Here is a 72089-nt window from a genome sequence, read left to right on the forward strand (position 1 = left end):
TTGGGCTAAGGCAATTAGTACTGCTGCATATATCATAAATAAATGCATGATCAGACCTATTCTAGTGAAGACTCCCTATGAATTACTAAAAGGAAGAAAACTAAATATTTCTCATTTTAGAACTTTTGGTTATAAATGTTTCATTCATAATAATGTAAAGGATCAATTGGGAAAATTTGATACTAAGAGTGATGAGGAATCTTTTTAGGATATTCACATCATAGTAAGGCATATAGACTTCTAAACAACAAAATAAATTGTGTTGAAGAAAGTGTGCATGTAGTTTTTAATGAATTTTTTGTTAAGACTAACTTACAGGAAGGGAGTGATTCTGAGGAATAGGTTACTCAACATGGCCCATCCACTGGAGTTACCAAACATGGAGGTACCTTGATAGAGGAAACTGATTCTGGAGGCACATTGACAGGGGTAACTGAACCACCAAATACTCCAGTTTAAAATAATTACAGTAATCCTAGTAGCTCACTAGGATTGGTCCCAAATGGATACATGTATCAAGGATCACATCCTATTAAAAATGTACTCACAGATATCACATCTGGGATCACCACAAGGTATGGGTTGAGAAACATGTGTGCCTTTAAAGTATTCCTGTTAGAAATTGAACCAAAGAAAGTGGATGAAGCACTCCCTGATGCCGATTGGATAATAGCCATGCAAGAAGAGTTAAATTGGTTTGAAAGAAGTAAAGTGTGGCACTTAGTTCCTCTTCCAAAAGACAGGACACTTAGTTACTCTCATATTTAGTTACTCTATATCATTCAGTCAGTTATTATTCATGCATATGAACCTTTGCATTCAGCCTTACCTCATCTAGCATACCAGTACATTCTGTGTACTAACGTATACTCTTTCTTTGCACTATGATGTCTAGTATCATAGGTTCGTACGCTTAGGTTTTTGACTGCATTTAGACAGATCCTGTTAGCAGCAGCAGATTCAGTAGTGAGTCCTCATCTATCAAGGATATGCTTTTGTTTTAGCATTTCAGTTTATCAATATTTTAGTAGACGGAGTTAGTTGGAGGCTTGTTCCATCAATTCCACATTCAGACAGTTCAGTTAGAGGCTTTTTATACTAGACTAGTTTAGGCAGTATTCAGATTTCAGATGTTTTATCAGATGTTATTATTTATCAGTATTTAATATTTTGAACCTTATGGTATTTCAGCCTATTTTTCACATTATTACAGTATTATTATTTAGTGCTCACAGTAGATATCAGTCATGGGTTAGCTTGTGGTCCCTCGGGGTCGTAAGAACCATGTAGCGTTTGGGGTACAGACTCGGGGAGTTACAAACTTGGTATCAGAGCATAAGGTTCAATAGAGTCCTAGGGAGTTTGAAAGTCACGTCTAGTAGAGTCTTGTACATGTGTGTAGCGCGCCACACTTATGGATAAGAGGGTATAAAATGTTTTCTAGATAAAGTTTCCCTTATTTTAGTATTCATGTCATGCGAATAAGTATGAGATCAAGTTATACTCTCAGTCCAATTTGTTTCTTCTTTTTGTTTACAGAATATGCCTCCCAAAGAGATAACGAAAGAAGGACCAAAAATCAATCAGCACCTCAGCCCGTTCAGGCAGATCTCCTGGACGAGCATGTCTCCCATGTAAAATTCATAGCTATGTTCACTACTCTAGCCAATTTCGTAGTAGCTCAAAACAAATGGTCAACTGTTGTTCAGGCCAACCCAGTGGCCAATACTGCTGCATTTAGGATTTAAGACTTCACCCGAATGAATCCTCCCCTATTCTCAGGATCTAAGTCAGAAAAGGATCCACATGAGTTCCTCGATTAGGCTCAGAAAGTCATAGATATCATAAGAGTAACTTCCAGTGAGAGTGATAAGTTAGCTTTCTATCAGCTATAAAATGTAGCTCATACGTGGTTTAAGCAGTGGAAAGTAGACAGAGGTACAGATGCAGAGCCTGTAGAGTGGAAAGAGTTCGCTACTGCTTTTCTAGATAGATTCTTTCCCTTAGAGCTGAGAGAAGCCAAGGTGTTAGAGTTCATCAATCTCAGGCAAGGTAGCATGAGTGCTCTATACCATCCAGGCATGGCCAATGTAGTGGCTGATGCTCTCAGTAGATTTTTTATAGGTATTGTTGCTCACATTGAGAATGATAAGAAAAAGTTAGTTCAGGAAGTTTATCAGTTTTCTCAACTAGGTGTCCGCTTAGTCGATTTAGTAAGAGGGTAGTATGTAGGTGCAGAATATTTTAGAATTATCTCTGGTTTCCGAAGTAAAGGAAAAATAGGATAGAGATCCCAGTCTAGTTAAGCTGAAACAGTCGGTCAGAGATCAGAAAGTTGAGGTTTCCTCCCAACGGGGAGATAGTGTGTTACATTGCCAGGGTCAGCTATGTGTGCCAGGTGTAGATGACTTAAGGCAAAGATTCTTGCAGAAGCGCACAGTGTGCATTACTCTATTCATCAAGGGGCCACTAAGATGTACCGCAATTTGTGGGAGATTTATTGGTGGAGTGGGATAGAGAGAAATATTACAGAGTTTGTAGTTAAATGCTCTACGTGTCAGCAGGTTAAGATTGGGCACCAGAATCTAGTGGGTCCATGTAGGAGTTTAGTATTTCCACATAGAAATGGGAAGAAGTAAACATGGACTTTGTGACGGGTTTGCCTTGTATTAGTCATCAGCATGATTCTATTTGGGTTATTGTAGATAGGATGACCAAATCAGCTCATTTCTTTCCAGTTTATAACTCTTATTCAGCCAAGGACTATACCAAACTCTATATCGGAGAGTTGGTCAGGTTACACGGAGTTCCAATGTCTATCATCTCAGATAGAGGTACCCAGTTTACCTCTTATTTCTAGAAAGCATTCCAAAAGGGTCTTGGTACCCAAATTCACCTCAGTACAGCCTTCCACCCTCAGACAGATGGTCAAGTAGAAAGGACCATTCAGACTCTAGAAGATATATTAAGAGCCTGCGTTGTTGATTTTAAAGGTAGTTGGGATGACCATTTGGCTTTGATTGAATTTGCATATAAGAACAACTATCATACCAGTATTCAGATGGCTCTGTTTGAGAATTTTTATGGTAGAGATATAGATCTCCAATTGGCTGGTTCGAGGTAGGTAAAGACGCAGTAGTAGGGCCTGACTTAGTATTTGATGCCTTAGAGAAGGTTCAGTTGATCAGAGAAAGGCTTAAGGCAACCTAGAGTTAACAAAAATCATATGCAAATGTGAGGAGAAAGGATCTCAAGTTTAAGATCGGTGATTTTGTGTTCTTGAAAATCTCTCCCGTGAAAGAAATGAAGAGTTTCGGCAAGAAGGGAAACATCAGTCCCCGATATGTCAGTCCTTATAAAATTCTCTGTTATTTCGGAAAGGTAGCTTACGAGCTTGAGTTGCCTTCAGATCTAGCTTCAATGCATCTAGTATTCCACGTCTCCTTACTAAAGAAATGCATTGGTGACCCAGCAGTCATAGTTCTTTTAAAGGGCATAGATATTCAGAACGATCTCTCTTTCGAAGAGGTCCTAGTCCAGATCCTTGATCGTCAGATTTGCAGATTAAGGAACAGAGAATTCAGCATAGATTGAGTACAGTATAAACAGTTCAGTGTCTATTTAGTTGGGAGTAGAATTCAGTATCAAGTGAACCTAAGAATGGGGACACACCTTCCAGTTGAGGGTGTGATTCTTGGAAGCAGTCTATATTTCAAAACTATATAGCCGCGTAGGTTGAGACATCAACCTGCCAGTTGAGAGTTGATGAAATGTGTTAACCTGCCAGTTGAGGGTAGGGCTGGGAATTCGATTTGTTCGGTTTGATAGTTTAATATCAGTTTGATTTTTTTATTTTTGAATTGAAAAAAATGACAACTGTAACCAAACCCAACTAAATTTGGTTTGGTTCAATTTCTACAAATTTGATTTGGTTATTTTGGATTTTTATTCTGATTTTGAAGATTAAAGTAGTGAACCTCTCTTTGTTATGATTGGACATTTAAAATTAATGATTTTTTAAAAAAAATTAATTCAAACCTATTTTTCATTCCCATATATAAATAACTCAATGTGGATGAAACTAAATGATATAACCATAAGTTTAACATAATATACAACTTCATTATGCCTAAGTTTGCATAAACTGTCAGAACTCGAAATAGTGGTCGTTGCCGAAAAGACCACAGTCAGCACTGCGGGCTGCAGCCCACATGGTCGACTAGTCGCCGGCTCTGGTGTTGTTGTACACACGACGATCTCGTCGGTAGTCTATGGTTCGATCAATTGTTCGACTATTGGACTGGTGTATGTTGCTAGTTATATGTGGCGTGCTATTACTTATTAGCTATTAGGGTTGTTATTATACATTTATATAGTATTATATATATATATATATATATATATATATATATATAAAATAATATATGTATTATTAATTATTTATAGAATTTTCATTAATCGGTTTATCCAAATTATTTTTTTGAAAAATCAAAAATCAAACCGTTTAATCAAATTTCAGAAATTGAAAACCAAAACCGATAGTAAAAACTGAAAAACCAAACCAAAATTAAAATTTTGGTTTGATTTTTCGGTTTTTTTGGTTTAAACCAAAATATGCCCAGCCCTAGTGAGGGTACCACCGTTCTTATTAGAGTACCTACAAGATGAGGGTAAATCTTCAGTTGTCTTTACCTGTGGCATGGTACTAACACCCTTCCAACTAGGGTTACAGATTGGACCAAAGCTATCTTATTAGGGCATGTCGGTTAGATGATTACTTCCTACAGTTTTAGTTTTAGTCTCAATATAGAACTTAGTTTAGTTCTATAGAATCAGGACTGTCAGATACAGTCAATAATTTTTAGTAACTCAGTTATCAGTAATCTCAGATATCAGTTACTCAATTATCAGAACTAAGAACTCAGCTTCAGTAAAAGCTCAGTTACAGTATAAATGTATATGCACAATATTGCATACTCATTATTTACAACAGTTTCAGTTATCCATGTACTCTTATATTCAATTACTCTATATCTTTTAGTCAGTTATTGTTCATACATATGAACCTTTGCATTATCCTTACCTCATCTAGCATACCAGTACATTTTACGTACTGACATATACTCTTTCTTTGCGCTATGATGTCACATATCACAGGTTCGGATGCTTAGGTTTTTGACCACATTTTGACAGATCCAGTTAGCAGCAGCAGATTCAGTAGTGAGTCCTCATCTATCGAGGATATGCTTTTATTTCAGCATTTCAGTTTATCAGTATTTTAGTAGTCGGAATTAGTTGGGGGCTTATCACATCAACTCCACATTCAGACAGTTTAGTTAGAGGCTTTTCAGACTAGACTAGTTCATATAGTATTCAGATTTTAAATACTTTATCAAATGTTATTATTTCCAATATTTCAAATTTTGAACCTTATGGAATTTCAGCCTATTTTTTGCATTATTACAGTATTATTATTTAGTGCTCACAGCAGATATCATACATGGTTTAATTTGTGGTCCCTCGGGGTCATAAGCACCGTATAGAGTCTGGGGTACAGACTCAGGGTATTACATGTATGGTCTAAAACAAGCTCCCAGAGCTTGGTATGAAAGATTGTCAAAATTCCTCTTGGAGCATGGTCATACTTGAGGTAAAATTGACAATACTCTTTTCTTGAAAACTAATAGAAAAGATCTGTTGGTTGTGTAGGTGTATGTTGATGATATTAACTTTGGCTCCACAAATATGAACATAACTCGTGAAATTGCAAAACTCATGAGTTATGAATTTGAGATAAGTATGATGGGGGAGCTAAACTATTTCTTAGGAATGCAAATCAAGAAAATAGCCTCTGGAACCATGATCCATCAACAAAAGTATGTTAAGGAACTTCTTAAAAGATTTTTCATGGAAGAAGCAAAAGAGATCAGCACTCCAATAGCCACTACCACAAGACTGGATATGGATGAAATAGGTTCTGATGTGGATCAAAAACTATATAGAGGAATGATAAGATCATTACTATATCTCACAACAAGCAGACCTGATATTGTGTTTAGTATGGGACTATGTGCAAGGTTCCAAGCAAATTCTAAAGAATCTCATTTGAAATCTGTGAAGAGAATCTTTCGAAATCTCAAAGGAACAAGTAATCTTGACATATGGTATCCTAAAGGTAGTAATTTTAACTTGTGGGTTATTCTGATGCTGACTATGCAGGTTATTTGGTGGACATGAAGAGCACCATAGGTGTGGCACACTTCCTTAGATCATGTCTAATTACCTGGTCCACTAAGAAACAAACTCAGTAGCTCTATCTACTGATGAGGCTGAGTATGTTGCTGCAGGATCTTGTTGTGCTCAGTTGTTATGGATTAAAAAACAACTCATGGATTTTGGTATGGATATTGGATGTGTTCCTATTTTTTGTGACAATACAAGTGCCATTAATATTGCAAAGAACCCTGTCCAACATAAAAGAACTAAACATATTGATATTAGACATCACTTTCTTAGAGATAATATTGAAAAAGGTCTTATATCAATCATGTTCTGTTCTATCGAAGAACAAATTGTTGATATATTCACTAAGGCATTAAGCAAGGAACACTTTGAAAAAAATAGGTTAGCCTTGGGGATGATTAAGATTGCAAAAATCTCCCTCAATGAGTGACTAGAAAAGTTGATGTACTCTTGAGTTTTTGTTGATTAATCCAGTCTTGCACATTTAGTTATATGTCCTAATTTCAAATTTTGAGTGACCTAAACTTCATGTATTTAATTTTTACAGTGATGTTGTAACACTTAAAGCAATTTTGTTCAAAATGTTCAAGAGCTTGGGTATGATTATCAGCCTATCTTAAATTGACTAAAGAGAAACAGATTCTCCCTTTTGGTCCCTTATATTTTTCTAAACCTCCAAATCCCAAGAGTCCAAAATTTTTAAAAAGTTGCCATAACAATACCATCAACACTGTAACTCTTCATCATTATCCTGATACCAATTAAATCCCTCTCCTTTACGTTTCAACTTCTTTTTATCTTTTTATATCTGTTTCCTTGTCCCTTTCACCTTATTCATTCACCATCTCACAAACAAGAAAAACTTAGTGTTTCTTCCAAACCATGGCATCCTCTTATTCAACCCCATCTTCTAACTCCTCCACCTATCTTTCTACAGCCATCATTTTTCATCCCACTGCCAACACAACACCTCCTATCCCACCTACCATTCCTATCAAGTTATCTAATTTTACTGCTTGGACAAGTCTCAAAAACCCTTTTGCTTAATTTTTCTGTAGTCCTTAATTCTCTCATACTCCCACTCCACCAACTCTTGTTCCTCTCCAAATTATCAATCCTAATGTATTTCAATTGCCAACTTGATTCCCAGAAAGTTAAGATCTCAATCAAAAAGAAAACATTCTTCCTCCACCATTGTTTTTGAATACCAAGATCTTGCTGAACCCCATCCTATTTTTTCTACTCTTAGAACTCCTCATACTCGCTGAAAAAAGAACAGGAAGAGGCATCCCTTGTTGAAGCTCTTCAAGCTAGCAATAGAAAGTGTGTGGATACACCTACTCCTCTTCCCCGTTTCTTCTCTCCAGATATATTGCTTCATTCTGTGTGTAAAGACGAGACAGTGAAATGCACTATTCCAAAAAGTAATAGTGAAGTCCACCCCTGCTTCAAAGTCTTCATTATCTTCCAAACCTACTCCACAAAAGTCCTCCACACGTTTAAAGAAACAGGTTAACATACCTGTTTCCTCTGAATCTTCTGAGTCTGACTCACTTCCTGATACTCCTATTGAGTTAGATCCAAACTTTGAGCTTCATGAATCATCTGCCAATCTTGACTCTCCTGCTGACCAACTTCTGCACTTTTAAAAGCGCAAGATGACTAGAAGTTATGTTGTTAGTGGATTTGGTGGTGCTGATATGGATGTGTTATTAACCAAATTAGATGCCCAGGGGTGGTCACACTTGTTTCTTTAAGGTGACTTATAAAGGAAGTTTGCAAAGTCTGAGGTCTATGAGTTCTATACAAATGGGGTTGTTATTAAAGAGACGTTTTCTACCACTATCAGAGGTGTCACTATAAATCTTTATACTGCTGACATTGTTAGACTTCTAAACATTCCTTTGGGGGGTTGGGGTCACTATGTCAAGGTCACTTGGCCTCCACTTGACAATATGGCATCTGCCCTTGATATTTCTCAAAAGTTTTCTGGAAATCTTTAACTGATCAATCATCATAGGGTTCTCAAAAGAGAGATGTCTCCTCTTCATCGCCTCTACTTTGATGTTGTTCATAAGATGATCACTCCTAGAAAGGAAAGAAGTACTGTGGCAAATTTTCTTGATCTTACTCTCATGGAGTTGCTTGTTACTGAAGTGCAAATTGATCTTCCTAGGATTATTCTACAGCACATGCAAAGGGTTCTTCTCAAAGATGTGAGTGGTCATGCTCTCCCATATGAATTCTAGATTACTCCTATATTTGAAGAGTTTAGGGTGCCTATTCAAGTGTGGTCTTTGCAAACCGCCAAAGATGTTATAGAGACTGTGAACCATATGGAACTACCTGTTTCAATAAGGGGTGTTGATAATCCTATGCAGTGTTTGAGAAATGCTCTTGCTACTAAAACTGCTGAGTTGGAGGCTTCTCAAGCTGAACTGGAGGCTGCTCAAGCAACACATGATGCTGAAAAGCTGGCACTTCAAGCTCAGATTTCTTCTCTTCAATCTACCATTGAGAGTGAAAGATCTGCCAATGTTAAAATCGTACGAAAATTAACTACCCTCATCCCTTTAGTTCCCTTTTTAGTACCTAGGATTGCCCTTGTTTTTGCCTGTTTCTTATTTATCAGTTTTTGGTGCTCTTAATTATATCTTTCTTATGAATGGAATGAACTTAATTTCTTCTTGTGTTTTGCTCATGTTCTACTTACTGCATGATGTTAATTTGCTATAAATTTAGATTGTCTTAGTGATAGACCCAATGGCCATGAATTATTAAGCAGTATATTTATGACTTTAGGCCTTACTTTTTGATGATGTCAAAAGGGGGAAGAATATATTGTGCAATGTTTATAACTCATATGAATAACATATTTCATTCTAGTATCCTTGCATTTAAATCATTTATTGAGAATGTTAGGAATTTGAGGAGAATGTTGTCTTATTGTGATGCTGTGAAATATCTACTTGGTTTGTCATCATTAAAAAGGGGAAATTTGTTAGACATATGAAGTTTTGATGATTGACGTATGTGAATGAAACATGTTATTCATGATGGTCCTCACATATGAAAATCATAGAAGTGGTTGCAAGGCTGATGATAAAATAATGTGTGAAGTCAGGAGTAGATAAGTAAATAAATTCAGATATGCTTTCAACACATATCACGTACAGAAAAGAGTTGAGAGGAATATAAACACAACACTTGAAGATTGAGCAAATAAAGGAATCTTATCCAGACAAAGAGACATAATGCAACAAGGAGTGTAACTAAATGATAGAGTCATATTAAAGAAAGAAGATTAGATCATCTGTAGGACTTCATCAGAGTTGTCTTAAATAGTAGAAACTATCTCAAAGAGTTTCACTCAAGCACTAATAAGAAAACCACCAATCAATAAATTCGTTCACTAGCTTGAAGAAGAACCTGTTCCTTTACTTAGAGAGCCGTAGACTTTTTGTAATAGGTTGGTTCTTTGAGTTGTGATGAGATTTAATTCTCGTCTCAGTGAAATATAAACTGAGTTAGGAGTTGTGTTTTCAAGTTAGGGAACTCAAAGACTTGAGAAGCTTTGTGTTATTGTAGAAATAAGAGGTAGAGTTTAATTCCTAGTTTACAAGAGTTTTGTAATTTGTTGATTGTTGAGGCTCAAGAGTTTTAGTGAAGTTGGGGTTAAATCCTGTAGAGGTACAGGTCGTGGTTTTTTTACAGCTTTATTGAGCCGGGTGTTTTTCACGTAAAAATATTGTCTTCTTATTTATCTACATAAGTGAACCACGTTGGCTTACTTGTTTCACTGATGGGCAATAAATAGAGTAAAACAGTCAAATCAGTAGGATACGCACTCTAACATAAACGAATTACCCTTTTAAGCTTGAATATTGAAATTCCCTACAAGAATATCAACAATGCCATAAAGAGAATATCACCATCTATTTTACTATTTTACATCTTACTGAAAGAGTGAATTTGCTAAAAACCTTCCAAAAGCAGAAAGATGCCCCAAAAACAAAAAAGATTGGCAAATATTACTAGTAGCTAGTCAAAAATATAAAACATATCACGTGTGATATCTACAGCAGGGCAAGTTATAAATTAAAGTAATAATGAATATGTAAAATAAAAAAACTATCCTCTTGGTTTCAATTTCAAAACTCCCTGCATATTTTTTTGATCGAGTTCGTTGCACAGAGCTTACCTAGTGTGATTTATTTTTCATGTGTGATTGCGAGCTATTACACCGAAGTGAAGAAGAAGAAGAAGAAGAAGAAGAAGAAGAAGAAGAAGAAGAAGAGCAACAACAATAGGAACAACAACAACAATAACAACAGCAATAATAACAACAATAATAAGAATAATAAGAATAAGAAGAACAACAACAACGACGATAATGTTCTTGTAATCCTACAACATTATTATCACTAATTCAACATTAATAACATGTATCACCTCTAGAGCCGTCAAAATAGGCTTGACCCTTGAGGCCGACCCAACCCAGCCTGCTATAAGGGTTGGATTGGGTTGTGATTTTTTAGCCCATTTAAAACTGGGGCTTATAAGCGCAACCCAAGTCAGTCCATTGGCCCTTGAGGCTTTACCGAGGTTGGGCTGGGCTACTATTTAATTTAAATTAAAAATATATAAATATTGTAAAAGAAAAAGTAATAATTAAGAATAGCAGTTATGGGATAAGTTTAATATCCTACATAATATTTAACTTATTAAGTGTTATACCTTAATCATCAAGTATTGATGTTTCATTTGTTATTGTTATTCAATTTAAACTTAAAATTTTCAAAAAAAAATTATAAGCAAAAAGAATTAAAAATATAAATAGTGATTACTCAATAAATTTTACCTAGTATCTAACACAATATTTTACTCATTTAGCATTAAATGAAAAATATTAAAATTTCTAATCATAAATATAAAATTGCATCCATCATGAAAAGTTCAAACAATTGTTGCAGCTACTCAAAATCAATTGCACAACATTATCCAAATTCAAAGCAATAATATTTTTAAGTGAATTTTAAATATTATTAATATTTGATATATAACTTTTTGATATTGTTCAACTTATTAAATTTGCATGTGAATTTAGATGAATGTTGATGTTAATTAAGATAATGTAATCAATGAATTCAAATGTGTTTGACAATGTATTGGTGTTGAAAAGATTATAAATCATCGTAGAATTATGTACTTTATATAATAATGTGTTAGTAGTGCAAATGGATTGCCATCCATATCTATTAGTTCAAATTGAAAAGGAAAATCTAACCCAAAATTGATAAAAATAAAGGGCTAGCCTGCCCCAATCCATGACCCTATTAGGGCTGGGTTGGACCATACATTTTAAGGTCCTTCAAAGTGAAGGGCCAGGCCCGTCTTAGCCCATCAAAATTCTTTGGCCCGTGAGGCTTGGGCTGGGTTGAGTTGGGCCAGCTCATTTTGACAACTATAATCCAGGAAATTGCATGACATAGACCCAAATATGGGTGGCTTTAGATATGTGACCCCAACAAGAAATGTCTTTAAAAAATAATCTTCCTTACTTTTTAAGTATAGTACAAGTATCATTTTGCCTCTCTACACCTCAAATATATTTTTTAGACTTTCCATACTTATTTGTCTCTCAAATTTTGTTTTTTATTATTTTCACTTTTTATTTTTTCTTTAATTTTATTATTCTATTTTTTCTTATTTTTACTTTTTAATTTTTTCCTTAAATTTTATTATTCTATTTTTAATTATTTTCACTTTTTATTTTTTTCTTTAATTTTATTTTTGTGCTTTAATTCATTTGTCTCAACCTTTATTTTTTTTCTCAAGCATTATCTATTTCTTTTTTTCTCCCCTTTTTAATTCATTTGTCTTTAACCTTTATTTTTCTTTTATTTATGATTTTTATCAGTTCTTTTTTTTTCCTCATTTTTCTCAAAATTTATTTTTATTTTTTCCTCTTATTTTTTATTTTCTCAATTTTTTTAACTCTTCACTTTTTTCTTAATCTTTATTTTTTTCTTGTCTTTTTTTCTCACTCTTTTTTTATTTCTCTATTTTGTTTGATCTTTTTTTCCTTTATTTTCCCTCATTTTTCTTAAAATTTCTTTTTATTTTTCCTCTCATTTTTATTTTTCTCAATTTCTTTAATTCTTTTCTTTTTTTCTTGATCTTTATTTTTTTCTTTCCTTTTTTTCTCAATCTTTTTTTTATTTTTCTATTTTGTTTGATCATTTTTTTCTTTTTTCTCAACTTCTATTATATTTTGCTAATAAATAAAAAATTGAATAATCCGCAAAGGTATCTTTTTTGTTTTTACATCAAATAAAATTTAAGGGCATGAATTATTTTTACAAAGTTCTTTAAAAATTCTTGAGATAAGTCGTTTCTCTAAGGCGGGAGTTGTAGAATATCTCATAAATAAAGGCATAATGTGGTAGTGTCAACTCTTTCCCGTGGGGCATAATTTATTATTTGAAAGTCCTTGAGCTAAGTCTTTCCTCTAAAGCCAGAGTTGTAGAACATCTCATAAATGAAGACATAACGTGGTGTGTCAAATCTTGCCCATGGGGTATAATTTGTAGTTTGAAAGGCTTTGAGCTAAGTCTTGCCTCTAAGGAAAGAGTTGTAGAACATCTCATAAATGAAGACATAGTGTTGTAGTGTTAACTCTTGCCCGTGGGGCATAATTTATAGTTTGAAAGTCCTTGAACTAAGTCTTGCCTCTAAGGCAATTGTTGTAGAACATCTCATAAATAAAAACATAACGTGGTAGAGTCAACTCTTGCCCGTGGGGCATAATTTGTAGTTGGAAAGTCCTTGAGCTAATTAAGTCTTGCCTCTAAGACAATAGTTGTAGAACATCTCATAAATAAAAACATAACGTGGTAGTGTCAACTCTTGCCCATGGGGTATAACTTGTAGTTTGAAAATTCTTAAGATAAGTCTTGCCTTTAAGGCAATAGTTGTAGAACATCTCATAAATGAAAACATAATATGGTAAAGTCAACTCTTGCCCGTGGGGAATAATTTGTACTTTGAAAGTCCTTGATCCAAGTCTTGCCTTTAAGGCAATAGTTGTAGACCATCTCATAAATAAAAAATATAACATAGTAGAGTTAACTCTTGCCCGTGGGACATAATTTGTAGTTTGAAAGTCCTTGAGTCAAGTCTTGCCTCTAAGGCAAAAGTTGTAGAACATCTCATAAATGAAAACATAATGTGGTAGAGTCAACTCTTGCCCGTGGGGCATAATTTATTTTTTGAAAGTCCTTGAGCTAAGTCTTGCCTCTAAGACAATAGTTGTAGAACATCTCATTAATAAAAATATAACTTGGTAGAGTCAACTCTTGCCCGTGGGACATAATTTGTTGTTTGAAAGTCCTTGAGCCAAGTCTTGCCTCTAAGGCAATAGTTGTAGAACATCTCATAAATGAAAACATATCGTGGTAAAGTCAACTCTTGCCCGTGGGGCATAATTTATTGTTTGAAAGTCTCTGAGCTAAGTCTTGCCTCTAAGACAATAGTTGTAGAACATCTCATAAATCAAAATACAATGTGGTAGTGTCGACTCTTGCCCATGAAACATAACTTGTTGTTTGAAAGTCCTTGAGCTAAGTGTTGCCTTTAAGGCAATAGCTGTAGAACATCTCGTAAATGAAAACATAACGTGGTAGAGTCAACTCTTTTCCGTGGGGTATAATTTATTGTTTGAAAGTCGCTGAGCTAAGTCTTTTCTCTAAGGTAAGAGTTATAAAACATCTTATAAATCAAAATACAATGTGGTAGTGTCGACTCTTGCCCATGAAACATAACTTGTTGTTTGAAAGTCATAAGTCTTGCCTCTACAATGTAGTAGTGTCAACTCTTACCCATGAACCGTAGCTTATTGTTCGAAAGTCGTAAGTCTTGCCTTTATAATGTGATAGTGTCAACTTTTGCTCATGAGATGTAACTTGAATGGAAAAAATTGAAGAAAAGAACAAAAATAATAAAAACTGCGGAAAAGGAAGAAAATGAAGAAAATTATTAAAAAAATAAAAATCAAAGAAAATGTAGAAGTTGAGAGAGAATAGGAAAAAAAGATTAAATACAAAAAAAGGTCGAGAAAAATTTTTAAAAAAAAAATCAAAAAAAAAAAAAAATTTTTTATAAAAATAGACTTTGAAAAGGTGTAAAAAAAAAAGGAAAGGGTTAAAAAAAACTAAAAAAATTTAAAAAAAAAAAAAAAGGAAAGAAAAAAGAAAAAAAAGTTGAGAGGAAAAAGAGAAAAAAGTAAGGGTTGAGAAAATTAAAAAAAAAAAAAATTAAAAAGAGAAAAAAAAATTGAAAATATAAATATAGAGTTGTTAGCTATTATGAGGATCATTAATGTAATTTACTCCAATGATCAAGGTTAATTTTGTCCAGAAGAATATTAGTTAGTAGGTAAAGGCTATTTTAAGGAAGCTTTTTTATTTGGGACTAAAATTTGAAAGTCACCCCAATTTAGGTCTATTTTTTAGATTCACCCGCTATAATCACCCCCTTCCTCTATAATTTCAAAATTACAAATTAATATATAGTCTTTCAGTTACTGTCACAAAATTTGGTAATTCATCATGTCAAGATACTCTAAGCGATTTCTTTTTTAAATAATGTTTATCTTACTGATTTATTTTATATTCCCTTATAGAATTAATTAAACGTTTTAGTGTCTTTCAATCACTTCAATTAGATTTAACATTTCATACTGCTGTCATACTCTTAAAATTTATTTTTGCTGAAATAATGTCTTACTGTTTAATTTTAAATATTCTACAGAGGGGACATTTGTCTAAATATAGTCCCGCATGCACTGAATCGTTTAAGTCCTTTTAAGTTTGCTATATCATAATCCATGGATTAAATGGTGGAGTTACGTAACATATTATTTGGTAGCAATTTTGAAGTTATGTATAATCAATACATGGATTAGTTATACATTATACATGATATTATAGGATGTATAACTAATACACACAATTTGGTAGGATTAGTAATCCATGGATTACAATCCATGGATAAATATGTGTCAAGATAAAAACGCCCTCAAATTTCTTTAATTTTTTTTTTAAATCTTTTCAATTTATTCAATGTGAATTATTTCTTTTCAATTCATCAAGATAATAATATCCCTCCAAATAATTTTAGTCAGAAAAAAAATTACTCCATTAACTTAAAAAATACTTATTGGTTAAAATTCAAAAATAAATTGCATGATTGCATACAAGCTTTAATTTTGTAAATAGGATATTCATAAATAAAAATAATTTTTCTAATTATCTTTAACACTTTACGGAACACAAATTTATGTTAATAATAATTTTGTTGTCTCATTCCTCCCTCCAACGTAAGAACATCACAAAGTGGAAACAACAAATAAATGATGAACAAATAAAGAAAAGATAACAAAAAAAAAATTTTAAGTGAATGATTGAATCTTAAAATTCCAAAGTAAATAATTAGTTATATTTTTACTTTTTTTTATTTTTAAAAGAATAATAAAGTTTTGCAAAGAAAATACACAAAGTTATAATATGTCAAGGGTATTTTTGTAAGCAAATAATATTTTTTAAAAAATATAACAATACATATTGTTTTCAATACATATTGTTTTCAATACATCAAACCAAATACTGCATAAAAATAATCTAGTATAACTAATCTCTGTATTACTAATCTCTGTATTACTAATCTCAGCGTTACTAATACAACTTATTCAATATTATCTTATACACTCTACCAAATGACCCCTAAGTTTCCATTAAATATTTATTATGTTAGATTTGGTGGGACGGAAACTATGAAAAATAAATCTCAGGAATTCACATTTAGAGGTACATTTTTGGGATAATAGTCCAAAAAATATCTGTACTTTGCCTAAATTTGCAGTTGTGCATACTGAACTTTGCGGGGGTTCTATGACCCTCTAGATTTTTTTTTCGTATTTAAATGGCATATATCTGCCCACTTGAATCACTTATTCAGTCACCCAAAGAGCGATGATTCACACAACCTTTCAACAAATAATTATTCCTCTTAATTATGTTTTAACTCCTAATTATATAACCCTGAGATATTATTATGGTGGAATTTTGAATAGTAAAAGTCGAAATTAAGAGGAACAATTATGTGTTGAAAGGTCGCGTGTGAATCACCGCCCTTTGGGTGACTGAATAAGTGGTTCAATGGCCAGATATACGTCATTTAAATACGAAAAAAAGGTCTAGGGGGATGATAGGACCCCCGCAAAGTTCAGTATGCGCAACTACAAATTTAGGCAAAGTACAAGTATTTTTCGCACCTTTTTTCCAACATTTTTATACTACTTTCTGTTATTTGCTATTCATTTGTGGAGTCTAATTAAAGGTGTCAAACGGGCCGGGCCGGGCCAACCCGGAACCGGCCCTTCCATTTTAACTAGGTTGAGGGTCGGTTAAGGGTCGGTTTTGACGTTAATCGAGTCGGGCCGGGCCGGGCCAAACAGTAAAAAAATTAAAACCCACCCTAACCCGGCCCACTTAACCCAACCCGGTCAAACCCGGTTAAAAACCGGTCAAACCCGTTTAAAAAATAAATAAAAAAATCCAATATACACTATATACACTCCAATATACACTATATACACTCCAATATACAATATATATTTTTAAAAAAATATATAAATAATTACACATATATACGTACCATTCAATATATAATTATATATGACTATACGTACTACTTTAAATAAAACATATGCTATAATAGTATAATATATATATATATACACAACAATATATATATATACTAATTTATAAAACATATACACATGTATACGTTAAATATATACTACTTTAGAAGATATATACACATATATATGCACCATTCAATATATATGTACTACTTTAAATAAAATATATACTACAATATACATATATATATATATATACAACAATATGTATATATATATAGTTACATACTAATTTATAAAACATATACACTTGTATACTTTAAAGATATACGTCTATAGAAGATATATACACATATATACGCATCATTCAATATATATGTACTACTTTAAAAAAAGTATATACTACAATATATATACTAATTTATAAAACATATACACATGTATACGTTAAATATACACGTCTATAGAAGATCTATTCACATATATACACTCTATTCTATGTATACGCACCATTCAATGTATATATACTACTAATTATAAAATATACTACATTATATATACATTACAATGTATATAGATATACTTATATACTAATTTATAAAACATATACACATGTATACGTTAAATATACACTTCTATAGAAGATATATACACGTGTATACGCACCATTCAATGTATATATACTACTAATTCTAAAATATACTACATTATATATACATTACAATATATATAGATATACTTATATACTAATTTATAAAACATATACACATGTATACGTTAAATATACACTTCTATAGAGAGATATATGCACAAATATACAAAACATATGCTACTTAATATAATAAATTAATAATATTTGGTAGTAAATTAATAATATATTAGAAGTAAGTTTTTAATTTAAAGTAGAAAACTAGAAATTCAATTTAAAATTTTAAATCGTTAAATGAAAAAAAATAAAAAACAAGGACTAAGGAGTGAATGAATTTAGGGAATTTTATTGATTGCAAAATGATCCAAAATTTATAATTTACATGAATGAAAAATCTATAAATTATGCATCATTTTTTCCAACTCATTCATGTTAATATTAATGGGAACTTACATAGGATAGTCGAAGTCAACGGGGGCAAAACCATGCATTGGACTTGATTCTGCTGAGTTCTCCCGTGAAGTCATAATTTCTTCAAGTTTCAGCTTGTCACTCGTCTCCGGTTCCATTCCTTGGTTTCTTCTTTCCGCTCTAATCCAATCTCTGAGGCAAACTAGAACATTCATTGCATTGCTTCCCAATGAGTGTCGGTTGTCTCCAAACTGCTGTCGTCCCTGACTAAAGGCGCTCTCTGATGCAACGGTTGACATTGGAACATTCAAGATATCTCTAGCTATATAGCCATTGGGCCAACGGCTAGTTTGCCCCAAAATCCAAAATATCCTTTTTTTAAAAAAAAATTTCGGGCCGGGCCGGTTAACCGACGGGCCTGGACCGGGCTTGGTCCGGGCCGGGTTAGCCGGGCACATTTTAACAAAATAACCGGCCTGAGACCCGAAACCCTAAAGCCCAAGGGCTTACCGGGCCGGGTCAAACTGGGCCGGGTTAGGTACTAGGGTTGGGTCGGGGCGGATCGGCCCGGCCCACTTGACACCCTAAGTCTAATGCAACTTTTAAGTTTTAAGGTGTAATTTCTACTATTATTTTCATATCTTTTTAGTGTTTAATGCGTGCACCATATTTTAGAATTTGATGAGACTTTATTGGTGCTTATGATTAGATCCTTCAGCAGTGATTTTGTCAAATCTAACAAACACAAATTGTAAAATATTTGGCTATGATTTGAAGTGTTAATTTTTGGCACACATAAAGGACCAAAATTGTGCAAACATAAACGACCAAAATTGTTAGGTGCTTACTTAAAGTGACTATCTTAAACTTACCATCAAATATAAGGGACCATTTTTTGTCATTTTCTCCATTGCCTAAAACCATTATATAGTTGTGATTAATTTGCTAAAAAAACAAAGAAAAATATAATAAGCTCTTAAGCCATGGCTACTGAATTTATGAAATCAATAGCTAATGAAGTTGAAAATAAACTTCATATAGTCATGTTCCCTTGGCTAGCTTTTGGTCATATTATACCATACCTTAAACTTTCCAAACTAATAGCTCAAAAGGGTCACAAAATTTCCTTCATTTCTACCTCAAGGAATATTGATAGACTCCCAAAACTCCCCCTTGAATTTTCCACAACAATAACCTAGGTGAAAATCTCACTTCCTAATGTTGATGGATTACCAGAAAATGCAGAAGCAACTATGGATATTCACACTAAAGATATAGTCTATCTCAAGAAAGCTTTAGATGGAATGGAACTTGAATTGAGTCGTTTCTTGGAAAAACTAATCCTGATTGGGTTATTCATGATTTTGCACCTTATTGGTTAGCCCTAATTACAACTAGGTTAGGGATTTCTAGGGTTTTTTTTTTCGAATTATTAACGCTTGATTTTTGGCTTTTTTTGGGTCTACGGACATGATGCTCACTGACTCGACTAATCTACCACCAACGCCAGAGGATTTCATGGTGGCGCCAAAATGGATACCTTTTGAAACAAAGGCGGCTTTTTGTTACCATGAGGCTAAGTGGATGGTCGAGTCCATGCAAAAGAACGTGTCTGGTGTGTCAGACCTCTATCGCTAAGGGGCTACGATAAAGGATGTTGACGTAATTATCATACGTCAGTGTCACGAGTTTGAAGATCAGTGGTTGAAGTTACTAGAGCATCTTCACCACAGATCTATACATCATGTGGGGTTAATGCCACCTTTATTGGACAATAGCAATAATGACAACGATGAAAGTTGGACATGCATCAAAGAATGGCATGATGAACAAACCAAAGGCTCGGTTGTTTACGTAGCATTAGGGAGTGAAGTGACTTCAGTTCGAGTGAAATCAACGAGTTGGCCCATAGGTTGGCGTTGTCTGAGGTACCATTCTTCTGGGTTCTGAGGCAGCCATCTAGCTCAAGAAACATGGATAACATTGAGCTGCCTGATGGGTTCAAGAAGAGAATACATGGTCGAGGTATCGTATGGAAGAGTTGGGTACCTCAGTTGAAGATATTAAGTCACGAGTCGGTGGATTCGTGACTCATTGTGGATGGAACTCGGTAATAGAAGGGCTGATGTTTGGTCACCCATTGATTATGTTGCCATTCTTGGTTGATCAAGGTTTGAATGCAAGAATCCTAAAGGATAATAAGGAGATTGGTATAGAAATACCAAGAAATGAAAAGGATGGTTCATAAGGGACTCCAAGTATCCAGTTCAGTGAAAATGGTAATGATAGAAAAGGATGGAAAGAAAATTAAAGAGAAAGCAAAAGAACTTAGTTCAATATTTGGGAACAGAAAGCTACATGATAAGTACATAGAAGATCTAATTCAGTTCAAGGAAGATCATAGAAAAAACTCCAATGGGCATAGTTCCTAGAAATCTAAAAAAGGGCAACCCGGTGCACCAAAGCTCGGTATACAGCAAGGGCCTATTATATGCGGTCTTACTTTGCATTCCTAGAAATATATGTAATCAAAAACAAAATAAATAAAACTTGTTCCCTTCCTTTTCTTTTTCTTCTTTGCTGATTCTATTTGTCTATTTGCCACTTGATCCTCTCTAGACAACTCTCTAGGGACTCCGTTCCTTCTGACAGCAATTTTGGTTAACCCAACCCGGATGGGAAGAAGAGGGTAGCTAAACTGTATTCTTACTTTGTACATCGGCTGAGTGGATCACTCAAGCACAACATGAGCTTTACATAGGAACTGGACGGGACCAATATAATGTCTCTCCAAAAATTCTCGACTGAGTTGCTGCATTTAGTAATGGCAGAGACGAGTAATCAGAAGCAGGAAACATAGGAAGTAACAATACAGCTACTGAATGATGTCCATCTATCTCTTACGACATTTCATAAAGGTCACCCGTCTCCTTGACCAATTAATCCTCGGTCAGACAAAACTACAGGATGAAGGCACAGGAGATGAGGAATAACTTTCTGGAAAACTAGCAAAAAAGAAAGGTAAAAAAAAAATTATCCAAGATCATGAACATCATAGTATCCCTAATACTAATTTCTTAAGCAATTAAGTGGGAGAATCATTAAACAATCCATATATTTAGCATTACTCAACAAAAGTTGGATCTCCATGTTAGTTTTTGTCACTAAATTTCGCATTAAACAATTCATTGATTAAAATTTGCAACATATCGGCAGGAAAAACTCTCCGTGCATGAGCACATATTATATGAGGCTTGCTGAAGACAATTACAAGGCGTCATGGGTCAAGGAAACGGAATTATACAAATAATACATATGCACATTTCTGAAGGAACAAAGAGGAATGACCATGGAATAAAAGTATACACCTGATCACAGCAGCCATCCTGATGAAAAAAGTTTGATGCCTAAAATTTTCTTTTAGATACACCTGATCACAGCAGCCATCCTGATGAAAAAAGTTTGATACCTAAAATTTTCTTTTAGCTGTCATTCTATGCATAAATAATTTAGCTAAACAATGTAAAAAAAGCAGTACACAAGAGTGACTAGAAAACAGCTCTGTTAAGAACCATCCACTGCTACTTCAATACATACAACCTGTTTGGATTACCATGGGAACCATGTTTGTTTCCATGATTTCTAAAAATTGTGGTATGGTATGCTACTATTTCATGGTTTGATAACCATGGAATGAGACAATTTCTTGAACCACCAATTTGGTGGTGTGGCATGTTCTCCCTTCTTTTTTTCCAACTTTGCCCTTATATAATTTTATTAAAACTCATTATACCCTTTTACTCTTCTTAACCTTATATACTCTCTTCTTCAACTTAACTCTCTTCTTCACTACAGCATGCATCTTCGGCACCACCCTAGCATTTAACATAGTAGTATCCTCACAAGAAATAAGAGACGCTGCTACCCCATTGACACCTTTAAGGGTTTTTCCATTTTCAGGGTTAGAATTTTCGGGTAGAATAGATATAGGTAGAGGTATTTTGTGAGCCCGACCACTACGGGGACGGTGGGAAGTGGAAGAAGGAGGTGGGTCGATGAGCTCAACGTAGCTGACAGAACGACGTCATCAATACCCTCATTGAAAATTTATAACAAGTAGGGGTATTTTAGTAAAATTACCCGTTAACATACAATACCATACCATCAATCCAAACCAAAAAACTATTATTAAACCACACTGAACGATACAGTCCATCCAAACATGGTACAAACCATACTGTACCATACCATACCATACTGTACCATACATTATGAAACCATGGCAAACCACTATCCAAACAGGTTGTTAATAGTTGTTAGAATATGAGTAAGAATAGAAATAGCATATAAAATCCTACTTGGAAAAGGATTGTAATGTAGCCTATTAGGAAAAGGATTGGAATAATTGAGGCCCTATTTATAAACAATATATTCCAGTCTTTTTCCTAATAGGACACTACATTACAATCTTGGTATTTTTCTCCATTATTTCTCACATGTTATCAGAAGCCACGATCTTGGTAAAGAATCAAAGAGTTTTCGCTGCCGGCGGGCGGCTATAATCCATTTATGCCGCCCGTCTGGCCAATGATTATGTTAGCAAAAGTTGGGTCACTGACTCACTGTGTATCTTTCTAGTGACTATTTTCTCATATCTTTGCGTAGCACCATGCATCTGTCCGGTGACTACTTTTTCATATCTATTTTTCTTAGTATCGTACTTCTTTTCGGTGACTATTTTCTCATATCTGATTTGCGTAGCACCGTGCATCTTTCTGGACTACTGTCTCATATCTGAGTTGCATAGCACCATGCATCTTTCTGGTGACTCCTCAGATTTAATTTGCATAGTTCCGTACGTCTTTCCGGTGACTCCTCAAATCTTTTTCAATAGGTTCGTGCCATCATTCCGACTCTGCCCATATAATTTCTCTTTTCCAGTAGGATCGTGCCGTCATTCCAACCCTACTCATATAATTTCTATTTCTCAATAGGGTCGTGCCATCATTCTGACCCTACACATATTTCTCTCTTTCAGTGGGATCGTGTCATCATTCCGACCCTACCCATATACTTTTTTTTTCCTCAGATTGTAGTCACTTTTCAGTCATCAAATCTAATAATCCGACGCGTGAGCATGTTTCGACTAAGTTTCCGATAACTTTCATGTTCAAGATCTACTCATCTCTTGATTTCGAGATGACCCGTATATTTTATACCAATTTTCGACAATTTTCCAGCGACACATCAACTTTACAACAAAATTTACTACTTTTCGGATCATTTTTTCAGTTTGTTCCGTTTCGATTGAGGTCTCCCAGACATCCAAAGCAGTCCTTATCAATTTTCTTGCAGATATCTTCACCAAGTCCCTCACCGATTCTCATATTAGTTACATCCATAATAAGCTTGGTACATATGTGTTCTATGCACCAGCTTGAGGGGAAGTGTTAGAATATGAGTAGGAATAGGAATAGCATATAAAATCCTACTTGAAAAAAGATTGTAATGTAGTGTCCTATTAGGAAAAAGATTGAAATATATTATCTATAAATAGAGCCTCAATGTAATAATGTAGTTACAACAATTCAATAATATTTTTCTCTTATATTTCTAACAATAGCCATTGGAGCAATGCTATTTTTGAGGAGACGTTAACTTATTTTCTTCAGAATCATGCTTCATTGTTGCATCTCCACCCATCAGTTCTTGGAATCCTTCGACTTTTACCGGGGGAGCTCTGGCCATTCCCATATTCCTGTAAAAAAATCAAGTATGATAATACATCATATGATGTATTTAGATGCCTACAACTTCTATTGCATATTATATTACTTACGGTGACTGCACTTGAGGAATTTGAAGAGAAGACATTGGCCTAAACTGATTTGTGTTTTGAGCATAGGGAGATGACATAGCTATTTGCTGCTGACGGAACTGCTGCATCTGGGACTGTCTCGCAGTCATTGCATTAAAGGCATTGCTGTCCATTGGGAAATCAGTTGGATGTTCGAGCTTGACTTCAACTAAGGGCCTGTCCTTCTCGGTGTTCATGTTCATACTCATACCAGGACGAGGTGTTAACTGCTGGCGCCTTCGCATTCTCTCCAGCTGCTGCTGTTGCTGAGGAGTCAGATTTTGGGGATTGAACATCTGCTGCTGCATCTGAGGATGCATTCTTAATATCTGCACATAACCCAAGATGTAATTGCAGACGATCTAATAAAAAGACAGAATATTATTAGGTAAATTTTGTATGTGGAGTAAAGATCAAGATAAATTATCCCAAGATGTAATTGCAGACGATCTAATAAAAAGACAGAATATTATTAGGTAAATTTTGTATGTGGAGTAAAGATCAAGATAAATTATCCAGCCTTATCCTGCATTTTGGACACCTCAGCATTAGGCCTCCTGCTAGATTTACCAAAACTACAATCTTATCCTTGGGGAAGTAAGAGTGGGCTGACACAACTACGGTTGGCAAAACAAACCAAAACCCATGTAACTTGCCCAACCTGTCCAAGTTTTAATGGGTTTGGGCTAGAGTGATTTTGATGATAGGCTGATTTCAGATTATGCGCTAGGTGACCCCTCACAAATCAAAAGCCCAAATGGACCCATGATGATGACCAACCTTGACCCATAAAAATGCTCAACCTCAAGTCAAAATTTTATTACATCAAGTTATTTGTCTATAAATAATAGTCTAAAATTTTATTTATTTGGAGGGAGGTGTTTAGACATGACATGATGCGGTTATAGCTTACGGAAGATATGACCCTTGATAGGAAGGTATGGATGACACGGATTAGAGACGAGGGTTAGTGGGTAAGAGTGTGTCCTTACTAGTAGGAAGGAGTGTTTTGTTTGTAGTTGTGCCTGTAGTCGCAGTGTTATGCGTGTGTCTTGAGTTTCTTATTCGTGATGTTTTGGTGATGTTTGTGATTTCGGATGGATAGTTTATAATTTTATTGTGTGGTGTCTTGGTTCTTTTATTATCTAGTGGCGTGTTATCCCATCCTATTGTTTGTTTTTATGTTTGTTATACTGTTATTTGTCCTGAGCCGAGTGTCTGTCGGAAAAAACCTCACTACTTCATCTGAGGTAGTGCTATGGACTGCGTACACTTTACCTTCCCCAGATACCACTTTGTAGGAATACACTGGGTATGTTGTTGTTGTATTGTCGATTGTTACTATTATTGATAATTGTGATTATGATCATTGGCGAAATATTATTATATATTCTTGTTGTCTTTTATCTTATTCTCAATATTTGAAGAACATTTAGTTTGACTGATTGGTCCTAGGCTCCTAGCTAATATATATTCCTATAAACTAGTAATGCTTAAACAAAAACATAAAGAAAGTGGATGAGTTCCAACTCTGTATGTTAATGTACATAGAAGTTTTATGTTTGTATATTTTTATGTTTCTGAACTAAGTTTGGATAATAATGGAAGACTCTTTTTAAAAGTCGTAAGTCAATGACAGGCTTTTGTTTGCGACAAGGCTCAAGCCTTTGAGATGTGCCTAACCCACACAAGTTACGGTCTTACCACCACTAGATCAAAGCCCAGGGGCAAGATATCCCTGAAGTAACGCTGCAAACGAACATAGGACGGGAGTAATAATCTCAAATATAATCCTTTCATATAATTCAATTTAGTGGAAGGCGATATCCTACCAAGTCCAGTCACACGTACTGACTACTGAATGACCCCTAAAATTCAAAAGGCTTAGCACATCTTTTTCAGTCTTTCAACTTATGTTGTCTAGTATGATAATACCACTTATAAAAGGGGCAAAAAAAGAAAGAACATAGAAATAATGCATCTCAGTTTAAAGATTGATCTCCTGAGAGAGTTTTTTGCTTGCCAATGAGAAATTGTTTATGCAGTCCAAACAACTGGATACCTATTACCAAAATCTTACACCTCGTTATAGCAAGGATGAGAACACTAATATGACTTGATTGATACCACTGACAACAAATCGACATACCTGCTGTTGTGACTGTCGAATGGCAACTGCATGCTGAGGTTGCAACTGTGGTTGGAATCCCTGTACTTGCTGCTGAGTTTGTTGCACAACATTCCTGGTATTATCCTTCACAAGTTCAGATAACCCCGCAAGATTACTGCCAAAACAAGGAAATGAGTTGGATACTGAAAGGGGGAAGGGAGAAAAAGAATATTATTCTTTATGAGGCAGCAAAAGAGAGATTACCAAGATTATTGGTATTTATGCATATGTATATAGGGAGATAGAGAGATCAAAACTTCCAAAAGCCATCATTTTTACAGTATTTTGCAAGATAGAAGGATATAAATGGTATGACTATTGCGCTATTCACATGGACGAGAACCTACTAGAACGAAGTATCAAAAAAGAAAAATCCACGAAACAACTCAATGGATTACATCTGTCTTAGCCAAGTCCATTAACAAGTGATTTGAGTATCAGCTCCAATTTTATCCAAAGCATATTCAGGTCTACCATAAGGCACAACGGAACAGCAAACACGTCGGGACAAAACACAGAAGTGTCTCCTGGAAAGGGATGAGCTTTTCACAGAGGAAAAAAGAGTCAATTATGAGACTATACTTTCATAATGTACATGATTGGATTTGCAACAGAAATCAAATGCACACACTTCGGGTATTAAATATAACAAACCCTTATAATCGAGGAAGAGTTGTAGCAATAGTTATAACACCAGCAATTCCCAATTGAGGTGGGTAAAAGCTATACTGAAATTGTTCCTGTTCAAAGTATATTCAAACTGTTCCTATTTTGGCAAACTTTTGTGCAGAAACCACAATGATTAAGTTATCAGAACAGCAATTTTCATCTAACTATACTTCCATCAAGCAAATCAAAGATCATTGAAAAGATGTTGCTCTGATATCTTTATCATTGCGGATTTCACATACTTCAACAAGCAACAGTTTCATGAGAAATGCATAATCTAAAGAGCATATCATGTGATGTGCACAGTTCATCAACAGGAAAATTTTTTTTGATTGTTTAATCACCAGGAACGTTGTTTGTAAAAGAGAAGGCAACATTTATTTACTATGTTCTTGGCAAATATGTTACAGCAATGAGGCCTGAATTTCTTGCCTTAATACTTGAAGCCTGATTCTTTTAAGAGGTTAAACCTTGCATTTATAAGCATGACAAAACCACAATGTGTCATACTTCACGAAAAAAATAAAAAACAGGAAAACAGATACTGTAACAAAGTGAAGAGGAACAAAACAAATATTTGAAAATATCATACGAAAAAGTGCACACCAACCTATGTCCATCTGCATGGAGAAACATCTTGAGAAGTTCCATTGCAGAACACTGCTTTCTGTAGCTATCAGCAAGGAGTTTTAAAGTAGAACCTAATTTACGAATATGGCAACTCATGAATTTAGTCAAGACATCCAGCGGAATTTCAGATGAGCCTTCGAAACCCACATTTCCCAGCAATTGTGCCATAACCTTTTGTGATAACTTTAGTGCTTGCTCTTCACCAAGACATTTCTTAGTCCTCTCAGCACCACTCTTTCCAAGATTTTGATTATTGCCTTGATCCATGCTAAGATACTCTGGTCTGATACCAAGCCTCTCAATCATAATAGGGCTCTTGGTCATTATTTGGGGTAAAGTATCTAGAACCCCGTTAAACTCCACTTTCTGGTTCTCTTTCAGTTGACTTGTCCGCAGGACTGCACTATCAGGAACACAATTTATGGCAGACATTGTTTCAGGAAAAAATGGGTTGTCGTTATCTAAAATTGAGTTTGATTGCAGGTTTGATCCACCATCTAACATGCCAAAACCAATGTTCTGATCTACCTTAATAACTACACGCCGTCTCTTATGATTCTCAACAACTCTCAGATAAAAGGACATCTGTTCAGGTGTTCGCTTTTCTGCTTCCTTGTCACCAAGCTGTAACTTATATGATTTACTTGCTTTATATTTTTCAAAGAACTGGTTATACCATGTTTCTGGTAAATCATCAAGCTTCAACCTCTGCGACATTGCATCAGCTTCTGACTCGCTATATCTTGATCCAACACCAAAATTTGACTTAGATTGGACCTGAAAATATGTAAAGACTGAGTCATGCCGTTAAAATTTTTCACAGAATCAGAAAAAAGCAACAAAAAAAAATCATGGATTTTAGAGCAATAGCCATCTCGGCAGCTCCACCTCATTTTCTTCCACACAAACCATACAAAACGAAACACTTATCTATACTCCCCCTTCTAGTGAAATTTTAAAACTTAAGAGAGAGGTGATACATGTAACAATAATAGTTTCACCCTTTTCTTGTCTCCGTTCCTTCATGAGTCAAACAAAAACTATTAATTTTCTAATTGATAATATTCCAGTCTCCATTCATACTATCAGCATGGTTGGATGGTTGTTACTATAGTATTGTATTTTGTTGTTAGTTTAAATACAATGTTTGTTTTGATTGTTAATTAAATTTTATAGTATCATTAAATCAATCGTTAGGTGACGACAAAACACTATATTTGTGATCTGTGTAACTACCAATTTGATGTGTTCGTGTTACCTTATTTTTGCTCTCATTTTGTCATTAATTATTATTTAATAATTCTTTTTTATGTTTTATCCTACCTTTTTATAGTAGCTCCACCTCATACCCTACTTTTCTTGTAGGTTTATCCTTCAAATTGCTGATATGAGATAATGTCATGATGGAAAATGATACTCTATCAAAAGATTGAAGAAAAGGACAGACTAGTGCACTAAAGCTCCCATTGTGCACCGTGTCCGGTGAAGGACCGGACCACAAAGGTCTATTGTAAGCAGTCTTACCTTGCATTTCTGCAAGAGGTTGTTTCCACCACTAGAACCCGTGAGCTCCGGATCACATGGCAGCAACTTTAACAGTGATCCGAAGATTGTATTCATCAAAACAATACAGTATAATACAATACAACATAATTATAACACACCTAACAACCATCTAAACAAAGGGTAAGAGTAAGTCATCAACTTCAGAAAGTAATCTTGTTCCAGCTGCGGTATTTTTACCCCCAAGGATCATGCTTTACAGAGTTACTTAAGCATCCAATAAACTAAATATTAACACTACCTACTAAATTCAGTAATTTCACATGAAAGCAAATATCTTTCACCTTAGGTAATATAGTGGTTGTACCAGAAACACCATCACGCTGTTGAGCCCCATCTTGTGAACAATTCTCAAGTGTAAAGTACACATCATCACCATGCAATTGCAAATCTGCAAGAAAAAATAATTAACCCATAAAACTCAAACCAACAACAACAACAACATACCATGTGTAATAACACAAAATGGGATCTGAGAAAGATAGAGTAGACCTTACCCCTACTTCAAGGTAGAGAGGTTGTTTCCAATGGACCCTCGACTCAAGAAAAAGGGTCTAAAGAAGTCCCAAATAGAAGTAATGAAAGTACAAAAACAACAGACAATAACAAAATAGTAGACGATAACTATTGGCTCACCCAGCCCAAAGATACTCTTACATGGTGTGATATGGACCGCTTTAGGCCAAGCCCGCAAGGTTTTTCTCAAAAGGCCTCTTAGCATTAAGGGCTTGTTTGGTACGAGCGATAAGGATAACAAATTTCGTGATTAATTTTAGGATGAGTTTATCCCATGCTTGGTTGGGACAATATCGCGGGATAATTTATCACGGGATTGTAGTGTTATTTCTATCTCACATGGAGGGTAGAATAACAATCCTGGGATACTAAACGAGCCCTAAGAGATCCTACACATTATATGTAGCTTCCAATCTTTTCAGCTACCAATATGGAACTTTTGTTTACACACCCATCAGTAACAGAACAAAAGCTACATCAAAATAATACAATAATCCAAGTACAACAAATTAAACATCAGATAGTACCAGAAATTGAAGGACAAGAAACTACAGGAGCAATACTACGAGTACTATTACAAACTCAAAAGTTAATAAGCATTGCAATTGAAATTCTACAATTTGGATTGAGCTTCGAAATTGCAGACACATCAAAACAATGTAATAATCACAGTAGAAAAAATTAAACAACATATAGTAACATAAAACAAAGGACAATAAACTACAAGAGAAATACTACAACTACTAATACGAAGTCAAAAAGTTACTAACCATTGTACTTGAAATGCGCACAATTCAGATTGAGCTTTGAAATAGTAGATAGTAATTGTAACACCCAGAACTTTCACGCTAAAAATTTGGACTGCTCTACATATGTAGTTAGACCTGAATCTAGAAAATTTGTATATAGGTGTAAATCATGTCGTAAGTGTTGGAGGGTATTGGATATCAATTAAGGGCATAAAAATCGTTAGCACGAAGTTGAGTTGAAAGGTTTTTAACGATTACGTTTTCATATAGGTTCATACAAGGATCAACTTCAAACAAGTATCCTAATATGTAGAGTTGTGTGACCCACTACCTATCAAATTAAAGCTTTCTGGGTCTTCTTTCCAACGCCACCAAATTCTTGTCAATCCGAGTCTCAAGTAAAAGGTTGTGTTCATTTTACTAAGAATAGTTAGAACAGCTCTATACCCAAATGAAATTTTCAATTTCTCTTTTCTTTTCACATTCTTGGAGGGGTATTTTCATCCTTTCCTTATGCCATAACCCCCCAACACGTTTTAAAACCTTTTTCTTCATCAGTTTCAGACGTTTTTCTAGCCCCTAACACCTTTCTTCTTCCTCTCAAACTCAAGCTTAAGAAATACAGGAGAATTGGCTCAAGAATCAAGCTTAGTTTCCTCCCTTCCTGTCACTAATTTTTTTGATTGATTTGCTCCAAACTACGTCAATTTATGTGATCTTTATGCCGGACTTAATGGTAGCAGACTAGCTACTGTTGTCAATTGCTATAAATCCATGAGTCTCTTGAATCTTATAGACAAATTGATTTTTTTTTATGTATTCCCAGACTTAGACCCATATGATTTTCCAAAGTGGTGAGTTTGCATAAAGATTGAAATTTTGTTTGTTCCTTTTATTCTCCAACAAGAATGTTGTGAATTATTTTTATCATAATAACAACTTGATGACTTAAGATCCCTCATTACATGATATGAATATGATCCTCAACACGATTGTTTAAAGTCATCTCATAATTTCCTAAAAGGCAATGTAAGCCATGTTCACGAATTATAACATAACGAACTGCGAAATTACCTATCATGCCTCTCCAATATTGATGTTAACTCATGATTATGAACCTATAATGGTGAACTCTCAATATGAGCCTAAAGTGGCAATACATAATTATCAGCCTAAAAAGGCTAAACTATGAGCATGAGCGTAAAAAGGCTAAACTACAAACACGAGTCTAACAAGACTAACATTTTCATAAAGAACTAATCAGATAAACATATAACATTATGAGCCTAAGGGAGTTAGCTAGCTGACCGAGAAGACATAGGTCTATATGAAAAATGCCCGAAACTATGTTTGGCGACGTAGGATAGAGATCATTCCGCAAGTCATATGACTCTTTTTCATGGGTCCCGAAGAGGGATATTTATGGATCCTTGCTAACAAATCATGTCATGTCATGTCCTATGCCCGGCAAGGTATAGGATGGCTTAGTTGATTAGGCCGAGATCAGACTCCATGCGCTCACATGGTGGTTTATGTCGGTTCACCACTTTCTCCCACAAATAACTAATCGGATTAATTTATTTTATGTTACCAATTATTATTCATCTTATGCTCTTGTCCCTTTTCAGCTTATCACGTCTTGAGTTATACTTATCACCCTTGTATTTCCATGCTTTATTACTTCCTTATATAGTTTTACATGCTAATACAATTTTTGTATTGACGCCTGTGGCGCTACATCGTTTCTTGATGTAGGTTCAAGCACTCAGACTCGTGACCAGGATCACCATTAGGATTATCATCTTCTGCTATTGGTGAGCCTCTTTTCTAACTGGGGCAAATTTAGATACGGAAATTTCTCTATGTTCCTTTTAGTATTGGGGTATGCCGGGGCCTTGTCCCAACAGTTATAGTTATTCATTAGAGGCTTCACAGAACAGTTATAGTAACTTATTAGAGGCTTCACAGACTTGTTTAGTTGACAGAAAGATTCTGTAATTTTTAGTCTTATTTATCATGACTATTGTATCTTCAAACATTAGGTAATATTATAGAACATCGATGAAAGTCTTTTTCCTTTAAAAAAATTATTTTATATTGTTTCCGCTTCTTTCTACTTTATTTTATATTGTTTCCACACTATTCATTATGTTAGATGCATGCTCATGTGATATGTGAGAACGTTCGCTCTACTAGCAATCTAAGTTGCTCGGACTAAGGTGTGGGTATCCGAGACGGGTGCAGATCCGAGAGTCGGATTCGTCAAAACTTATATTTTAAGATACGGGAGGTGTGAATCCGAGTATGGATACGGTGCGGTGATTCAGCTAAGAAAATCAACTATTATAAAAATTGTTGGCCTAATATTTTCCTTGACATGTTGGTGACATACTAGTATTAACTTTATTATTTCTATTATTAATGAGTATTATTTTACCACTCTATTAAGACGAATTCTAATAGAAATATAATTAATAGAGTCCTTGAGATTTGTGTATCTTTCTTCCCCAAAAGTTCGACGATCGTATCCTTCTTCCCCAAAAGTCCGACGACCTCTTTACTCCCAAATTACAATCGCCGGTCTTTTCCGGACGACACGAGGTCGGAATTTTTTCCTCTGTTTTGGCCTAAAACTTTAAGCAATTAATATATATATATATATATCAAGAGGAAAAGCTATCAAGGAGACGAAGGTGAGGTATAAATTTATTTTATTTTTATTTTAAGATTGAATTCTCAATTTCCACCCAAATTTGTTCTTGATTTTGGTCAAAGTGTCCGGATTCGTTTGACCGAATCCGAGACGCAACCCGCACCAGCATTGGTGTCGCGTCGAGACGGGTTCGGCGGCAAAATCGAAGAGTCCGCGCAACATAGCTAGCAATAGTATCGGGTGTGTGCCTCGTCTAGGGCCTCAGCTCGGGGCGTGACAGTAACAGAACGGAAACTACCCCAAAAAAAAATTCAATAATCAAAGTACAATAATTAAACATCAGATAGTAACAGACATTAAAGGATAAGAAATCACAGGAGCAATACTATGACCGCAACAATATATTATAAGCATTGCAGTTGAAAAGTGTGCAATTCAGATTGTTCTTCAAAATTGCAGATACATCAAAAAATACAATAATCGAGGTAGAAGAAATTAAACAACAGATAATAACAAAAATCAAAGGACAAAAAAGTATAGGAGAAATACTACACAATTCAGATTTAGCTTCAAAACAGCAGATAGTAACAGAACAGAAACTACATCAAAACAACACAATTAATCAAGGTAAAGAAAACAACAGATAGTAACAAAAATCAAAGCACAAGAAACTACAGGAGCAATACTACGACTACTCATACAAACTCAAAAAATTAAAAGCAGTTGAAATACATACAATTGGGATTGAGTTTCGGACTTGCAGATTTATCGAATCGGAGGAAGAGAGAAAGAGAAGCTTTATCAAAGAGTAGAGCACGAACGCGTAGCTGAAGTTGAATTTGAACCCTAGTTTTTGAATCATCAGTTTTCATAAAGGAATCCCAAATAGAATTAGAAGAAAGGAAGTGAATGAAATTTGTATACAGTGAATCGCCCAGCCATGAACGCCATACACCGTGAGATTCTAGTTTACGAGCTAATTCGTAACCTCGACCGTCGTCGCCGAGCAACGCCATTTTTGGGTTTTGAGGAATTATGGAAGAGCGTGTGGGTTTTGTTGTCGGATTTTGGTTTTAGAATGGGGAAAAGGAGAGAAAAATGATCAATGAAGCTCACTACGGAGTTATAAAAAAAAAAAAAAACTCACTATGGACTATGGATATTGTTTTACATATTTCGTATAACCAGTCTGTTTTGCACGTGTATCTTGTGTCGATCAAATTAAAATAAATACATAAGAATAAATAATAAAAAAGTAACACCTGATATTTTAATGTATGTTATATCTATTTAAATCATATAAATAAATATTATATTTTAATTATAATTATTGTTCATTGAGTGTCATCTTTTCACAAATAAAAGAAACATATTTTAGGATGCCTTAAATTTTTTCCTTTATTCATTATTTTTTTAATTGATCAACATCTTAAAAAATCAAAACTAACAAATTCAAATCAAGACGAAAAACTAAACCTAACTATTATCAAATCCCACAACCCTATCCCTTTCGATTTTTTATTTAGTTTTCGATACCAATATTATAACTCGATTAATTCGAATTTGCGCTAGATAGGTCCCATAAGGGAGAAGCACACCATATCAAGGATTTTTTTCATATTCAGAACTCAAATCTGAAACATCTGATTAAAAGAGGAGCAACTCTATCCACTTGCACCATATCCTTTGATGGTCGCAATCTTATCGATATACCTCTTTATTCTCTTTATTTACAATTTTACTAAATTTTAAAAAGTAAAATAATAATTAATGAGGTCTCCCAACAAAAAATTTAGGTGTTATTTTTGAAAGCTTAAATCCCATTAAATTCTTATATCTTCTACAGTGGCGTAGGTCAAAATATCATTGAACTCTATTAGCCTTTTAACTTTTGTTTTTTAGTTTCTTTTCTTTATTTGTAATATTGTATTTTTATTTCTTTCGTGATGGATCTACAACTAACTCTATTCTTTGGAGAACAATATCCAAATTCAACCCTAACAAAAAATCTCTTAAAAAGAGAAAAAACCTAAAACACAAGACCACATTAATTTATACTAAAAATTACATAAATACACAATTTATCTTTCCAATATTACAAAAAATTTCAACTCCCTCAACATATTACAAAAATCCCACATATATATATGTCGCCTATGTTATGTATATTAATAGGGAAAGAGAGTAAAGTAATTAAAAAAATGGAAGAGAGTGTAATTACTTTTAAAAGGTTGGTATTTATGTTATTTATACTAATTTATAAGTTCGTCATTCAAATAAAGCTTTGCATAAGTATTATATTTCAAATTCAACAAATAAGTATTAGTTAAAGATTCAACTATAAAATTAAGGAATAATATATCAAAATATAGTCAAATAACATCATTAAAACTAAGTCACAATCAAACAAAGAGAAAAAAAGAAAAGAGATATATACCGTTGATCTTTTGACTACTCTATTCGACAGCAACATGCTTATTTCATTCAATTTTTTGATTCAAAATTTTCAACTGCAAGAGGAACACGAGAAATTATCAAAAGGAAAGAATTCATTGTCAATTGTTAATTATATAATCTTTAAAGTCGTGAACTAAAATAAATAAAAAAATTTGAATCAAAACTAAAATAAGAAGAAAAGGTGAAGTAGAAGAAATTTTGATCCAAAATATCACTTAAAAAGAATTCTAGAACTTTTTTTTTATATAAGGCAAAATTCTAATTGATTTAGAATTATTAAATTTATACTATAATTTTTTTTACCATATATATTATGACTCATTTAAACCTTTTCTATTTTCTTATCAATTAGTGGAAAATCTTCATATTAAATTTTTCATACGTTAATTTTTGTTTTCTTTTGCTAATTTTTTTAGTTAAATATACTTAGCTGTTCAACACATATTTGTCATATAAAATCTAACCAAAATAAGGATTACTATATAAATATTACGGCTAGAACCAATTGGATTCCATATGATGAGTTTATATTAATTAGGTCATCCTACGAATATGAAACCAAAACCAAAACAAATTTATACTACTATCTATTCCTCCAATTCAATATTAGGACTTTAATAAATATAAAAGGAAATTTTGCAGTTGATTTTTAATGTCCTTAATTTAAAAAGAAAAAGTAAAAAGACGATTTTGTCTATTGTAAAAATTTTTAATGAAGGGTAAAAAATTCAAAATCACTTTTTAAAGGGTCTTCACACTTTTAATATATTATAGATATAGATATAGATATAGATATAAACAGTTGGTTCAATTTACTTTCCAATTTATGAAATAGTAAAAGTTCTGTTATAATATGTGCGATGATGCGAATACTCGTGTGAGAACGGCAAGAGAAGATTCAGAGAACTTTCCTATTTTGACAGGATTGTATCAGGAATCATCTCTTAGTCTGTTTTTATTTGTCTTGGTGATGAATGTTTTGACACGGCATATTCAAGGGGAAGTGTCTTGATGTATGTTATTTGTTGACGATGTTGTATTAATTGGCGAGACTCGGGGAGGAGTTAATGCTACGTTAGGGGTTTGATGACAGACTCTAGAGTTCAAATGGTTTAGGTTGAGCAGGACTAAGATGGAATGCTTGAAATGTAAGTTCAGTGATTCGACGCATGAGGCTGACGTAGTGTGCTAAGGCCATTCGAAAGAGGGATAGTTTCAAGTATATTGGGTCTATGATTCAGAGGAATTGAGAGATTGATGAGGATGTCACGCATTGTATTAGTGCAAGGTGGTTGAAGTAGAGGCTTGCTTCGAAAGTCTTGCATGATAAGAAGGTGTCTACTAAGCTTAAAGGTAAGTTTTACAGAGTAACAGTCCAACCGACTAAGTTGAATGGAGCGAAGTATTGGCCAGTTAAGAACTCTCATATCCAGAAATTGAAGGTGACGGAGATGAGGATATTGAGATGGATGTGTGGACTTACCAAAAGAGATAGGGTTTGAAATGAGATTATTCTAGAGAAGGTAGGAATCACTTCAGTGAAAGACAAATTCGGGAAGTGAGGTTATGATGGTTTGGACATGTGATAAGGAGGTGCACGAATGCTCCTGTATGAAGGTATGAGAAACTGGCTATAGATGATTTTAGGTGGGATAGAGGTAGACAAAAAAAATATTGGAGAGAGGGTGAGAACATGGCCCTTAATAGGAAGGTATGAAGGACGCGAATTAGGGTAGAGGATTATTAGGTAGGAGTACGTCCGAAATAGTAGGGAGGAGTACTTTGTTTGTATTTATACCTGCACTTTCTTATAGGTTCTTGTTCGTAGTATTCTAATGATGTTTGTGATTTCGAATAGACAGTTTATAGTATTACTATGTCAGTGTCTTATTTCTTTTATTATCTTATTTTATTATTTATTTTTATATTTTTTATTTGTTATATTATTATTTGTCCTAAGCTCAAGATCTATCAGAAGCAGTCTCTCTATTTCATCTGAGGTAGTGGTATGGACTGCGTACACTTTAATTCCTCGACTCTACTTTGTTAGATTACACTGAGTATGTTGTTGTTACTTTAATTGTTAAATTACTTTAGTTGTAGTAGTAGTAGTAAATTTTCAAAAATTATTAATAAGATTAGTTTAATAAAATATACTTTTAATTGAAGTTTAATTAAAAAGTGTATAAGTTAATAGAAGCAAGTAAAATGAAATGAAAAAAGTGCTTGTACAGTTTATGAAATCAAGAGTAGTTTACTCCCTTTGTTCAGAATTATTTGTCACCTTTTTTCTAATTAAATTATATTTTTTACGTCATTTTTGCCACAACAAAAAAAAAAAAAAAACAAAGAAAATCTATTATACCCTTAATCTATTTATTGCTTAGCATTGAGTTAACTTGAATAGTGGAGTAAGACTTTTTGAAAACCTTCAATGGCCTCACATTTGCCATAGCACCAATATTAATTTTGGGTGTTGACATAAACCCATTCATTAACCCCTTAAAACTTATTTTCTCTTTTCATTTTTATTTGTCATATTTTGACTTAACATATTCATTAAGAAAATTATTCGTATAGTTATTTTACTATTTTACCCCTATTAAATGATATTTATTATTGTGTATTGAAATTAATATGGAGAAAAAATAATTAATGTTAAGGATAAAATAGAAAAATAAAAGTTGTCTTTTCTTGATATGTCAAAAATGACAAGTAAAAATAAAAATACAATTAAAAAATAAGTGACAAGTAAAAGCGAACGGAGCGAGTACTTCACTTAATATATTGATTTGGAATCATTTTATTAAATATGTTTGGATTTATATCAATTAATAGGGGTAATATGATAAAGTCAGTATACGAATAATTATTTTCTTCGTGACAGACCAAAAAGGAACAAGTAATTTTGAATGAAGGGAGTATTATTTTTTCTTTCAATATTATCTTTATTATTCAATGACTACATAAAATATTAAATAGTTATCAAATTTAAATTTTTAAAGCATAATTAATAAGATTAATTAAGTAAAATAAAATCTTTGTTGTATTTTGGTTTGATGATCTACAAACACGAGTGCAAGGGACCTGATTTATGCTGTGCTGATTTAAGAGTCAAAGAAAACTTTGTACAACTGTAAACTGTACTGTCTGTTTTGGTTGGTAGCACTACAATAGGGTTATAGCTAGACCGCTAAAATCTTGACAAATAGTGTAGCAATATGGTTTTGCTCTCTTTTATAGAAGAAAGATGTGACATGAGAAAAACCTAGCTTTTAGAATCAAAAGATTTATCTCTCAAGCAAAAGCCTTTTCACAAGATTACTGCTCACATTTAACAAGAGACCTGATCGAGTTGTATTTAGACTTTGTTGAATTCTTGAGTTGTTTTCTTTTGTTCTTACAATTGAAACCTACTCTTGTGTTATAAAGGATTGTAGGCATTAAGTCTTGTTTATGTCTTAGGTTAAGTCGTGTTAACTAGAGCTTATTATCCAATCAACTTCAGTGTAGTCAAGATCTCTTCATCATGTTTTATGTCATTTTAGGTAGAGTTTTCTAAGGAATCAACTCGAGTTAATTGATTTATAGGGTGTAGTAGAGTTGTTGCACAAGTCTTATAATAGAAGTGTTATGGGGTGGATACGATTAAGATATTAATCCTTGTGATTATTAGAGTCCATAATCACACTTTTGGCTTGAAGATAGTGGAGTTTGCTGGAAATCCTATAAGACATATCGTGATTTTTTCTCTTTTGAGCAAGGATATTTTTATATGAATATTGAGTGTTCTTTATTTTCAGTACTTTACGGTTATCTTGTTTATTTACTGTTCTAATGTGTAAGAAACCTGGTCCCTTTACTTGTGATGGACTCGTATAAGCCAATAATTGGTATCAGAGCGAGTACTCTCGGAATAGTTAACACCTAAAGAGGATCCTATGTAGATGGCTGCACCACTCAATCTAGAGGAAGGTCAATCAACCACCAAACCTCTATGCTTTAAAGCTCAATATTATGGTTGGTGGATGACTCGAATGCACAATTTCATAATGGTGGAACACAATGAGTTGTGTGATATTATCTGTGATGGACCACATAATTCCATGAAGAAACTCAAGGAAGTAAACATTACGAAATTGGTCCCCAAGACATGAAAGGAGTATGATGAATACAACAGAATATCTGCATGTGAATCAGTAGAAGAGATTTGGGACTTTCTAAAAATTGCTCATGAGAGAATAAGCCAAGTCAGGAAGTCCAAAATGGATATGCTCACTACATGGTATAAAGCCTTTACTATGAAAGAAAGCAAAACCAGTCAAGAAATGCACACTAGGTTCACTGCAATTAGAAATGAGTTGCACTGTCTTGGAGAAGTAATCCCACCCAATAAATAGGTGAGAAAAATACTTGATGTCTTACTTAAGTCATGGAAAAGCAAAATCAATGCTATCACGAAGTCTCGAGATCTCAAGGCTCTTACAATGGATAAATTGATTGGCAATTTAAGGACACATAAATTGAAAAGGCAACAAGACCCGGAGAAGAAGAAACCAAAGAAAGAGAAAACTCTGGCTCTTAAATCCGCAAAGGAGAAACAGGGTTACGTGCATGATTTAACTATTTTTTAAACTATTGCATTGCATAAAAGTTTAATGAAATATAAATAGTTTTAAAGGCCTTAATGGCCATGATTTGGTTTTAAATTGGAACTTGGGGGTCGTGGATTCCCCCAAGTTGGTGGATGATTGGAATAGCGTGATTCTGTCACCTTGTAAGCTTATTGGTATGATGATACCAATGGTGAATGCCTTACTAAATGGTTCCTAGATAAATGTATGGGTTATGTGTAATTTTTTTAATTTAGGCTTAAAGAGGGTTGTGTAGCTCGCCATGGAGGGTGGAGGTCCCAAGGAGACCAATACTGGAAACCAAGTTTGCCGGTATAGGAGTCTTTATGAATGTTTGCATAGTTCACACTATATATATATAGAGAGAGAGAGAATAGTTGGGGTCGTGGATTCCCTAGCCCTTCCATGAATTTCTCCGAATCATACGGCTAATACACACCGAGGCTATTCAGTGAGGAGAACTGACCCCTTATAGTCCATGGGTGTTTATAGTAGGGCTGTTCAAAATCGAACCGTAAATAATAAGACAACCGTAAAATTGACTTATTGACTTAATGGTATTGGATTATCAGAATAATGGCTGGAAAACAGATTAAAATTTTATAGTTAATGGTTTATCGGTGTGGGGGTGGATTACTTAACTTTCTTATAAGGTAAACCGTTAACCCATTAAGAACTATTATAATTAACTTTTATCATTAGCTATATACTTTAAAGTACCTATAATTAACCTTAAAGATCCATTTAATATCCTACCGCTCCTTAATATTGATCAAACCAAAACGTCGCTCCTTAAAGATTAAACCAAAACAAGTTGATTTGCTATCTATTTTGAACTTTCGATTATGACAAGAGAGCAATATGTTTTATTAGCTAGCTCATAGGCATCATAGTTATATGACTTGATACGATTTGCAAGTTGAATTTCTCACAGATCTACTAGCTTTTTAGTCTGGAGTTTGGATCATACTACACTAGTCTTCACTTCTAATATATAAATATGCATACTTGAAGTATATTTTGGTTAATATTTGTTAAATAAATGCTTATGCGCCCTAAAAAATTTAAGCTTTTATGTATTTTTTACTATGATTTAAATTACAGAATTATAAGCTTAAATAGAGTAGGAAAAATAGTTTTGTGGAAGATCAATATATTGGTTAGTGAAATTGTGAAAGTGAAAGAAGGGAGCATAAAATGGTGGAGCCAATACACCGCCCATTAACTGCCCGATAATTACCAATCCAAATTGAACCAATCGATATCTTATTGGTTGGCTAGTGGATTAGTATATTTAAAAGCTGATATATGATAAATCAAACTGTTAAGTATATTTATCCGTCCGATTTGCCCAATAAGCAGACCTAGTTTATAGGATGGTTAGAGCTACACAATCTTGGTTAATGATTTTAAATCTCATGCTTAAACCCTGTGCCCTCTCCCAGCATCTTATATATATATATATATATATATATATATATACATTCATGTATGTGAACATGTACATTGAGATGTGATTTTGTTTTCAAAAATGGCATTATTTTGTCCCTATCCTGAGTTACATGCTAGTGCTTACCCCGCTAACCACCCTAGGATGCTACATTGTCTCATAATGTAGGATCCGAAGACATCTCTTTTACCCCTGTGCAATATTAGGTGGATTATGGTTCGTCGGTTGGTCTGTGTTGAAGTGGTGAGCCTCCTTATTATGAAATGTCAGACATTTTATTGCTTTTCTTATGAGTATCAAAATCTTATCAATTTTTTTTCATATTTGCGATTTCCATTCGGCTATAGTCGGGTGCATATCCCGATCTAACTTGGTATTTTAGTTTAGAGGTTTTGTGGATAAAGTATGGGCGGTTATTGGTTATTTACTCTTAGTTCCATTGGGTTACATTAACTATCTTATCTTTATACTCTAGTTGTCTTCTGATGTTATTTATATTGTGTTCTGATTAGCTAGGCTACGGGGGTGGACTCCAGTCCTCGGTGGACTTAAGATACACGTCATGACTAGGCCCTAGTTTGGGTCCATTACAAGCTTGATATTAGATCCTAGGTTTAGGGTCGTTAGGTATCCACAAATTCGGGTTAAGTAGAGTCTCTTTTATAGGCGTGTAGTGCGCCACACTTATAAGAGAGAGGCTATAAGGTATTTAGGAATGTTTCCCTTTCTTATGCTCTATTTTTAGGCTATAAAGTCTGGTGTCTTGAATTTCCCTAACTCCGATTTATTCAAATCATGCCACCTCAAAGATCTAATGTTTGTATAAACTCTGTCGGACCCTCTGTCCTTCCTGAAGATAATGTGGATAGAACTCACCCTGTCTATGGAGTGCAGACCCGGTCTAGGGTCCCTACTCTTATTTGTACTGCCCCTAGTGGAGTTCCATCAGTTCCCACTAGTCCTTCTATGGCCTTTTGGGATAATGATACTCATGCCCCGATGCCTCAGGGTGATATTTCTAATGCAAACTTCTCTCAGTTAATTCATTTTCTTATGCAGTTGGTGACCTCTTAGTCTCGTCAGTTGAATCGCGTTCATTCTGTTGCTCCTTTTTCTGAGGTTACTAGAGTTAGACAATTTATGAGATTGAATCCCCCAACCTTTACAAGCTTTAAGGTTGGGGAGGATCCTAAAGGGTTTGTTGATGAGATAGAGAAGATATTCAGGGTGATGTATGCTATTGATTCTGAAGGTGTACAATTTGTTGTGTATCAGTTGAAGGATGTAGCTTATTAGTAGTATAAAGAGTGGGAGTAGTTAAGAGGTAATAATACTGAGCCGGCTGGGTGGGATAGGTTTTCGAGGGGTTTTCTTGATCATTTCTTTTCTCAGGAGTTGAGTAAAGCTAAGGCAGAGGAATTTGAGAATTTAAAGTTGGGCAAGATGAGTGTGAAAGAGTATGTTTTGAAGTTTCAGTAGTTGTCTCGTTATGCTCTAGAATTGATGTCTTCTATAAGGGAGAAGATGAGAAAATTTACTTCTGGCTTGTCCCATGCTCTAATACTGGAGTTTAAGGCTAATTACATGGATATTCCATCCTTGTGGTGTATATATAGCAGGTTGAGGATAAACAAAAGAAATATGTAGAGATTGGGGAGAGACAGAGTAAAAAGTTCAGGTATTTAGAGCAGGGTGGAGGTCGGCAAGCTAGTGGAAGGGATGGTAAACAGTGGACCAAGAAGAAGACTTGGGGAAATTCTAGTTCATATTTTTGTGGCTAGTGCTTCTTATCCTAAGCCGTCTAGTGATCATCGCTTCTAAGCTAGTAGTGGTCATAAAGTATAGGGTGCCCAGTCTCACGCTAGTGGAACTCAATCAACCTCACCTTATCCTTCTTGTAGATTTGCGGTCAGCTTTACCATGGTTATTGTGATGAAGGAAGGAATTAGTGCTATAATTGTGGTCAGTCGGTCATATGCAGTGACATTATTCGGCAGCTAAAGTTTCCACGGGGGCTAATAAGGTCCCAGTTGCCACTTTTTCAGCTCTTGTACTAAAAGGTGCCACTTTTGGTACCGACAGTGGCAGGAGTCGTCTTTATACTCTTGCCACCCATCAAGAATCTGAGGCATCTCCTAATGCTATTACTGGTACGTTATAACTCTTCTCTCATAATTTGTATTGCTTGCTTGACCCAAGGTCTACCCTTTATTATGTGACCCTTTATGTGGTTTTACATTTTAGTTTTGGTCCCCAAAGTATTTCTAACCCCTTCTTTATTTCTTCCTCAGTGGGTGATTCTATAGTTGCTAGAAAGGTATATAGGGGTTTTGCGGTGTGTATCTTTCATAGGGAGGCACTAGTGGTTTTGGTAGAGCTTGATATGGTGGATTTTGATGTTATCTTAGGGATGGATTGGATTCATTTGTGCTATGTATCTTTGGATTGTAGGACCCGAAAGGTTAGTTTCCAATTTTCTAAGAAACCTATAATTGAATAAGATGGAAGTTCTTTAGTTCCTAAAGGGGGGTTTATCTCTTATATTAGAGCCCAAAAGTTGATCTCTAAGGGGTGTCTATATCATCTAGTTTGGGTTAAGGGATTTTAGTTCTGAGGGTCCCTCTTTGCAATCTGTCCCTGTTGTCAATGAGTTTCCTGAAGTATTTTTTGAGGATTTTCCTGGAATTTCTCCTGATAGGGAAATAGACTTTGGGATTGATCTTTTATCGAATATCTGGACTATCTCTATTCCTCCTTATAGAATGGCTCCAGCTGAATTGAAAGAGTTAGAGGAGGAGTTAAAGAAACTCCTCGATAAGGGCTTTATTCACTATAGTGTTTCCCCGTAGGGTGCTCCGATGCTCTTTGTGAGTAAGAAAGATGGGTCTCTTCAGATGTGTATAGGGATGGGCATGGTGTGGTACGGTATGATATTTTAAACTTCGGTATGTTAACTTTGGTTTTCGGTATCCAAAAGAACAATACCATTACCATACCAAATTAGTTGGTATGGTTTGGTATTTTTAAATCCAGTTTCGGTATTTTACGGTATGGTAGTTCAGTAACCATACTTTATTTGATTTCTAATTACATATATTCATATAAAAAAAATTATAACTTTAAATTTTAAAAACGTCTCAATCATGTTAGGCTAACAACTATCTTTGTTAATCAATTACAAAAAAATAACATTTCAATCACGATTGAATAGTCCGAGATGCAAACTCTGAACAACAGTACCTAATCTTAAGCATAGTACTCCTAAATAATAAGCTTCCCAAAAAAATTATTTCTTAATAAAAGCTACTTTTGTGTTCAGTTGGCTAATGGATGATATATAAATATATTTAATAATCTTAAATATAATATATATATGGGTTTTATATGTTATTAAAAAACTTTGGTATGGTATACGGTATTTCGATATTTATTGCATAAATACCAAATACCGTACCAAATACCAAAATAATTTAAAATTCCTACCAAATACCATATCAAATACCATAACATCCATACCGCGGTATAAAAAATTTCAATTTCGGTCTGGTATTCGGTATACATCATACCATGCCCACCCCTAGATGTGTATAGATTATAGGCATTTGAATAAGCTTACGGTGAAGAATAAGTATCCTCTTCCTAGGATTGATGATTTTTTTGACCATTTTCAGGGTGCTAGATGCTTTTCTAAGATTGATCTTTGTTCAAGTTATCATCAGTTAAAGATTTGAGAGTTTGATATTCCTAAGACTGCTTTCCAAACTCGATATGGTCGTTATGAATTCCTAGTTATGTCATTTGGGTTGACTAATGCTTCATCTGCATTTATGGTTCTTATGAATTTGATGTTTAGATAATTTTTGGATTTGTTCGTGATAGTCTTCATTGATGATATTTTCATGTATTCTAAGAGTGGGGAAGATCATGCCAATCACTTCTGAATTGTGCTGCAGACTCTTAAGGATCATAGGTTGTACGCTAAAATTTTTAAGTGTGAGTTCTGGCTGGATATTGCGCCCTTCCTTAGTCATGTTGTTTCTAGTGAAGGGATCAAAGTGGATCCACAGAAAGTTAAGGTGGTTTATAAATAGCGTTAACCCACGACCCCAACTGATATTCAGAGCTTTTTAGGCTTGGTTGGGTATATAGAAGTTTTGTGGAGAGATTCTCATCCATTGTTGCTTTGTTGACTAAGTTGACTCAGAAAAAGGTTAAGTTTTTGTGGCCCGATTCTTATGAGGGTAGTGTTGAGAAGTTGAAGGATAAGTTGACTTTTGTGCTAGTTTTGACCCTGCCTAAGAGTACTAATAGGTTTGTTGTTTATTGTGATGCATCCCATGTGGGACTAAGTTGTGTCTTGATGAAACATGGTAAGTTTGTGGCCTATGCTTCTAGACAACTTAAGGTTTATGAGAGGAATTATTTGACTCACGACTTGGAGTTAGCGACTGTGGTTTTTTCTTTGAAGATTTGGAGTCATTATTTGCATTGGGTGCATAAGGATCTTTATTTTGATCATAAGAACTTGCAGTATGTGTTCACTTAGAAAAAGTTTAATCTCAGGCAGAAGCAGTGGCTGGAGCTACTCAAGGATTATGATACAAGTCTTCACTACCATCCAGGTAAAGCTAATATGGTTGTTGATTCTCTTAGCAGGTTATCTATGGGGAATTTGTCATGTGTGGATAAGGAGAAGAGAGGATTGGTGAAAGATATTCACTGGTTGACCAATTTGGGTGTTCATTATTTAGACTCTGAGGATGGAGGGGTAATTGTTCAGGTAGTGGTCAAATTATCTCTTGGTGCTGAGGTGAAAGAGAAGCCAATTTTGGATCTCATTCTTATACATATTAAGGATAATATGGGACAACAAAAGGTCATAAACTTTGAGATTTGTGGTGATGGTATCTTGAGGTACCAAGGCAGGTTGTGTGTTCCTGATGATGATGATCTATGGGAGAGGATTTTGACTGAGGCTCATGAGTCTAGGTATACAATTTATTCGAGTTCTACAAAGATGTACCATTACTTAAAGTAAATCTATTAGTAGAGCAATATGAAGAAGGATGCAGTGAATTTTGTGGACAAGTGTATAGCCAGTCAGCAAGTGAAGATTGAACACTTGAGGCCTGGTGGGATGTCTCAAGAGATAGAGTTTTCTATGTGAAAGTAAGAGATGATCAACATAGATTTCATTATGGGTCTTTTGTGGTCTCGCAATCAGTTTGATTCGATTTGGGTCATTATGAATAAGATGACTAAGTCGGCTCACTTCTTGGCTATGAGGACCAACTATTAGAGAAAGGATTATGCTAAGTTATTTATTCAAGAGATTGTCAAGTTGCATGGAGCACCGATTCCCATTATTTCAGATCGAGGTACACAATCTACTTCTTACTTTTAGAGTTTTTTTCAAAGAGGTTTAGGGACTAAGTTGAACCTTAGCACCGATTTCCACCCTTAAATGGATGGACAAACGGAACATCTATTTAGAACCTAGAGGCAGTTGGGTGGATCGTTTGCCTCTCATTGAGTTTGTGTATAACAATAGTTATTACTCTAGCATTGGGATGGCTCCATTTGAGGCTCTTTATGGTAGGAGATGTAGGTCTCCTATTGGGTGGTTCGAGGTTGGTGAGACTAGATTGTTTGGTCCTAATTTCGTTCACCAAGACATAGAAATGGTAAAGGTGATTAAGGATAGGCTTAAGACTTTCCAAAGCCGCCAAAAGTCCTATATGGATGTAAGGCGAAGGGAGCTGGAGTTTAAGGTTGACGATTGGGTGTTTTTGAAAGTTTTGCGTATGAAGGGTGTGATGTGGTTTAGGAAAAAGGGAAAGCTCAATCCTCGTTATGTTGGTCCCTATTGGATTTTGAGGAGAGGTAGGAATGTTTTCTATGAGTTGGATTTACCTTCGAGTTTAGGTTTCATTCATCCAGTTTTCCATGTATCGATGTTGAAAAAATGAACAGAGTGATCCTTCTTTGACTGTCCCTTTAGAAAATATTGGTATTTTGGATTCCTTGTCTTATGAGAAAGCCCCAATTAAGATTTTGGATGGGCAAGTCTGTAGATTGAGTACTAAGGATATAGCTTCGGTGAAAGTCATTTGGAGGAATCAAAAGGTGGAGGAAGCTACCTGGGAAGCTGAAGAGGATATGAAGACCAAGTATATGTTTTTGTTCTTCGAGTTGGATGATCATGTGTAAGGTATGTGTTTCTCTTATTCTAATCATTTTTTAGGTGTTGTTCATGGTTTTGTGGTTGCTTTCTGTCTGGTATCGTGCCAAAGGTTACCTTAACTCCTCATTCGGGGATGAATGATCCTGGGGGGTTATGTAATACCGCAGGGTTTGAACTCTAAATTTTTCTCAATAATGGTGTTTATTGCTCAGGGTACGACTCAGGCAACGAGTTATGAAGACTTATCATAAGTCGTTGAGAGCTAATTGTGGTCTAACCAGTAAGTTTACCCTAAGTTTTTGTCATGAGGTAATGTCACGAGTCGTGGTGAGAGACTCGTGACCTTACCAGTGAGGTGGCCTAAGGTTGCTATCTTGGGAACGACTAGACTCCAGAAGTCGTAGGGTGAGGTCACGAGTTGTAGGTTGGGACTCATGACTAAACCAGTAAGGAAGCCCTGAGTTTCTGCCCAGGCTACGAGTCTCGGTGATGACTCGTGACCAGTGATCATAAGTTGTTACGCATCCCATAGCGAGTGGGCTTTATAATTCCTGCATGATTTCATTAAAGTCATGATGGTCTTTTTCGCTTAACCCACCACTATTCCACGACATAAAACAATCCCTTCATCCAATTTCCACCCATTAAACTTAACATAAACACTCTCTTCTCTCTCAAATTCTCAAGTCAAGAACAAAGCTAGGGTTTCTAAGGGTTGGTCATGTAGGGCTCAAAGTTTGGTTTCTTCTACAAATTATAGGTATTTTCAGGTATGTATCTCTTCCCTAAACTTGTACTTTTATATTAGCATGCAATAGTTTGGTATTCATATGGTTTTAATATTTGGTTTTGGATTATTATTGTTTAAATGGTATTCCCATGGTTTACATGTTTACGCTTTATTAATGTATTTTGGAACTTATAGGGTACATGGGTGGATAATGGAATGGGGTCGTGGATTCCCCTAAATTTTTGTATAATGGAATGGGGGTTGTTGATTCCTCCAAATTTTATGGATTTTGATTTTGGAATTGGTAATAACCTTAACCCACCTTATGAATTGGTTTTGAAACATAGTTACGTGAATGATATAACCATTTTTGAAACTATTGCATTACATAAAAGGATAATGGAATATAAATGTTTTTAAAGTCCTTAGTGGCCATGATTTGATTTTAAATTGGAGCTTGGGGGTTATGGATTCCCCTAAGTTGGTGGATGATTGGAATGGCATAATTTTGTAAACTTGCAAGCTCTTTGGTATGATGATACCCATGGTGAATGCCTTGATAAATAGTTCCTGGATAAATGTATGGGTTATGTGTAAATATTTTAATTTGAGCTTAAAGGGGATTGTGTAGCTCGCCGAGGAAGGTGGAGGTCCTGGGGAGACCAATACTAGAAACCATATTTACCGGCACGAGGGTCTTTATGACCGTATGCATAGTTCACACACACACACTATATATATATACTTTGAAATGGCTGGGGTCATAGATTTCCTGGCCCTTCCATGGATTTCTCTAATTCGTGTGGCTAACATGTGTTGGGGCCCATTCGATGGGGGGAGCCGGACCCATATAATTTGTGGGTTTTTATGGACGGCATAGCTATACATTCCAGGTTAATGATTTTAAATATCATGTTTAAACATTGTACCCTATCCCATCATCTTTTACATATATGCATGTATTTGAACATATACATTAAGATGTGGTTTTGATTTGGAAAATGGCATTATTTTATCCCTATCCTGAGTTACATGCTAGCGCTCACCCTGCTAACCATCCTATGATGCTACATTGTTTCATAATGTAGGTTTCGAAGATATCTCTTTTACCCCTGTGTAGCGTAATATGGATTCTGGTTTGTTAGTTTGTCTGCGTTGAGTGGTGAACCTCCTTCTTCTGGAAGGCCGAACATTTCATAGATTTCCTTATGAGTATTGAAATCCTATCAGTTTCTTTTTCATATTTTGGATACCCTTTTGGCCATAGTTGGGGGCATGTGCCGACCTAGCTTGGTATTTTGGTTTAGAGGTTTCATGGACAAATTGTGGGTGATTATTCCTTATTTATATTTAGTCCTATTTGAGTTACATTAACTGTCTTATCCTTATACTTTGATTATCTTCCGTTGTTATTAATATTATGTTCTGATTGGGTAGGCTAAGGGGGCAGCCTCCGGTCCTCGGTGGACTTAAGATACCCATCATGACTAGGCCCTGGTTCGAGTCGTGACAACTACGTATCCTCAAATCCTTTGAGTCTCCTCTAGTTGATGAACACATGTTCGAAAGATATTTACTTGATGAGAGGAGAAACCCTTAAAATATTTTGATTGCATGGGATGATCTGGTCATTTAAAAATTGACTCAGATGGAAAATGAACAAAGAGCTAGTGAATCACAAGTGACAATATCTCCTAATAAATAACCTGTACTAATATATGATAGAACTCCTGCATCTAGAAATCCTCCAAAAGATTTTTTTCCCACCTTCATTGAGGATAAAGAGGAGGAGAATAACACTAGTAATGATCTAATATCATAGGAAAAGGTGTCAAAGAGGGTCAATGAAAAAAAGTAAATTGATATTTCAATTAAGGTACTTCCGAGTTATGGAACTGAGGGCTAAAAAGAAATTCATGGGGGATGCTATAAAGGATAAAAAGTTCGCCTCTACGCATATTAAGAAAGTCCACAATGGTTGATAAAGTTGTGGTTCCAGATGAAGCAATAATAGTCATTAAGGATGAAGAGAAGAAAAGTGACATTGACTCTGATGTTGTTGTTGCAACAGTGAAAAGAAGAAAGAGAACAATTGTTGTGAAAACCTTAGTGACAAGATTAACAAAGCCCAAAAGGGTTGCTTCAAAGAAAGTAACTACAGTCAAACATAAGAGAAGTGAGGGACTTTGTCCGAAACCTGACTCCACTACTTTTGCACAAGTAATTTAGTATGCTAAGGGACCAGGTACCTCCTCCTAAAGGAGAAAAGTATAGAAAGTTAAGAAGATCCTTGCTAGGGAGGAAAGGAGTGAAGTTCTCAAAACACAAAAGGTGTTGAAGGAAGGAGTATTTGATCCAAGTATCTTTAAAAGTCAAGGGATGTGTGGGTTGTTTGAAGTTTAAAATTTCAGGAGTGGCTTCATTTATTTAACTTGCCAGTACCTATTGTTCATGAAAAGAAAGTGAGGGATTTCTACTATATAATAAAATCCTTTGAGGACTGTTTGAGATTATCTTCTATGATGCGAGGTGTCGAGATTCATCTTAATAAATTTATGATTGGAGAGACTCTTGATGCTCCAGTGAAAGGTATTAGGTTTGTGACGAACAAAATCCTGTCTCTTGAGTTTGTGAAGGAATCTTTCAAAGTTGGTGGAAAATCACAAGCTGGGGTGGTGAAGAAGTTTCTGAAGGGGAGTTTTAGTTATTAGTTGAACTGGTCAACAAGGTCCATTTCTACACTCAGAAAAACGTATATTTTTTTCTACATCAGACATATTCCTTATGCAATCAGTTAGTTGTTTGAAATTGTTAATCTCCTGGCCATTATAATTGAACACATGTACATGGTTATAACTGTTCCAGATAGAAAACATGGAATTTCATATGGTTATCTTTTAAATAAGGTGTTTGATCACTTCAAGATTGATTATGTGGAAGAAATGGCAGGGTATATAAAGCAAACCTTAACCCTGTTCACTTTGATTGAAAATGGGTGCATCAAAGGAAGAGTGGAGACCAAGTCCAAATCACCAGCCTCCTTACTAATTGGTCAACAAAAAAGGCTAATTGCAGACTTGGAAAGAATGACTATGGTGTTGGCCACAAGGAATTCTAAAATTTCTCAATTTAAAAGCCACAGTCCATCATCTTTCAGTTGAAGTACCTAGTACAGTTGAGGCATTTTATGAAGAAAACAAAGAGTTGAAGACACAAGTCAAGGATATAATGAGAAAGTCAAGATCCTTATTGTTGAAGTCAATGATATCACCAAGAAACTCCTCAATGTGCGCGCAGGTGAGAGTGCACGCATAGACCTGGTCCTTCATTCCCTTGTTCCTAAGACTCATACTTCTTAAGCCCTCTTCAAACTGTCCTAGTTCTTATCATTTTTTCTATCTCTGTGGATATTTAGGAACAGTTCTTTTATATGTTTTTAATAAGCTTAATATGTATGATGGTGCTCATTTTTCCTCATGAATGGAATATTTATTTTTATCCATCATTTATCCTTATTTTTGGCCTTGTTCATTTATGTTAGTGTTTCCCCAGTGGGCATCTTTCTTAACTTGATTTACTAGTATAACTTTTATAAGACGCCAAAGGGGGAAGATACTATCAATGACAAGGCAGTCTCGATTCACATCAGGCGACTCGATGCCTTATAGCTAGGGGAAACTTTCACATACTAAAGGAATCTGGTTAACCAGGGAAATAGCTGGAAATAGTCTATGTAGTTTGTTATCATAAAAAACGGAGAAAATATTATATTTTGATTTTGATGATTTACAAACAAGAGTGCGAGGGACCTGGTCTGTGTTATGCTGATTTAAGAGTCAAAGAAAAATTTGTACACCTGTAAATTGTACTGTCTATTTTGGATGGAAGCATTATAACAGTATTGCAGCCGGCCTGCTAAAACCTAGACAATTAACCTGGCATTAAGGTTTTACTCTTTTTTATAAAAGGAAGATATGACGAGTAAAACCTACCTAATCGGGTGCATTTAGACTTTATTGAATTCTTGAGTCATTTTCTTTTGTTCTTACAATTATAAATCTACTCCTATATAATAAAAGTTTGTAGGTATTAGTCTTGTCTATGTCTTAGATTGAGTTGTGTTAACTAGAGCTAGTTATCAGATCAATTTCAGTGTAGTCAAGATTTTTTCATCATGTGTTCTGTTATTCTAGGTAGAGTTACCTAGGAAATCAATTAGAATTAGTTGATTTGAAAGGTATAGTATAGTTGTTGCACAAGTTTTATAATAGAGGTCTTACAAGGTGAATAGGATTAAGAGTTTAATCCTTGTGATTATTGGAGTCTGTCATTATATTATTGGCATGAAGATAGTCGGGTCTACTGAAAATCTCGTGAGACAGGTCGTGGTTTTTTCTCACTTGAGCTAGGAGGCCTCCACGTAAATATTGAGTGTTCTTTATCTTCAGCATTTTACATTTATCTTGTTTATTTACTGTTCTAGTGTTTTAGGGACCTTGTCCCCTGTGGTGGATTCCTATAAGCCAACACTCTTGATAAATGTTTTTAAGAAGAATGTCAAATTAACATGGATTAAATAAAATGAAAAATAGGAAGTATGCATTATTCGTCAGAATATAATAAATTTGGATCCACTATATTTGTTGCGTGCAAGATATATTGTACCCGCACTATGTATAAGTTGCATTAGCACATATAACAGACTTCAATACACCCAAAACGCCACACATACAACTGCATGCATTATATACTTGTGTATTTCACATACATACAACACACACTTGTGTATTTCACCATATTTAAATGTACTATACTTGTATTTTATAATATACACATGTATCATCACCATAAATCACCCCAACTATCACCAAAAAACACTTATATATCATTGTGTTTGAATGCATCACACTTGTATTTTACTAGATACACATGTATCATCACCAATAATTACCCCAACCTGGTTATATCATCACCAAAAAACACTTGTATAGACGATGACATACAAAAGAACATTCATGAGGGACAATATATTTCATAGTACCGTTAGAGATACACGATAGGGAAAAAAAACTTTGCAAGAAGATCAAAAATAGGTAAATAAATCAAACAAGCTTCAATTCTATATCAACAATTCCAAAACTTATTGGGCTGTCATAGGTAAATAAACATATTATAATCGAGACTGTCATTGGGTTGGTTAATTAGAATAGCGTATGGTATGGAAGACCATCTTAAGATAGTTTGGCCCGCTTATGTTCAGATTGAGATTACATAAAGTTCAAATTTTTCAAATAGTAAGAGTTGTTGAGATAACATCTTACTATGAGATTAGTATGTACGAGAATAACAATATATATGTAGGTTATATTCTATCACTAGTGAATATATACAATAAGTTGATATTGTAGACAGATAATGCAAAGTAAATATACGTTATGGTTGGAAAATAAAGCTTTAAAACTCCAAAGCCCAAATCTAAAGACGTCTATACTAGCCAAATTGTGTTAATAGATGGAGAAAGGGTTGAAAACACCCCTCTACTTTAGTTTAATAGCTAAATTTACCCTTCGTTATATTTAAAGTTAAATATACTCCTTTGTTATACTATTGGGTCAAACACACCTCTTCCATTAAAAGACTTAACGAAAAATGCGCTTCATTTTAACGGTTATCCACCACGATCTTCTAAGATCTGATATGGCCAAACATTTGAGTGACGTAAACACCACATGGCATGCCACCTTATTGCCAGATTTTTATTTCTTTTTTCTTTTACTCTTTGTTCATTTACAAAATCCCTAATTCAAAATAAATTCAACTTTTTCTCTTTATCTCTCTTCTCAAATCTCAAAAGCTCCATGTCTATTATCTCTTTTTCTTCACAGATCTCCAATAGTCATATCTCACATCTGCTTAAAACTCCATTCTTAATCCCAAAAAATGAGATCCTCAAGATAAGGTCTTTTTCGGCACGGGCGATGACCTCAAGGTCAGTATCAGTTGTTTAACAATGCACTAACAAGCTACTACGTCGCAACCGCTTCTGCCGTCGTCGTCGTACGAACTGAGCTCAAGCACCACTGCTGCATTTGCTTTTCAAGTGATTGGTGACATCGACACTTGTAGGGATGTTGAAGCAATTTTGTTGCTGCTACTAAGTTTTAGGAATTTGGTTTTGATGAATGAATTTGAGGAGGCAAAAATTGGTAGTGGTTATGTTTAAATGGCGCACTGTTAGTACTGCTAGAATTGTGCAGACAACGTTATAAGAAAAGCTAAGGTAAAGGAGAGAAATCTCATGAACAATGCTAACTATCATATAATAATTGAGTTGAATTCAGAAATCAAAACCAAGCAATTGGACCACAACTAAGCTTTACCTATCATCTAAACTTCAATTACCGAAGTTGATATAAATATTCTATAAATTCAAAAGATTGAATTATTTTTGGGTTAGGGATAAAGAGAAGTGAATTTGTAAATATATAAATAAAAAATAAAAATATGGCAAGGTGGCATGCCATGTGGCATCCACCTCACTCAAATGTTAGGCCACGTTAGATCTTAAAAGGTCATGATGGACAATCGTTAAAATGAAGGACATTTTTTATTAAGTTTCTTAATGGGAGGGGTATATTTGACCCTATAATGAAAGGGATATATTTGTCTCTAAAGTATAACAAAGGGTAAATTTAACTACTAAATCAAAGTAGAGGGGTATGTTTGATCTTTTTTCCTTAATAGATCAACACCAATTTATGCAAGAATCTGCATAACCTCTGGTCATTTACTAAAGTTATAATCAAATCAAGTGAAATGCAAATTGTATATGTAAGCAATTAGGGGTATTTTGGTTAGGAAATAAGTTATCTTGGATTAATTATTTTGAGATTATCCCACCCTTAAGGGGAGGTAAAAATCGCACTACAACCCAAGGTAACTAATTTTGATAGCGTTGTCTCATGGATTTTATCCCAACCAAACATTGGATAAGTTTAACCTAAAATTAATTTCGATATTAGTTATACCTTATTCCTCATACCAAACGAGCCCTAATATCACGACCTAAAAAACAAGGGTCACGATGGTACTTGTCGCGGCGAATCTTGACAAGTAAGCCTGTTACACAAACCAATACAAAAGATAAAATGACATCCAAACCCAAGGCAATGCTTCTAGAATGAAGCCGAACCATATCAATGTAACAATAGCAGAAAGTATAAAACCAAAGATATCGTGCCAAACTCCCAAAACCTGGTATGACAATATAAGAACTACTAGTACAACTCAAGAATCATAATACATAAAGATAATCAACAAGGAACAACTCGATCTCTGAACACTGGTAAGTACATAGTCTAAAAAAAAAATAGAGGTCGACTCCTGACGCAAGAAATCCAACTGCTACCTTGAATAGCTCCGAAATCTCTCAAATCAATCAATGTGCGGTGCACCCGAACCAGGATCTACACCGAAAAGGAAGTGTAGAAGTGAGAATGGTCCACTTATACTCAGTAGGTATAATAGGCCAACTGAGCAAAGTGTATAATAAAGCATACAAAATACACACTATGGGCACATAACCTACAACCAGAAAATGTTCCACAACGGTAGCCCACACTGTCTCTATTAACAGTTCTATAGTACTCATATATATTACAGCAAGGTACAAGAAAGGAACACAATATACGTTTATACCACATCCAAGTAAAGAAAATAAGAACAAACATACACATAACATCAAGTGCAAGTAAAAGTAGATAGAACAAATGAATAGATAACAAGTCAAAGACAACAATACAATCACAACATGAGCACAATAAGGTAAATGAAATGAAAATGATGAGGATGATGAAATGCATGAGATTGTCACACAACCTCCATATACACTCATGGAGCTAAAGCTTCCCAGCATAGGATCCATGGGGAGTTCATCAACCCGCATACAATTCATTTTTAATCTCAAATGGAAGATAATGATCAAGAAATACCTCTTTGAACTCTTTCCAAGTAGCTGGGGGTGCATCAATACCCCTATATCGTTTCCAGTCCTCGTACCAATATATAGCCTCCCCTTTAAATCTATACAACACTAACTCCACGGTCTCTCTACCCGTTACATGCATAACATCTAAGGCCCTTTGAATTTGATCAATAAAGTCCTGTGGGTCCTCGTTAAGATCTGATCTAGTAAAAGTGGGAGGATCCATCTTAAGAAAATCCTGTGTTCGAAGGCTAGCCGCCCTATCTGTACCACCAGGACCCGTGGTAGGAATGGCTTGTCCAGTAACTATACGAGTCAAAAGTTGCACTGCATTTCTAAGATCTTGATCAACAGCATTAATAGGTGGCTCTGGGGATATAGTTCTCCTCTCCCTTATTTCTTCCGGAGTGGAAGAAGTTTCTGATGCATGCTCAGCTGGAGCCTCACTTTGATTAGCTGGTATAGTGGGTGACTTACTAGTCCCCTCTTCGACAGCCACATCTACTTGCTTACCGGTATTCTTGCTTCTGGTAACCGGCATCATTACTATAATAAGAGAAACAAACGGATTTAGTGGTCAACTATGACTTCATATACAATATAGGATCTATCGCACGATCTAAGACATGAAGAAAATAAACAATTCCTAAATGTCCATAGCCTCCTGTTTATAGATGTGGTGCACGACACACCGATAAACAAGACTCTACGTAGACACGGCTTTGTAGACTCACTAGGACGAACTTCTCTGATACTACTTTTGTCACGCCTCAAATCCTATTGGGGCGGACTGGCACCCGTAATCGAGGAGGCCCGGGAGAACCAGCTCATAACCTTATACTTCCCATGCATACCTTTATAACAACCCAAAATTCAGATAGCATCATGTCGCATATAAAAGGAAATAATCACCTGTATAAGCTCGAGCACACATATATATGTATATACAATACTTGACCGTTGGAGCCATCACGTCTACTAATAAAACACCACCTTGACTGTACATTAGGTCTACAAAGCCTCTAAATAATACACAGAGTTTAACTAAGGTCGGGACACACCCCGCCATATAACTAACTTCTATACAATACCAAAAGTGATTGGATATGACACGGAAAGCCCCGAAGCAAACTAGAGCTCACCAAAAGCAGCTGGATATCCTGGCTCCTACTTGTGCGGTGTATGAGCTGAGGTACCTGTGCCTGCAGCATGAAATGCAACCCCCCCGTGGGGGACGTCAGTACGAAATATGTACTGAGTATGTAAAGCTGTAGATAATCACATATGATATAGGAGCTCAATAGAAATCAGAAACAAGTAAATAAATCATAATAGGAGTGGACCACACTTACTATAACTTGTGACAACCTGTACATTGTATTTATTCAATCACTTTACCTTCGTTCTTATTATCTTTGTAATCATTACTGTACTGTACTATGGCCATTAGGATGCCTCCAGTACATATCAACTGGGATCGACCCATGATAGGCTTATGACCCTGGGATACCACCCATAAACACATAAATAAGGATCGACCCATAATAGGCTTATGCCCCTGGGATACCACCCGATAAGAGAGAACTTCTATCACTTAGTCCAATTAATCTTTGAGATTGTTATTTCGGTTGCCACCGCATTTTTGATACTTTGAAATAATGATACATCAATAAGAGACATATAAATAGACCATCAATGCAATAACAATGCAGTAAGAACTCATTGGCACATCAATGAAGTGTTTTAGAGTCATCAATGCCATAACAATGAAGTAGGAACTTATTGGTATATCAATGAAATATTTTGGAGTCATTAATAGCACATGGATCTTGTTTGAGTAACCGGATACCTTCTGACATTCATTAGTGCAATAAACATGTAAGATTTGGAAAACAAGTAAGTATTGGAATGTCTTGACATCTTGTACGGTGGAAATAAGTTCATTGGTAACGTAGGACATCATACAAAACCATTGTGGATCACATGTTACTGAATAACTTTGGAAACTTTCTTAATAGAACAATTGTTCACTTTCATGCCAAAGACATGGTATAGAGTATGCTTTACATACCTGACTGTCAACCTTCAATACTAGTCCCAAATGGACTTCTCGTCTTTTCGGATTACTTATCTACAATGAACATATATAGCAATCTAGTATTAGCGACCAAACATCACAATTCAATTATTTGAATTCACCAAACTAGTGGTTAAGTAGTAAGCCTTAATTACACCATAAAGGGTGTCACTTTAACCCTCTTATACTCCAATTACATTCACATGCCATGCATATTCATACAACATCCTCCAATATCACGTTTGGATTCATTTATCCTTCCAACCAATCCATTAAATCAAATTGAGCCATAGACATAAATAATCATCAATTCAATAGTATATCACCATATCCACCTTACATAACTCAATTACCATATCTACCTTCCACAATTCAATACAACCAAACCATGCAAAATAGTCCATAACCCTATTTTCATCACCTTTCAATAACAACCAATACATATAATCCTCTATCACACATATACATATGGAAGAGAACAAAGGCAAACAATATTCATACCTTAGAATTCACCTCTTGATTATGCAATCCTATTTTCCCAAATAATAGGTGTCGTTCGAAGCTCTGTAGATGACAAACGCAGTTATCGGATTACTTTAAAATTTCTACGGTTGAATCAAAAGTAATTTAAAGGTCAAATTTGGCTAGGGTTTGTTCTTTCTCAATGATTGATGATGAAAATGAGTTTTTGAACTCATATACATGTATATATACACATATTCCCGTCCATAATATAATAGGGAATGACCAAAATGCCTTTAAAATTTAAATAATGTCAAATCTGGCCTTTGGTGGACTGTTTTGATAAGCTAAAGTAGATCGACCATAACTCTTTGCTCCGATATCGGATTTGGGTGAAATTGGTATCGTTGGAAAGATAAATCAAAGGGATTTCATTTCATATAAAGTAGGCCACCCAGTTTGTCCTGTACAAGGAGTTATGGTTGTTTGAAGTTGACCCTAAAAATCTATTTTGATAGGCTGAAGTAAAACGAGTATAAATCCTTACTTAGACGTTGGATTTGGATGAAACCAATTGCATTGGAAAGAAGACTCAAAGATCTTTCTTTTCATAGGTCACAGCTCTCCCAGTTCATTATATTAAGGGAGTTATGATCATTCGAAGTTGACCCAAAAATTCGGCTGGCCTCAGTAGTTCGTGTGCAGGAAATTTTCCGACACATTTACTATTCCCAAATATCCCGGCCACCGTTTTATAGTTTCGAACGTGCTCGATTATATCCGAAACCTATCCGTTTTTGGAAATCTTTATATCGTTGGAAAACTTATTCAATAACCTTCTCATGGAACCATCGACGGGCAAATTTCGGTATAAATAAAATAAAAAAATTAATTCCATATAAATAAGACCAATACACGTACTTGAATACGCCAATACATGTACTTGAATATGGGGTGTTACAATATAGGACCCTACACGGTCACACATAACACATAATGTTTCAAAATATACCAAATAGATCAACATATAGGCCCCCACATGGTCAACATACGATAAACATATCCATTTTTATGATTGGTTCTCACATGCTTAACATGATGTTGTATCAATATTAACTATCCAGCCCAGCCTGAAGAAAATTAAGCCATAACCTATATCGAATGCCAAAAAATTAGTCCGCAAGACTTTAATCCAAAGCCTTACTCCCCACAAAAAGATCCAGAATCAACTAAAACATGGAAATATAGAATCTACCCATTAAAAGAAAGACAACGATACTCATATTGCCTATTTTTAAGTCGGGGTCAAAATGAACCCCTGAAATGGGTTTTTGAAAAAGAAGGGAAAAATCATAATTTTATTTTAAAACATGCTCTCTATATTTTTAGGAGTCTATAGCTGAAAACCCAAGTGAAAATAAGTTTAAAACGAGGTCCAAATTGAAGAAAACTCATATTTAAGATTTACCAACAAAATTCCCAAAAATCCTTTTTGAAATCAAGAATCTGAAGTTGTTTTGAGGATGAATTGAGAGAAAATTGATAATTATAAGATTAGAAACTTACTAAGTGAAAATGGGTTAAAAACGGGGTTTGAGTTGAAGAAATAGAAGTTTTAGGCATTCCAGGCCAAAATTTCTAATTTTTCACTTTAATCCATGTTAAAACAAAAATTAGATGATAAAATTGGGGTAAAGTAGTTGAAATAGGTGTTTAGAAGCTTACCTAAGCTTAGAAATGGAAGAAATTGCTCAAAAGTATGAAATCCTAATCTCAAGACACGAAATCTATGACCCGTATAACTCTTCTGCCTACTTTAAGCTACTCGAAGTGTATCCTGAATAATCCGAACCTTATCCAATGATTTATGAAGCAAGTCCGTACCCTGAGGTCTAATCTCAAAAACTTCAAACCAACCAACTGGACGACGAAAATGCCTACCATACAAAACCTCAAAAGGAGCCATATCAATACTGGAATGGTAGTTGTTATTATATGCAAACTCTGCCGAAGCTAGATGTTTCTTCCACTTACCACCAAAATCCATAATACAAGCACAGAGCATATCCTACAAAACCTAAATAGTCTGCTCTGACTACCCATCAGTTTTGGAGTGAAACTTTGTACTAAGATCAAGTCGAGTACCCAACTTATCCTATAAGGTCTTCCAAAAGTGAGATATGAACACTGAACCTCGATCTAAGATGATAGACACTGGCACACCATTGTAAGACCCAGTAAGATCCTAGCTCAATTTAGCTCACTATCTCATGTTAAAGGGGTCAAAGACTTAGAAATTTCACTAAGTGTTAGGACTTAGTCATTTCTAAAGCCATTAAACTTTGATGATTTTATTTCCGACCTTCCCGACCCCAGAATGAAAAATTTTAAGTTGATTCATGATCGAGTTATCGATAATATACCTCGGGTGAGTTTTAGAATTTTTGGACGAGTGTAAGGGTGTGTTTGGATCACCAAAACAGTAGCAGCACCAGGATAAGCCCGCAGTGCACCCTCCAATGCACTACTAGTGGTACCCGCGACAGAGCCCGCAGCGCGTGCGCCATTTCGGCGGACCAGAGCCCGCAACGCATGCTCTAGCACCTGCCTCATATTTTTCATCTTTTTGTCTCATTTTTTCAAGACCATTTGGGTCTTTTCCTTTCACCCAAATGGTCCATAACACGTGATTAAGGGTCCCAAAAGGCATAATTAGTTATTCTATTTATAAACTCTCTCAACAGAATACATTCTCTCTCAAGAACAAACCAAAACCCTAGCCCCTTTCAAAAGAAACAAAGAATCCAAGATCAATTCTCAATAAAATCATCAAGAACCGTCACAAATTCATCAATTTTAGTATGTGTGATGTTCATCCATGGGCCCCTTTCACCCATAAATTTCAAGAATCTATTTTTATGCTTTGAAATCATGAACTTGTATGGTTACAATGAATGATCTCTATGAAGTTTTGTGAAATTAGATTATATATCATATTTACCATGTATTTTTGTTGGAATTAGCCCTTGACACTTTTGAATGGTGATTATTCGCATGTTAAAATTTAACCCATGATTTTAGTATTGCAATTATGCTATTATTACATATTTTGAACCATTCTCATGCTTAAATCTATGAAATTCAAGTGTTTGATGATATGCCTAAATGATTGGGTTTTGAACTATGACTACTTGTCATGTTTTTCGAAGCTCTAGTATGTTCCACTTGTTATAGTTATCAAGCCCTGGAGGGTTATGAACACCTGTTACTTAGCTGTTTACAGAATATCAGTTGTTCCATAATAGTTTCATATAAACTATGAGCATTGTCATTCAGTCAGTTATCATGATCAGTGTTAGCTCAGTTAAACTTAGTTCAGCTCGGTAATCAGTGTATTTCAGTTGGGAGTAGGATTTAGCACCAAACGAACCCAGGGACGGGGGTTCACCTGCCAGTAGAGGGTGTGATCCTAAGTAGCAATCCCTGCATTCTGAAACTACGTAGCCAGCATAGGTTGAGATATCCACCTGCCAGTTGAGGGTTGACACATATCTCATTAGAGCACCTACCAGTTGAGGGTGACTCATTAGTCCTTCAGGACATCAATTTAGTGGATCCACACAGCTATTGTTAGTACCCGTGGTAGGGTACTGACACCCTTCCAACTGGGGTCACAGGTTGGACCCCAATTAGCTCATATTGGGGCATGCTGGTTAGATGATAGCTCTCATAGTATCAGTCCAGTATTCAGTATAGAATTTAGTTTCAGTTTTATTTGACCATAGCATACAGTTATCAGTATTTTAGTTTACAAACTAATTTAAAATTAGGTTATATGCTTGGTCAAGCATTCTCAGCTTTTACAGCTTTCATGCATTAAACTTAGTCATCTCATGCTATTCAATCAGTCATTATCTCATGCACATAAGCCTATGCATTTAGCCTAACCTCATCTCGCATACTAGTATATTCAAAGTATTGATCGCATACGTTGTCTTTGTGCTATGATGTCTTATATCATAGGTTCGGATGCTCAGTTTCCTGACCGCACTTAGATAGATCCGCCTATCAGCAGCAGCATTTATGGTGAGTCCTCATCTATGGAGGACATGGTTATTTATTTCAGTTATTTCAGTAGTTCAGCTTTTCATTTTAGTTAGACAGTTGGAGTTAGTTGGGGCCTGTCCCATCAACTCTTTTCAACCAGTTAGAAGCTTTCAGACAATAGACAGTTAGTCAGTTTATCAGTGTTTTTATTTGACTTTCAGTATGTCTTCAGACTCATGATTCAGTAATGATCTCAGTGTTTAAACCTTTGGCATTATTCAGTTATTTCCGCACATATGTATTTTGTTACTATATTATTCAGTGCTCATAGCAGGTACCAATTCATGGGTTAGCTTGTGGTCCTTCGAGATCGTAAGCACCATTATCACGACTAAGGGGTAGCCTCGAGTCATGACAATCATGAAGACGCACAATCTCACGAATGTATATAAGGGCCAACCTCTCAGCACTGAAAGAGATTTGAACCGAAATAAAATGAGCAAATTTGGTCAATCGATCCATGATGACCCAAACACTCTCAGAACCATGAGAAGTACGAGGCAATCTAGTCACAAAGTCCACAGTAATCCATTCATATTTCCGCTCGAGAGTGGGTAACCTCTTAAGCAAATCAGCCGATCCTATATGCTCGGCGTTCACCTGCTGGCAACAAAAGCAACGATCTACAAATTCCGCTACATCCTTCTTCATACCACCCCACCAGTAATGCTCCCTTAAATCATGATACATCTTAGATACTCTCGGATAAATAGAATAACTGGAACATGAGCCTCCTCCAAAATCAACCTAATCCAATCACCCACTCTCGGCACACACACTCTGCCTCCAATCCTCAAAATACCATTCAAATCAAGTAAGGCTTCCTCAGCCTCACCACTCAACACCTTATCCCAAATCAATCCCAATCCCATATCATCAAATTGATGAGCTCGAATCTGCTCCATCAAAGAAGACCTAGCCTCCACGAATGCCAAAACACACCCGGGTGTCGAACAACATAGTAAGGATCCAACCAATCCATACCCAAAATGACATCAAAGTCAACCATGTCTAAGACAAGCAAATCTACCTAAGTCTCATGCCCAACAAAAGTCATAATACAAGATCGATACACCTGATTCACCACTAAAGAATCTCTTATAGGGATAGATACACGAATAGGCATGGCAAGAGGTTCACTAGAAGAATCAAAATTCAAAGCAAAATATGCACACATTAAATAAAGTCAATCCTGGATCAAATAACACAGATACAGATCTAAAACAAAAGAGGGCGATACCTGTGATCATAATATCTGAAGCCTCTGCCTCTAATCTAGTGGGTATTGCATAGCACTATCCAAGACCACCAATTGGCTGAGTAGCCCTGCGACCACCACCACAGTCCCCACTATCTCTGACCCTCGCACTCTAGTAGCCTACCCCTCACAGATGTAATAGGAGTAACTCTGATCACACGGTAGGGATGTTCTTTGGCCAAATAGCAAATCTCATCCCACACAAAGCAATCTCTACAGCCTGAATTAATAGGAGAAGGCACCACCAGGCCCGGACAACCATCCTGAACTACTGAACCAAAAGATCCACTACCTGAACCCTGCAAGGCTGCCCACACTAGTCTACCATGATACCTATGAAAACCTCTGGTATTCTTACCTCGAGAAGTGTGACCTCTGAACTCTTCCATATGGCATACCTTCTTGGCGCCTCCCTGAGATGCTTGAAGAATATCCTCAGTCATCTTAGCATAATCTACTATACTCTGAAAAGATGCTTCAAACACTACCATTTGAAATGTATCTAGATTAAAAGAAATATCCAACCCCTTCACGAACTTCTGAATCTTCTCAAACTCGGTGGTAATGATGGCATAGGAATATATGGACAAGGTATAAAAGCATGCTTCATACTCTACAACAGTCATGGAGCCCTGCTCTAGACGATCAAACTCATCTATCATCCGATCCCTCAGATAAATAAGGCACGAACCTCTCCAAAAAGGCCTCGACAAACTAGTCCCAAGTCATCTCAGGAGAATCAAGAGGTCTGCAACTAACAAGTAACCTCCACAAATCTCTAGCGGCATCCTTCAACTGATAAGTAGTATATATGAATCCATGAGACTCAAGCAAACCCAGGTTATGCAACTTCTCACAACAGTCAATTAAGAACTTATAGGTATCTTCGCCCACAACGCCATTGAATCTAGGAGGACCCGAATGAGTGAATCTCTCAAACCTCTTCTGATCCCCAAAAGACATAACTGCACTCGCCATAAGAGGAGGCATGGTGAATCAGATGGTTGATATCCCATATGAGAAGGTAACATAGGCAAAAACTAAACTCCTGATCTCAGAATACCATACTCATATGCAGGCGCTGAGGAAGAAATAACACCCAGAGTTCTGGAGCAAAGAAAAAGTAGGTACTATCAGAGCATCCATACTCAGGGATGAAGAAAAACCATACACAGACTCTGGCATAGACAAAGGTGAATTACTCAGAGCTGGGGGAACACCAGACGTACTCAAATGAGCTCCCTCCAAATGGGTCAATAAGCGAATCAACAACCCCACCACGACTGAGGTAGAAGAACTCAGTAGGATAGAAGTAGTACCTACACCTCCAATATGCTCAACACGAGGCTTAGGGGAGAGTCTTTTAGCACTACTTCTAAATAGAACATATCCACGTGTCTGTACACTAACTCAAACCCGTCCATGTTTCGCAACTCGCCCTCTAGACTTGACTCTCTCTTCGAATGAAATCTTGGCATCTCTACCCTCATGAGATCTAGTCATCACCATCTGCGCAGAAAAAGATAAAATATGAATTAAAACACAAGGTATGAAAGAAATTTACATGATAAGGAAAAAATAAGGGGAATTTCCTAAAGACATTCTATAGCCTCTCGAAGATAGATATGGACGTCTACGTACCGATCCGTGATAATCTATTAGACATCCCGTTCTTACACCGTTGAGACCAATGAACCTGGCTGCTCTGATACTAATTTTTCACGATCTAAAAATCAAGAGTCATGATGGTACTTGTCTCGATGAATAATCTTGACAAGTAAGACTCTCATAAAAATCGATACAAAAGACAAAATAACATTTAAACCCAAGGCAAGGCTTCTAGAACAAAGTCGAACCATATCAATGCAACAATAGCGAAAAGTATAAAATCAACGATATTATGCCGAACTCTCAAAACCTGGGGTCACGATGTAAAAACTACTAGTACAACTCAAGAATCATAATACATAAGAATAACCAACAAGGAACAACATTATCTATGAATACTAATAAAGACATAGTCTAAAAAAGAAAGATAGAGGCTGACTCCTGACGCAAGAAATCCAACCGCTACCTTTAGCTCTGAAATCACTTAAATCAATCAATACAGGGTACACCCGAACCATGATCTGCACCAAAAAGGTATAGTAGGAGTGAATATGGTCCACTTATACTCAATAGGTATAATAAGCTGTCTGAGCAAATTAGATAATAAAGCATACAAAATACACACTATGGGCACATTACCTACAACCAGAAAATGTCATACAATGGTAGCCTGCACCGTCTTCACTAACAGTTCTATAATACTCATATATATTACAACAAGGCATAAGAAAGGAATACAAGTATACATTTATACCATATCCAAGTAGAGAAAAGAAAAATGAACATATACATAAACATCAAGTGCAAGTAAAGGCAGATGAACAAATGGATAGATAACAAGTCAAAGATAGAAATACAATCACAACATAAGAATAATAAGGTAAATACAATAAAAGTGATGGTGATGATGATGATGATGATGAAATGCATGAGATTGTCACACGGCCTCCGTATACAACTATGAAGCTAAAACTTCCCAATGTAGGACCCACGAGGGTTCGTCAACCCGTATACAATCTATATTCAATCCATATCCATATCTCCTCCTTGGCATATCCTTTGGTGGAAGGTTTTAAAGATGTCATATTTCTGTCAGAAAAAGTCAGTGTTTCCAATATTTCCAGTATTTGCATAGTGATACCAATGTTTCATGAATGTGTATGATATAAGGATGTAATCCTCACAAATCAACCAAAATGAGTGTTTCCATATCCAACCAATATACCAACCAAGTGAGCCAATAATTCACTCAATATTTTCAACCATCCATAGAATTCAACATGAACCATTGTCAATAGAGTAAAATAAAATCAAATACACCATTAATACCATATTAGGCTTTTTCATTAACATAATATGATAATTTCATGTATACAAGGCCAATAATATCATATAGGACCTTACACGGTCACACATAACACATAATATTCCAAAATTCACCAAATACATCAACATATAGGCCCTACACGGGCAACACAAAATAAACTTAGTCATTTTCATGATTATTTCCCTCACTCTTAACATGTTTTTGTATCAACATTAACTACCCAACCCAATTTGAAGAAAGTTAAGCCATAACCTACCTCGAATGTCAAAAAATTGATCTGCAAGACTTCAATCCAAAGTCTTACTCCTTATGAATGGACTCATAATCAAATGAAATATAGAAATATAGAATCTACGTGTCAAAATAAAGCCAATGATATTCATATTGCCTATTTTCAAGTCGAGCTCAAAACGGACCCCCAAAATGGGTTTCCAAAAAAAAAAGGCAAAATCTTTATTCTATTTCAAAAATATGTTTTCTATATTTTAAGGAGTTTAAAGGTGAAAAACCTAGCAAAAATGAGTTAAAAACGGGGTCCAAATTGAAAAAAAACTATGTTTAAACTTTACCGATAAAATTTCCAAAAAATCCTTTATGAAATCAAGAATCTGAAGTTGTTTTGAAGATGAAATTGAGAGAAAACTGATAATTATAAGATTAGAAACTTACCCAAGTGAAAACGAATTAAAAATGGGGTTTGTATCGAAGAAATACAAGTTTCAGGCCTTCCGGACCAAAATTCTCAATGTCCCACTTTAATCCACGTTAAAACAAGAATTAGACGATAAAATTGGGATAAAGTAGGTGAAATAGGGGTTTATAAGCTTATCCAAGCTTAGAAATGAAAGAAAATTGCTCAAAAGTGTGAAATCTTAATATTTAACTCTAAAAAATGGGGAAAAATGACAAAACATGGATATATATATGGTCCAAATCTCTACGGATCCTTCGTGATTCATTCAGAATCCCGTAAACGCAAACAACTAATGCTAACCTATAAAATTCGATGCTCCGGACTCAATTAAAATAGCAGATTTTCAAAAAATATCATTTTCACAGTGTTGACCTTCGAAATTCAATTTCATAATTTTTCAAACCGAGGGTCGAAATGAGATTTAAAAGCCATAAAACCACACTATCCATGCTACCACCCTAAAATTGACATTTCGGATCTGCTGGCACAATTCGTTTTGCCATCCGAGGCACAGATCAAAAGATGTTGACTGAAGTCAACTATAAGTCTCTCGAAGCCACCTAAAACCACAATATCATATAATGCACGTCAAAATGCATCAAAAATTGTGTCAATTATTCTCACACTTCAAAAATACCATAAAGCAACCATAGAGATGGGTAAAATGGTCAAATCACACAGAAATATATTTTTCACATAATTCATCAAAATTTGAATCATTACACCTTAGCAGCTAGTTTATATTAAATTGCATGATTTTCTCTTCAAATAAGATGGTCTTTACTTTTTGCCTTTAAATAATTGAACTTATGCCTAATGAGACATAAGTTCTTTAGAAACCAAAGTCATGCCGGACCATAACTTGTAGGATACTACGATACAAAAATACAGTCTTATATATGTCACGCGAAAAAGTTATTATTTATGAAAAGTATAAGTGAGAAAAAAGTCAAAATTTACATCCTTAAATTGTATATTACAAGTCATAGCAATACTTCTTAGATTGCAATTAATAACAAGTTTTAAAAGAAAAAGTAATTTAATAGCAGTTTTAAAACAACAAAATAGAATATTAATCACCCCATATTTCTCTTAATTGTCAAAACAGTTAAATGCTAAATTGTTGGTCTTATTCATCGAAACTTTTTTTCGCTAAAATACAAATTTATTACTCATTTCCAATTGTTTATCGTTGTTCCATATCCATAAAGTGATTGATGTTGTTTAAAGATTTAGTGGACTCCATATGATTCATCATTCTCACTTTGAAAACGTGTATATAGAAAGTGGTTGATTTATAATTTTCATACACCTTTTGCATACACTATTTTTGGATATAAAATGTATATACAAATTTGTTTTATACAATAAGTTAAGCTATTTAGTGGATTCAATATGATTTCATCATTTTTTATACATTAACAATTGATTTCATACACTTTGTAAACTACTTTACCATTTTCATACACTTTTTTGTGTATTTACTAAGTTATCTTTTGCATATATTTTTTTGTGTGTATGAAATGTGTATACAAAGTGGTTTTATACTGATAAGTGTACCTAATATATGAATTTCATATGATTTCTCATTTTCATACATAAAAAATTAATTTTAATATGACACTACCGCTATCTACGTCAAAAATCAAATAGTTTATTAGAGAACATTGTCCTTCGAAACTAAAAGTGAAGAAATTGTATATAAAATTTAAAGAGAAATTTCAACACAAATTCAAATGAAACAAGATATAAAGACAAAAAAACTATAAATTAAAATTACAAAATTTATAAATCTGATGGAGTTTACATTTGATTTATATATTTTTAGAAAAGAGGAAAGATGGAGAGAAAATATGGAGAGGAGCAGAGAGAGAAGTTAAAAAAAATGGAGAAGTAGATAAATGAAAGAGTAAAAAGAGGAGAAATATATAATTGAAAAGGGATCAAATACCCAATTTTTATTTTTTTTTAATGAATATTTACACATTAATTTATGATTAAAAATTAGCCAATAAAAGATAAAATTATTAGTATAATTTATCAAATCTGTTATGACTTGCAATTAAAAATGAAAAAAAATTCAGAAATAGAAAATTAGGTAGACACATAGCAACATTTTGCAAATTCCCTTAAATAATAATGTGTATATGTATTTGATGTGCAAGACAACATCAAATACATATATAAATACAGTTAATTACTTTATTTTTGAGTAATTTCCATGGATAGTCACCATGCTTTTACAATTGCCCACAAATATCACTTTTGTTTCTTTTAGGACAAGAATATCACCCAACTATTTCTATTTTCCTCAAAAAAATATCTGACACTTCAAAAAGATTTCTTCTCTCCTAGTTTGCATGCCATGTCATTAAAATTTCTTTTTATATATATAAGAAATAGATCTATTTAACTTATCAAACTTATTTAACTAAAATTTAGTCTTATTTCTTTTACAAAATAAATACACATTATATATTTATTATTGAAGAATAATTTAATTATATACTTTAAATTTTATATTTATTTTGTCTTTCTTAAGAAATAGAAACAGATTATATTTATTCTTTATTCGATATAAGAAAAATTACATCACATGATAAAAATATTAGATAATCACACAACTTAAAAGAAAATAATTTCTCTGATAATGCTATGCACATTACTCATCAATGAAGTAGTTGATGTGTCCAAGTGTATACATAAAACTAAAGAATTGAACTACTTTATTTGGTACTTTTCAAAGTTTTTTAAATTTATTTATTTCACCACTTAATAATATTTTTAGAACTCAAGGTATTTATATGAATTGGTACTAATTTAATTTTTTTTTATTTCATATACTAAAAAATCTTAAAATGTAAAAGAAATAAAAATGATGGCTTTCGGATTTTCATATACGTACTAAATGTACAATTTTTGAAGGAAAGAGAAAGTATTTAGTCATGAAATAAATTAATTTTTTAAAAAAATATTAATAAAATGATCTAATATTACAAATGAATCTTTGAAATACTACCCAACCAATTATTGCTTGTTTTTTGTGGTTTTAAGACGTGGAAAGGATATAAATTTGTGTTTAATTTTATAATAAGATAAAATATAGTATAATAGAAATAAAAAATAAAATTTAAAATAATAAATTTTTATTTTCTAAAGTTTTTGCCTATGTTAACTCTGCGGATTTACTTGATTTGTTTATGAAATTTAATTACTTCGGGAAAATCTGCACAAAGAATCCAATTTTACTATCTTTTTATCAAAAAGATCTTGCTTAAAATTTTGCAGGTGATCTACCTACGAATTAAAATTTTTAAGTGATAATTACCTTTAAGGTTTTTTCTATTGAATTTTGCTTGACAAAAAAAATTCTAAGATTTTCTCCTTCAAATTTTGTTTGATAGAAAAAATTTGTAGGTTTTCCATCGTATTAGTTTGGTTGAAAAACTTGTAGAGAATTAGGTTACTAGTAAATTTCTTTGAAAGTTCTCCAAAAAAAATATTGTGTAATTTAGATTTTTCTTATAGCCTATAAGACGTGGGTTTGAATAAATGAATCTTGAAGAATTAAATAAGTTTATAATTAAGAAAATAAAAGATTTTAACAACATGACATGCCAAGTAGGAGAGAAGAAGGTTTTTAAAGTATTAAGTATTTTTTTAAGAAAATTGGGATAGTTGGGTGATATTCTAATCCTAAAATAAACAAAAGTGATATTTGTAGGTAATTATGAAAATATAGATGACTATTCATGAAAATTACTCCTTATTTTTAGGTAACAACTTGAGTTCAAAAAAACAAAAGAATTTCAACTTCCTTAAATCATGTTCATCCAAATAATTAAAGATTAATTAAAGATTCTATGTATAAGTTTTTTTTAATGAGTTTCAAAACTCAAAATAAATTTGAATGATAAGAAAATTATTTTCTATTTTTCTCTATCTTTCTTTTTTTCTTTTTTCAATTTTTTCCTTTGTCTTCTCCATTTTTTTTCATTTTTTCTTTTTTCTTTGCACTTTGTTTGTATTTTTTTTTATTGTTTCGTTTTTTAAATTTTGTCATTTTCTTTCTTCTTTTTTTATTTTTTTATATTTTTTATTGTTTTATTTTATTGTATTTTATATTTATATGTTTATATTTTATATTTATTAGTATCAAACTATATATTTTAAATAAATTTATTATTTGTATTTGAATAGTTTTGTTGTAAAATGTACAATTTATCATTTGAATTTATATACAACAAATATATGTATCAATTGATTTGATTTAGTCTAAAATATACAATATATATGCCACGTATC

General features: G+C 34.6%; 1 protein-coding gene and 1 pseudogene across 1 annotated transcript; one reads left to right on the plus strand and one right to left on the minus strand.

The window, feature by feature from the left end:
• The first annotated feature begins 18998 nt into the window (after positions 1-18998).
• Positions 18999-20791, plus strand: LOC107854799 (annotated as a pseudogene).
• Positions 20792-23526: 2735 nt separating this feature from the next.
• LOC107854800 lies at positions 23527-33957 on the minus strand. The gene is made up of 6 exons (XM_016699802.2): positions 33549-33957; positions 29179-29285; positions 27312-28108; positions 26012-26147; positions 23845-24191; positions 23527-23763 (listed from the first exon to the last, which is right to left on the minus strand). Exons 1-6 carry the CDS (start codon positions 33826-33828, stop codon positions 23643-23645), a joined length of 1788 nt encoding a protein of 595 aa, XP_016555288.2. The 5' UTR covers positions 33829-33957; the 3' UTR covers positions 23527-23642.
• Positions 33958-72089: the final 38132 nt, after the last annotated feature.

Source organism: Capsicum annuum, chromosome 5 (genome assembly GCF_002878395.1).
Source record: "Capsicum annuum cultivar UCD-10X-F1 chromosome 5, UCD10Xv1.1, whole genome shotgun sequence".
Classification (NCBI taxonomy): domain Eukaryota; kingdom Viridiplantae; phylum Streptophyta; class Magnoliopsida; order Solanales; family Solanaceae; genus Capsicum; species Capsicum annuum.

Bases quoted from the DNA above. Each gene is read 5' to 3' on its own strand.
- LOC107854800 (XM_016699802.2), bottom strand. From the start codon at position 33,828: ATGGCGTTGCTCGGCGACGACGGTCGAGGTTACGAATTAGCTCGTAAA. The intron at 29,286-33,548 runs GTATGTATTTCA...TTTTTCTTGCAG, and splicing joins TCCGAAACTCAATCCCAATT to ATTTGCAATTGCATGGTGAT. The intron at 23,764-23,844 runs GTAAGTAATATA...ATTTTTTTACAG, and splicing joins ATTCCTCAAGTGCAGTCACC to GAATATGGGAATGGCCAGAG.